Genomic DNA, 72,089 nt, shown 5'->3' with positions numbered 1-72,089 from the left:
ATTCATTTTATTTTAAACGATGCATTTCACTGTGGACATTTTTGAAGATATACGTTCTGAAGAGCTATTAGTAAAAGTACAGGATTATAGCATTATGCTCCTTCCTTACTAGCCTCTTGAACTTCTCACTTTGAGGACAGAGGTACGTACCCTGAGAATAGCGATTTCTAAATAGCACTTTTTTCTGAATCGCTATTCAGTAAATGCTATTCTAAATGTATGAACGTTTTCTTTTAACATTAGCGATTCTAGTGGATCGCAAATTGATCTAACTCATGAATATCAATATGGAAGGTCGCAATTTACGGCACAATATGAATCGCAGCTACCAAAGGGATGATGGCCTGTTGGGGTCAACAGAACACCATGTCTGTAATTGCTTTTAAATAAAGCCTTTTTTGGGGGAGAATGCAGCCCATTTTCCTAAGAGGAAAAAAGGATTTGTTTAGCAACAGCAGACAGTGGTCCTTGGGATCACTGCTTATTTTTCTTCAACATTCTTAAAGAGGAAGGGGTCCCATTTTGAATTGGTGGTAAAATATTCATGTTTTGCGACATGAATACAGTCGCAAAACAATAATATATACCACTGCAATTCGGTATTTGGAAGGGAAACCCTAAACATATCCCTTCCAAATACCGAATCACAAACCCAAATTGCGATTCTGTAGATGGATTCTGCAGGAGGTCTACCTGTTTCTACATGTGCGATTCTCCGGGCATGCGTGGGCTCATCAACGACTTGGACAGCTCCCTGTAAGTTGTGTTGGAGAGGAGCATTTAGCAGATTCCAGCAGTGAGTAGGAGTGTCAGTGGGACTATCTTCGCGATTTCCTAAACTGCCAGGAAATTCACTGACCCGCATCTTAGGTACTGTACTACACGAGCAAGTCCAGAGACATCTTTGGGCACGTGAACTTCCAAGCACAAATATATTCTCAGGCATTCGTGGGCGAGCGTTCTTCCTGGTGTACTGCACATTCCAGGAAAAACTGCACATCACTAATGTGCCGCGCAGCACATACAGCACCGCCATTTCTCTTTGGGAACAAAGCGATGCGCTTCAGTCGGTGATGCACACTCCTTCTTCCAGCAACGACTACAGGAAAACTACTGTGTGTAGTGTAGAACAAACAGTCAGAGCAGCAATAAATGCACATCAGTCAGAGATACACACAACAGTCACACCAATATTTATTGGAATTATTGCACATCTTCGGTAATGCGAACACCTTGTTAAGTAATATTGAGGCTCTAAACAAACCATGTGGATGTCATATTATTAATGGCACTGTGAGGATGTTATGGATGAATAGTTTGACCATCAATTAATGTGCATCTATCTGTGATGCGCTCACCATTCTATTAATGATACTCTACATTATGTATATTTTCCACACCAAGGAGCATATTTATAAGAGGCTTGCAGCACCTTGCATCATGTATGCACCACACAAAGTGGTACATGCGTGACGCAAGCCTCTAAGTAAGATTGATGAAACAATACAAAGCCACATTGCGTTGCTTTGAATGGCTGATTAACCTGGAGTAAGGCAACGTGATGCAAATCGCTGAGTCGCTTAACTTTGCACATGAGAGGTGTTCCATGGCCGTTGCAGTGGGTGTTCCCAGGGAACTCTCATGGTTTTTGACACATTCCCAGATTAACAAGGAATGCGTCAAGATCTTACTCCTCCCCAGGTGAGGTATAACGCAGAGAAATATCTTTATTTCTCCTCGTTATTTCCTCTTTCCATGTGTGCTGCATTCTGCAGCACATGTAGAAAGAGGAAAACGCCTCTATGGATTGTTTTTTGTGCAAGAAGCTGCCCAAAAACAATCCTTCCTACAAAGCTAGCTCCCTTTTACCATGGTGCAAGGGTGCCTGCGATGGTATGCATGCGCACTTTGTTCTAGGCCTCCTGCTTCTTGTTGTGACCATATGGCTGGCAGCCATTTTGTGCAGGCAGGCAGGGTGCTTTTGCCATAGGCCTGCATGCGCTCTTTGTCCTAGGCTTCCTGCTTCTTCTTGGCAGCCAATGTGTTTTTGCCATAGTTCAAGTTCAAGTTCAAGTTCAGAAATTTGTATAGCGCACTACTCACCCAGAGGGTCTCAAGGCGCTTCAGGGAGGGAGGTGAATTTACTTATCGAATATCCAGGTTTTTAGTTGCTTTCTGAAAGAGAGGTGGTTCTGAGTGAGGCAGAGGTGGGTGGGGAGAGAATTCCAGGTTTTAGCCGCTAAGTAGGAGAAGGATCTTCCCCTATGGTGGATCTGTGGATGTGCGGGATTGCGGCGAGGGCTTGATTGGACGATCGTAGTTGGCGGGAGGGGGTGTAGAAGGAGAGACGCGTGTTGAGGCATTCGGGTCCTAGGTCGTAGAGGGCTTTGTGTGCGTGGGTGAGGAGACGGAACGTTATTCTCTTGTTGACAGGGAGCCAATGGAGGTCTTTCAGGTGGTCGGAAATGTGATCTTGCAGAGGGATGTCCAAAATGAGCCTGGCTGAGGCGTTTTGGATGCGTTGGAGTTTTTTCTGTAGTTTGGCTGTGGTTCCGGCGTAAAGGGTGTTGCCGTAATCCAATCGGCTTGTGACCAGTGCGTGGGTGACTGTCTTTCTTGTTTCGGTGGGGATCCAACGGAAGATTTTTTTGAGCATTCGTAGGATGTTGAAGCAAGATGATGAGACGGCGTTGACTTGTCTGGTCATCGAGAGGGAGGAGTCTAGGATGAAGCCCAGGTTACGTGCGTGGTCCGTAGGTATGGGTGCGGTTCCGAGGGCCGGTGGCCACCATGAGTTGTCCCAGGCAGAGGGGGATGGTCCTAAGATGAGGACTTCTGTTTTGTCCGAGTTTAGTTTTAAACGGCTGTTCTTCATCCATTCGGCTACTTCTTTCATTCCTTCATGTAGGTTGGTTTTGGCGGTGTTTGGGTCTTTTGTGAGGGAGAGGATTAGCTGGGTGTCGTCTGCGTAGGAGATGATGTTGAGGTTGTGTTGGCGCGCGATGGATGCGAGGGGACTCATGTATACGTTGAAGAGGGTGGGGCTGAGTGACGATCCTTGTGGTACGCCGCAGATGACTTTGGTGGCCTCTGATTTGAAAGGGGGAGGCGGACTCTCTGGGTTCTTCCGGTGAGGAACGATATTATCCAGTCCAATGCCTTTCCTTGTACTCCGATGTTGCTGAGGCGTTGTATGAGGGTGCTATGACAGACTGTGTCGAAGGCTGCGGAGAGGTCAAGTAAGATGAGAGCAACTGTTTCTCCGTTGTCCAGTAGTGTTCGGATGTCATCTGTTGCTGCGATGAGGGCGGTTTCGGTGCTGTGTTTGGCTCGGAAGCCTGATTGGGAGGAGTCGAGGGATTTGTTGGATTCTAGGAAGGCGGCGACCTGACTGTTGACGGCTTTGTCGATGACTTTGGCGGGGAATGGGAGGAGCGAGATGGGGCGGTAGTTCTTAAGTTCGGTTGGGTCAGCCGTGGGTTTCTTCCGAAGGGCGCTGAGTTCGGCATGTTTCCAGTGTTCTGGGAAGGTGGCGGAGTTGAGGGAGCAGTTGATTACGTCTCGGAGATAGGGTGCGATGATGGAGTCTGCTTTGTTGAAGATGTGGTGGGGACAAGGGTCGGTTGGCGATCCTGAGTGGATGGAATTCATCAGGCGGATGGTGTCTTCAGTGGTGATTGGGTTCCAGGCGCAAAGGTTGTTAGAGGGGGGTTTTGGTTCGGAGGTGGGTGGAGTGGGCCGGTCTTCGGACTGGTTTTGAAAGCTGTTGTGTATTTCGGCGATTTTGTTGTGGAAGAATGATGATAGAGAGTCGCTTAGGTCTTGGGAGGGGGTGATGTCATTAGTGCCTGCGGAGGGGTTAGTGAATTCTTTGACGATGTTGAATAGTTCCTTGCTGTTTTGGGCATTGTTGTCAAGTCGATCCTTAAATGCTGATTTCTTGGTGGATCGGATGAGTTGGTGGTGTTTGCGGGTGGCGTTTTTGAAGGAGGCCAGGTTGTCAGTGGTAGGGTTTTTTCTCCAGGTTTTCTCGAGAGTCCGACAGAGCTTCTTGGATTTCTTAAGGTCATCGTTGAACCAGGGGGCTTTTATGTTCCCTTGCTTGATTAGATGGTTTTTCAAGGGTGCTAGTTCGTCTGCGCTGTGGGTGATCCATTGTGTGAGGTTGGTGGCTGCTTGGTTTGGGTCCGATGAATTGGCAGGAGTGTTTTGTTGAAGCGACGAGAAGAGCTGGTCGGTGGTGATTTTGTTCCAGTTTCTTCGGGGAATAGGTTGTGGGGGGTTATGGGACGTGGATTTTTTGTAGTGGAAGTGAACGCAGCTGTGGTCCGTCCAGTGGAGAGCTGTGGTGTGATCGAAGGAGATGTGCTTGCTGGAGGTGAAGATAGGGTCGAGCGTGTGTCCGGCGGAGTGGGTGGGGGTGTCAACGAGTTGTTTGAGTCCGAGATTGGCCATGTTGTCCAGAAGGGTGGTGGTGTTGTTGTCGTTTTTCTTGTCCAGGTGGAAGTAGAGGTCTCCCAGTAGAATGTAGTTCTCGGATGGGATGGCATGTGGGCTGATGAAGTCAGCGATGTGTTCACTGAATTGTGAGCGGGGTCCTGGTGGTCTGTAGATGAGGGTGCATCTGAGTGTGGTTTTGGGGTCGGTGTGGATCTGGAAGTGAAGGTGTTTGACGGTAGCGAGGTTATCGTCGGAACTGGTCGTGATGCGGATGGTGTTCTTATGGACGATGGCGATGCCTCCTCCTGTTTGGTTGATGCGGTCCTTTCGGATGATCTTTTAGGTGTCCGGGATGGCTATGGCGATGTCGGGGGCTGATGAGGTGTTCATCCAGGTTTCTGTGAGGAAGGCGACGTCCGGCGATGTAGTGTCGAGTAGGTTCCAGAGTTTGATGGAGTGTCTGTGGACTGAGCGGGTGTTGAGCAGTAAGCACTTTAGGTGGTTAGTGTCGGAGCTCTGTTTGGAGTTTGTGGATTTGGTGTGGGTCCTGATGCAGTCAAACTTGCAGGAGTGGCAGGTGAAGGGTCCATGGGTGTGTCCTGGAGCGGCTTGGTAGCAGTTAGGGAGTGAGCCGGGGTTAAGTGCTGAGAGGGTTGCGGCGTCGTATGTTATGCGGGTGGAATGGGATTTGCCTGGACCAGGGGGGCTGCGCTGGGCGCGGTCCGGGCGTAGACGGGCTTACCTTTGGCGCACCTTCGGCACGCATGGGGCGCGTCCGCTGCGCGGGAACGCTGCGCGCAAAAGCATCTGTCATAAGTGGATAGTGGAGGGGTAGGGGCGAGGGAGGATCAGCTGGGAGGCGGGAGCGGGGTGGAGATCAGGGCAGGGAGGCACAACACAACAACAAAAAACAAAATGGCAGCAAGCCAATATCGCAACAGGATTGGGGCACAACTGTAAATAGCGCGATGCAAATGGCAGTGGCGCCGGCACAATCAGGCACAAATAAGTCTGCAGGCAGCCCAGCACAAGTTCAAATATCGTACAAGCGCACCTTGGCAATCAAGCGCTACGATCTAATTTACATCAGCAATTTAATAAATAATAATAAACAGGCGGGGCAATCTAGCGCTACGAACTCTAATAAATAATTATGCAGGCTAAAGCAGTTGTGGGTGCAAGGCGAGATAGGCACTCAGCAGTCTGGCGGTAAGCGCTACGATACCAGGCGAGGCAGGGAGCAGCGTGTGGAGCGACCTCTTCTGCTGGGAGCAGGACGGTCACAGAGCTATCACGGCAGAGCGGGGGTAAACAGTATCAGTGGGAGGGAGGATCAGCTGGGAGGCGGAGCGGGGTGGAGATCAGGGCAGGGAGGCACAACACAACAACAAAAAACAAAATGGCAGCAAGCCAATATCGCAACAGGATTGGGGCACAATTGTAAATAGCGCGATGCAAATGGCAGTGGCGCCGGCACAATCAGGCACAAATAAGTCTGCAGGCAGCCCAGCACAAGTTCAAATATCGTACAAGCGCACCTTGGCAATCAAGCGCTACGATCTAATTTACATCAGCAATTTAATAAATAATAATAAACAGGCGGGGCAATCTAGCGCTACGAACTCTAATAAATAATTATGCAGGCTAAAGCAGTTGTGGGTGCAAGGCAAGATAGGCACTCAGCAGTCTGGCGGTAAGCGCTACGATACCAGGCGAGGCAGGGAGCAGCGTGTGGAGCGACCTCTTCTGCTGGGAGCAGGACGGTCACCATAGGCCTACACATGTTCTTTGTTCTAGGCCTCCTGCTTCTTGCTGTGACCATGTGGCTGGTGGCATTTTGTGTAGGCTGCCAGTGTGCGTTCGCCATAGGCCTGCATGCGTTCTTTGTTCTAGGCCTCCAGCTTCTTGTTGTAACCATGTGGCTGGTGCCCATTTTGTGTAGGCAACCAGTGTGCTTTTCCCATAGGCTTGCATGAATTCTTTGTTCCAGGTCTCCTGCTTCTTGTTGTGACCATGTGGCTGGTGGCAATTTTGTGTAGGCAGCGAGTGTGCTTTTGCCATAGGCCTGCATAAGTTCTTTGTTCTAGGCCTCCCGTTTCTTGTTATATTTGGTATTGTCTAAAGGGTACGAACAAGTCTTTTCTATCCCTGAGACTTCCAACAGGAGGCAAGCAGAAGCAACCACTGTAGGCCCACCCCAAAAGTCCACAGCACAGGGGCAGTACTCATCCTCCAGCTTTTCTGGTACTTCTTCCTGGCAGGTTCCTTAGTTCAGCAGTAATCTAAAGTTCAGGGGTCTGGTCCCCACTTTTTATAGCACAACTTCCTTTGGTCTCTGGTGGCAGAACCAAAACGAGTTCTTTCCTCTCTGTCTGGTGCAGTTGCCTGGCAGGAGGTGGAGACAGCAATGTCCATGGCAGACCAGGCCCATTCAGGTAAGAAACAAAATCTCTTTCCCCTACTCTAAATGCAGCCTAGGTCTATTCAGCCCAGCCCTGACTCATCCAGGAAAGGCAGGGGACACATAAACCCACCCCACAGTGGCCATCTGAGAGAATGCATATCCAAAGCCCCTGTCATTCAAAAGCCAGTCAATCCACAAACCAGCAGAGGCACACAAAGGCTAAGCAAGAACATACCCACTTTCTAAAAGTGGTATTTTCAAACACACAATATAAAAATCATCTTTACCAAAAGATGCATTTTTATATTCTGAGCTCAGGCATACTAAACTCCATCTTTCTATCTATATAAGATGTTATAAATAAACTCCCAATCTATCCTATGGGACAGGTAGTCTTTCAATAGTGAAAAACAAAATTGTCAGTATTTTACCATCAGGACATGCTACACACATCATGGCATGTCCTACTTTTCACATACAGTGCCCACAGGGGTACCTTGGACCTAGCTGATGGGTGACTCACACGTAAGAACAGGGAAGGTTAGGGTCTGGCAAATGAGTGCACTTGCCAGGTCGACATTGCAGTACCAAACTGCACACAGACACTACAGTGGCAGGTCTGAGTTACATTTACAGGCAGCTCATGTGGGTGGCACAATCAGTGCTGCACGCCCACTAGCAGCATTTGATTTACAGGCCGTGGGCACACACAGTACATTGTACTAGGGACTTACCAGTAAATCTAATATGTCAATCATGGAATCACCAGTCCATCATAACAATTTACAGGGAGAGCATATGCATGTTAGCACTGATCAGCAGTGGTAAAGTGCCCAGAGTCATAAAACCAACAAAAACAGTGTCCAAAACAGGAAGCCAAAAAGTAAAAAGTCTGATGATAAACCCGCTGAAAAAGCCAGGTAAAACAGTGCCTTTTTACATCACAATCTGTTCGGGGGGGGTCTGCTATTTATTACGGAATTTTACAATTTTGCAGGGTGTAATGTGATTGTTTATGTTGGCACTGCATTGAATTTGAATTTTATGTGTCAAACATAAAACGCTTGTATTAAACTGATATTAGGTAACTTGCAACAGGAGATTACTCCCTGAGGCTAAGCTGTTGGGGGCTCTCTAGGGGGCAATTTTAAAAAGTATTTTTAAAGAGTTTAATTGAATAAAAGGACTCTTACCTTGTTGGCAGTCCGGGTGCAGTACTGCCAGCTGGGAAGAAGGCTGGGAAGGAGTCTGTGTGGAACACCAAGTGATGCCATATTGGGGCTGTCGCGGTCTAGTGTTGCACAGTGCGAGGAGGAGAAGCTTTCCTATAAAATCATGGCTGCAGCGCGGACGTGCCTATAGTAGGGATCGGCTAAAGGGTACGACCGGGAGTCAGTACCTTTTTACATCACAATCTGTTTGGGGGTCTGCCCTTAATTAAAGAATTTTAAGATTTTGTGGGTTGTAATATGATTGTTTATGTTGGAAATGCATTGTATTTAAATTTGATGTTTCAAATGGAAAAAGCTTGTATTAAACTTATGTTAGACAACTTGCAATAGGAGATTATTCCCAGAGGCTAACAGTTGTAGGCTCTCTTGGAGGCGATTTTAAAGAGTTTTTGAGAGAGTTTAATTGAATAAAAGGACTCTTACCTTGTTGGGGTCCAAATGCAGTACTGCATTACTGCTGGCCAGAAAGAAGGCTGGGAAGGAGGCTGTGTGGAACATGAAGCGACGCCATTTTGGGGTGGGCACACTTCAGTGTTGCTCGGTTCGGGGAGGAGCAAGTTTCCTCTAAACTCATGGCAGCAGTGTGGACGGGCAACAGACATGCGCAGTGGGCAAGTCACTGGCTTGAGAAAGGCCCTCCTAAGGCAAGCTCATCTGCGTCCATCCGCGTCCCGAATGCAGCCGGTGCCAGCCACCATGCTGGCTGTATGGCAGAGGACCGACGGACTTAATACACACGGCAAGGGAGCTCAGCTGGGTTTCAAGCGAGTGTTGGTGGACGTGAGGGGGTGGTCTCATGTGGGAACTGTGGGTTCGTCCTCTCCCTCCTTGAACCAGCCGGTTTCTAATAGCGGACCCCCCAGTAAGCAGCAAAGAGAGGTTAAGGCAATATTAATAAATGTCTGCTCCCTGCATAAACATGCCTTAGATGTGTATGATTTGCTAAGGGAGACAACTTTGAACATACTTTTTATGACTGAAACCTGTATGAAGGAGGATGCGTTTCCTGATCTGCACTTAGCTTTAACTAAGGTTTATGTCTGTGTGCATTCAGACATCGTAGAAGGTAGAGGAGGGTGGTGGCAATAGTTTTTAAAAGAATATATGAATGTAAGATTTTTAAGCCTGATGGAATTACAGGAGCAGAATTCATGGGCTTTAGTATCTCCATTGACAGACAGCACTGTCTGTCTGGGATTTTAGTCTACTGCCCCCCAGTATATGCAGGAAACGTTATCGCTTCCCTGGATCAAGTACTAGTCCCTGCAAGTGTTTCATACGCCAATGTCACTTTGCTTGGGGATTTTAACATCCACTTAGAGTTGGAAAAGAAGCAGTTAGCTAAGCATTTAGTGGAATCTCTAGCCTATTTTAATTTAGCGAAAACTACTACTGGGCCTACCCATAGTGCTGGTCACACGATTGACGGTATATACTCAAACATGACTCTAAAAGGGGGATCTCCCTTGCCAGTGCCTTAGTCAGACCACTTCCTTTTGCCTTTCACTTGGAAACTGAAAGGGGTGAAAGAGCCCCGCCCTACACTGCTGCATTATGAAAATAGATGCTGGAGCAGGGTTGCCCTGGTTGAGTTAAGGAGTCCTCTTGTGGACTTTAAACCTGAGATCCCACATCCCGTCAGAGTGGGAGACAGGGTGATCAGCTCCTGGCTCGGGGTGGGTGGCAGATCTTGTAGCCACCATCTCGTCTTCTAGAAAGAAGGCAAAGATGCTTTCAGCTCGCTGGTTCACAAAGGAACTAGCTCTGGAAAGGGCAGATTGTAAGAAAGAATGTGTGGCATGCATATTTAGATTTTGATAAGGTCACTTATAAGCTGTTCCTGAAATCCTATCATACAAATATCAAGAGGACTCATAGCATTTTCTGCTCCCAGTGCATTTAAAATGCCAATAACGATGGGAGGGAGATCTTTAAAATGTTATCTATTTTTACTGATTCCAAAGTTACGCCCCCCGTTGGAATCCAGTCAGTACCTTCACTCCAGTTTGAGCGATTTTTTTTAGGAGAAGATCATATGAATCCAGGCAAATTTGGCAGGGGATAATAACATTCTGTCAGGTCCTGGATTAGAAGAACAAGTGGAGCAACTACAACATCCCCAACTGATTACTTTTTTGGGGCCATCAGTAGAGGATGTAATCGTTGCTTTCTTGAACTGCAGGTCAGGTTCCCCGATGGATCCAATACCCCCCATATTTTAAAGTTAATCTCAGACATTATTGCTCTGGTGTACCAGAAGCTATTTACTAGTTCCCGCGACTCGGGTTTAATGCCCGATGACTGGAAAAAGAACTAGGTGATTCTGTTATTAAGAAAGGCTAACGCTTACCCTGATAGCTTAGAAAATTTCAGACCAGTCTCACTGCTGCCAGCAGCTTCTAAGGTGTGGGAGAGGGTGGTAAACTGGCAATTTACCACCTTCTTAGCGGAAAATAACTGGCTCCACCCCTCGCAATCAGGGTTCGGAGCCGGCCACAGCACTGAGACCACACTGTTGGAGGTCACCATTGTGGTTCATTTTGTCGACATGTTTCTGCCTTCCTGGCCGCAGCATTTATCAGGAGAAAGATATAAGTTGGGCTCCGTTCTTACCAAAATTTCAGTGTGAAGTTACCACTGCGGTGAGGGGGTAATACGCCCCTTTATCACCATTCTTGTATTTTTAATACCATATAGTTGCCTTTCTAAATAAATATAATTGAGCAATTATACTGTTTTTTAAAACTCACTTTCACGGGCCCCTACTTAGTCTTATCAAACCAAGTTTTTAGAGAGCGAGGACTGCTGATGATGAAGCATGACACCGGCTGGTGTGTGAGGACAGGCCTTCACTTATTGTGAGATGCCAGCATCTTCATTTAGGATTTAGTTAAGTTTCTGTCAAAAATCTTGGGAGCAGCTTCTTTTGAGAACAAACTAGCCAAGCTCAACTGGTCGGAGCACTCATAGGATCGTTTCTCTCTATGGGAAAGCATGACAAGCTGAAACTGTACAATTTCTTGGTAACACTCTTTTCTGCAGAAATCTCCTCTCCCATCTCTTTCATCTCGTTCTTCTCTGATTTTGTTATATATATGAAGTGGCTTAGTGAGAAACCGTGATGGAGTTGTCTGCAACAAATTGTAGATCCATATTTACATTCCATATCTTCGGAATCACAGGTCTGTAGTCATTATTATTCTTGGAAGCCTCTGTTCTTCTGAGGTTGTATGTGTTTTTCGGTGATTTCTGTGCAGTGTATGTCCGGTTGCAGACAAAAAGCTATTCACTCTTCCTTCAGAAATGACAGATCCTGGGAATTCAAAACAACATCTTGTGTAAAGTTCTCCTTTGCAGCCGTATTTTTGACGACAGTACTTCCCACATCTATGTGTTTGAAACCATAGAACGAAGAGAACTGGAAACAGTCTTTATTTGCACAAGTTACACATCACGACCTCAGCCACAGCTGACTCGGCACAACACAGGCAACTGCCGGTCTCGAGGCTCCACTGGCGCTCGCCTTGGAACGCTCGCAGTGGTGACATTCTAAATGATGTCACCACAGAGTGTTCCAAGGCGTGCAGTGGGACAGGAGGGTGGTGGGTGAAGTGTTTCAACTGTAGGTGAACGATACCACATCAGGTTACACGGGATAGAGGCAATGATTCTAAGCAGAAAATAAAACAATGCTTTGCTGTGGCATTCATTTTATTTTAAACGATGCATTTCACTGTGGACATTTTTGAAGATATACGTTCTGAAGAGCTATTAGTAAAAGTACAGGATTATAGCATTATGCTCCTTCCTTACTAGCCTCTTGAACTTCTCACTTTGAGGACAGAGGTACGTACCCTGAGAATAGCGATTTCTAAATAGCACTTTTTTCTGATTCGCTATTCAGTAAATGCTAATCTAAATGTATGAACGTTTTCTTTTAACATTAGCGATTCTAGTGGATCGCAAATTGATCTAACTCATGAATATCAATATGGAAGGTCGCAATTTACGGCACAATATGAATCGCAGCTACCAAAGGGATGATGGCCTGTTGGGGTCAACAGAACACCATGTCTGTAATTGCTTTTAAATAAAGCCTTTTTTGTGGGAGAATGCAGCCCATTTTCCTAAGAGGAAAAAAGGATTTGTTTAGCAACAGCAGACAGTGGTCCTTGGGATCACTGCTTATTTTTCTTCAACATTCTTAAAGAGGAAGGGGTCCCATTTTGAATTGGTGGTAAAATATTCATGTTTTGCGACATGAATACAGTCGCAAAACAATAATACATACCACTGCAATTCGGTATTTGGAAGGGAAACCCTAAACATATCCCTTCCAAATACCGAATCACAAACCCAAATTGCGATTCTGTAGATGGATTCTGCAGGAGGTCTACCTGTTTCTACATGTGCGATTCTCCGGGCATGCGTGGGCTCATCAACGACTTGGACAGCTCCCTGTAAGTTGTGTTGGAGAGTAGCATTTAGCAGATTCCAGCAGTGAGTAGGAGTGTCAGTGGGACTATCTTCACGATTTCCTAAACTGCCAGGAAATTAACTGACCCGCATCTTAGGTACTGTACTACACGAGCAAGTCCAGAGACATCTTTGGGCACGTGAACTTCCAAGCACAAATATATTCTCAGGCATTCATGGGCGAGCGTTCTTCCTGGTGTACTGCACATTCCAGGAAAAACTGCACATCACTAATGTGCCGCGCAGCACATACAGCACCGCCATTTCTCTTTGGGAACAAAGCGATGCGCTTCAGTCGGTGATGCACACTCCTTCTTCCAGCAACGACTACAGGGAAAATACTGTGTGTAGTGTAGAACAAACAGTCAGAGCAGCACTTAATGCACATCAGTCAGTGATACACACAACAGTCACACCAATATTTATTGGAATTATTGCACATCTTCGGTGATGTGCACACCTTGTTAAGTAATATTGAGGCCCTAAACAAACCATGTGGATGTCATATTATTAATGGCACTGTGAGGATGTTATGGATGAATAGTTCGACCATCAATTAATGTGCATCTATCGGTGATGCGCTCACCATTCTATTAATGATGCTCTACATTATGTATATTTTCCACACCAAGGAGCCTAGTTATAAGAGGCGTGCAGCACCTTGCATCATGTACGCATCACACAAAGTCGTACATGCGTGACGCAAGCCTCTAAGTAAGATTGATGAAACAATACAAAGCCACATTGCGTTGCTTTGAATGGCTGATAAACCTGGAGTAAGGCAACGTGATGCAAAACGCTGAGCCGCTTAACTTTGCACAGGGGGGGGAGTTCCATGGCCATTGCAGTGGGTGTTCCCAGGGACTCTCATGGTTTTTGACACATTCCCAGATAAGCAAGGACTTGTAAACCTGGGAATGCGTCAAGATCTTACTCCTCCCCAGGTGAGGCATAACGCAGAGAAATATCTTTATTTCTCCTCGTTATTTCCTCTTTCCATGTGTGCTGCATTCTGCAGCACATGTAGAAAGAGGAAAACGCCTCTATGGATTGTTTTTGTGCAGGAAACTGCGCAAAAACAATCCTTCCAACAAAGCTGGCTCCCTTTTACCATGGTGCAAGGGTGCCTGCGATTGTGCTAGGCTTCTGAAACAACACTAGCACAGGGGAAAGGACAGAAATGCACTGTATTGGATAAATATTGTGCAGTCCTGCCCTTTTCTTGTGGCGCAGGGCAGCAAGGTAACTTGCTGCACCTCCCTGCTCCAGCGTTCCCATAAATATTCCCCCAAGTATATATTGGAACTGTTGCACATTCTCGGTGATGTGCACACCTTGTTTTCAGTGTAACTGTTGCGCATTCTAGGTGATGAGCACACCTTTGTTTTACGTGTAAATTATTGTATTCTAATACACACAGGCTCTCTACTGTCATGAGCTCAGAACAATCAATAGCAACTTCTCCTGTATTTTTCACCTAACCCATTATCACCTGAAACTGACTGGGAACAGTGGAAAGAAGGATTTGAAGCATATCTTAATGCTTTTCATGGAGAATCATTTACACACAAGAAGAAATTTGCCACTTTAAAACATTGTCTGGGCACGAAAGGTCACAACATTTTAAATCATATTCCCAGAGAAGTAGTACTCTGTGGGGATGGTGAAGGAGATATAGTTTCGGACGTATATGCTTCATCCATCAAGTCTCTGGATATCAGGTTTAAAGCACGCATGAACGTTATTATTGCAAGATATAAGTTATACAAAAGGATGCAAGTTTCAGGAGAATCTGCATCAAGTTTTGTAGGAACCCTAAGCATTCTAGCAGTAACTTGGGAGTATAATGCCTTTGAAGAAGAAATTATTTGAGACCAGTTGGAGGAAAAACCTAATAACAAATTGGTACAAATGGCCTTGTTGTCCACTCCTAATCTACCTCTACAGAAGGCAATAGAAGTTGCAGTTAGGATTGAAAGCACAACATATATAGAACAAATGTATGTGTCAAATGTTAAATGACAGTCTCACTCACAGGCTGGCCCATGCATCAAGCAAAATTGTCCTCGCTAAATTAGCAAATCGGTAAGATAGGACCTTAGCGACCACCGAACAACAGATTCCAATGCATCAACCCAAATAGTGAAAAAAATAAAGAATCGCTAAAAAAAAACAGTAAATTACTGAATCGCAAATTAAATAATTGGAAATAGCGAAAACAACAATTGCCCTTGCCAATAGCGATTAGCAAACAAAGAATCGCAAATGAATGCATCAAAATTTGCTAATAGCGAAAATCGTCAAAATCGCTATTTAGCATGAGCAGAATATGGGGAATCTCAACCAGGAGGTAAAGATGCTGAGACCCAAAAAAGAGAAAAAAAAAGTAATCAATGTCTTACACAGGTGTAATGAATCAGAAACCGTTAAAAAATGGCACTGGAGACCCCAAATGCTTTTCCAAAATGGCAGCCCTCTACTTGCTTGCAAGGAGGATGGGAATAAATGCAGCAGCACAGCGCAGGAGGAGGATCCAAGAAAGGGTATTCAGAGTGCGCATTACATTGCTGGACTAAAATGAAGATGAAGTATATGACATGCCATGATAATGCGCCTAATTGCTGACCTGGAACCACTACTGCAGCACCAGACCCGTAGGACCAATGCCATTTCTGCACACATCCAGGTGCTATGCAGCCTTCACCTACTGGCATCTAGAAGTTTCCAGGGGGTCGTAGCAGTAGCGGGAGGCATCTCACAAAGTGCACTTTCACGCTTCTTCCGTAAATTCATTGACGCCATGCTGACAATGATACAAAGCCACATCACCTTCCCCACAAACCCACAGCAGTTGAACCAGACCAAACAGGACTTCTACCAGGTGGCCCAAATCCCCAATGTCATAGGATGCATTGGCTGCACGCATCTCCCGATCTGTCGCGCTCTGCCAACGAGTACATCTTCCGTAACAGGAAGTCCTATCACTCGATCAACGTGAAGGTCGTGTGCAATGCCAAGCACATAATTATGGACATAGTGGCACAATTACCAGGGAGCACACATGACTCATATATATTCAGACACAGTGGCATCCACAGGCGTCTGCTCAATGGTGAATTCGGAGAGGGACACCTACTTGGTACATACTCATACCTATTCATTATATCAGTATCACATATGTATTTGCATTACTGCCGTTAATTCTTTGATTGCCCCCCTATTACAGCGCATACGCCTTGCGGGAATATATCCTCACCCACTACCTCAACCCAGCAACGCCACAGGAGCAATGCTACAACACCGCACATATAAGTACCAGAAATGTGGTTGAGAGAACATTTGGGATCCAGAAAAGTCACTTCTGATCTTACATAAGACTGGTGGTGCTTTGCAATATAACCCAGAGACCTGCTGCAGGATTGTAGCAGTATGTGCCATGCTGCACAACATTGCAACTAGAAGGGGATACCCATTGAGATGGACGGAAAGGACAACGATCGGGATGACCAACCACCCACACAACACCGACAGTCACACGTGCCAAAGACAGCTGAAGGTCAAAGTAGGCAGACATACATCACACAACATCACTTCAGAGCCAGGTAAGAATGAGCCACCACAATATATTCTGGAGTGCAATTGTTTAATTCACATGAGCACTTGTCAATGTAAATATTCATATTGAGTAAACAAGACGGTAAATCAACACATTGTGAAAAGAAACGTATCCGTTGACAGCACGGGAGTGCAATCACAATATGGAAGTGGCCCATGGTTACACCACCATGGACAAATAAGCTGAACTGCATGTCTAGCGCCACTTACCACGCACCCCCAGCCTCCTGTCGCATGGCTCCTCTACATCACCACGATGTGTATCTGTGGCTGTAGAGCTGCGCAAACTGCGGCTTCTGCCACTAGTCTCCGGCACGGACACGCTACTCACGCTCGATGCCGCCTCACTGTCCTCCTCCCCTCCAAAGTTGCTAGCACTTAATGTGCCAGACTGTAGATGTTCCACTGCAGTGGTCACAAGGCCTAAGTCCTTCGCAACATCACTGCAGTAATGTCCTAGGTCTATCTGCAGTGACACGGAGCGACGTGACAATACAGCAGTGCTGTTGCAGAGCTAGGTGATGGCCCTAGAAGATGCAGTAGAACAAAGCAAGCTCTGCCGATGCCTCCTGCGCTCGCTGTGTTGTCCTGCTAGGATGGCACGGGTGAGCTCCTATAGGGTCTTCTTGATTTCACAATTCCCCTCTGCTACAACTGTGGTCAGGTGATGCACAGCGTCTGTCATCGTGCACATGTGTTTTGGCAGTTTTGAGATGTTGAGGTTCATTGTGCCCATATGTCTCCCCTGCAGGCGCTGAACACGCAGCATCTGGAACTCTACCCCTCCATAAACATTTGGAGCCTGTTCATGGATCTGCGCCGCTGTCTGACTCGGCCACATGCTGGTGTTGGAGCTGGCGGAATGACACATGTTTGGCTGGGAACCCTTGTTGGTGCTGGGCTCGGCTCTGCTTCCATTACCTGCAGGGCGGGGACATGTGCCCTGCGTCTTGGTGGTGTTGTCGGTGGTGGTGGTGTTGGTGGTGGTGGTGTGGTTTGACGGTCCTGCGGAGTCTCTACATCTGTCTCTGCCGGTGTCTCTGAAATGATGAGGCGTTCGCTGTCATCTGAGTCCACCGGAGATGCATCTGTGTGTGAAACAGTGCATTGTTATTTTATTTTGTTACTTTATCTGTTTATCATTTCGCCTACTTTTAACATAATAAATGACATATTTAGACACACTGTTGGACCTGTACTGCTGGTCTCATTTCTTGCGCTTTGGTGATCATACTTGCACACTTGGCTGACATGACTACAACTCCCATGATGCAATTCGTATGTGAGGGTATATGTTTAATGCACTTATTCCTGCACACTGTGATTAGCCTGGGGGTCGTGCATGGATATAGTATACACAGCGTATCAGCGCAGGCATGCATCTTACCTTGTTCTGTGGTTGCTGCACCAGAAGTGTCCATTTGGGTGACTCCTATGACTGCCTCTGGCTCAATAGTCCCCTCATCAAGGTCCTCCAGGGCTGTGTTGGCAGGTACTCTGGATGGCCCCCCTCCTGTGCCAGCTGCTTCCTTCACCCTTTCTGCAATGCGCTCTTTCACCCTTTTCCTGAGGTCATACCGCCTCTTCTTCAGGTCGTCACTGCTGTGGTGCGTGACTCCCACAGCATTTACCCTCTCCTTAATGCGCAGCTATATCTTGCGCTTCTCAGCTTCTGGCACCTTGAGGGACAACTTTCCAAAAAGTTTGTCATGCTTGCTGCTCACCCCCTCTATCAAGTGTTCCAGTTCCCTATCAGAGAAATTTCTCTTTCTCTTCCTGGGCGTGGCAGGTGAATTTGACGCATTGTTGTCCATCCTGGATAGCTGTAGTGTAGCTGGGTTGTGAGGGTGAAGTCTCTCAACTCAGCTTCTGTGCTCTGCCTCCTCCTCTGAACTCCTCAGGGCACTGTATGAAGCATGGGCTGGATGACTTCCTGGTTGTGATTTCATCAGCCTGCTTCCAAAGCGACCTGTTTTTTGTGAAATCACTATTACCGATTTCGCTATTACCGAAATCGCTAATACCGATTTCGGTAATAGCTCATTTTTATTTTAAGGAATCGCTATTGTGTATTCAGTTTGTTTTGGCGATTTTTACCGAATCGCTAATATTTACCAAATCTGTACATGCATCCCAAAAAACAAATCCTTATTTGCGATTCCTTATTTATCGTTAATAAGGACTCGCTTTTCCGAATTTTGATGCATGTGCACCAAGGTATTTTGTCTGCTAAGAGTAATTATATAAAAAGGGAAAAAGAAATATGAAACACAAAAGACAAACAAAAGTGAAATAATTGAACAAAAAAACAACCTTTAAGCCGTGGGAATGTTATTGTTGTGGAAGTACATCATCCCAGCCATAGTCCGATTATGTACTAAATTTATGAAAAGGGTTTGCAAGTCAGCTGGCAAGGCATCCACATGCAAAATACCTAGAATAGAATCAAACAAACTAACTAAAAATGATGCTTCTTCTAAGGAAGAAAGTGAAGTGGTAACTGTTAGTGAAATATCTTTGGACCAGCATAATGGAGATGTGTGTGGTGTGTCATTAAGTGAAACAAAAAGACCTTACTTTGTTTTAACTATAAAGTGAACGTAAGAGTTATGGCAGATTCTGGATCTCCTTTCACAGTGTTGAGTGACAAAAAATGGAAGGAAGCTTTTAGTTGATGTGGAATCCAACTCAGAATTTCAGTTATCCGCCCAGTTGTTTCTGGAGGCAATCCCATTGAGGTGTTGGGTGAACTTGAAGCAGAACTACATTTTAAAAACAACATTACATAAGGAATAGTGTAAGTAGCCAAGGATGAAGTTTGTCTATTGGGATGGTGTGACCAAGGGAATTTAGGCATTCTGCTAAATCCCAATAATCTTGACCAAGTGATACGTAAGAATGAGTATGTGCAGATTTTATCATTGAAGGAAAATCCATGGGAGGAGATTTACCCAGAAGCATTCCAAGATAACGTAGGATTACTCAAGTAATTTATGCATAAAATAAGAGTCAAGGATGAAGTCCAGCCTGTTATACAAAGTGTCTATGGAATTAAGGAAGGAGCTAGATAAATTATGCAGACATGGACTAATAGAACCTTTTGAGTCCTCTGAGTTGGTAGTTCCAATTGCTTTAGTGCATAAGGCTTCAGGTGTGTGTGAATCTCCGGAATCTAAACAATCAAATATGGGTTGATTGTTACCCATTGCCTAATATCACAGAGATGCTTTCTACACTTGAGGAAGCCAAAAACTTCAGTTTGCTTGATATGATGTCCATGTATCACCAGGCTAATCTACACCCCGAGACCAGCCATTAAACATTGTTCATAAGGCCAGAGGGTTTATATCAGCTCAAACTCATATCCTTTGGACTAGAGTCAGCATCAGCTGGTTTTTAAAGTTCTGTGGCAAAGTTAATTCAAGGGTATGGAGGGTGCTATTCCATTTCTGGATGATGATCTAGTTTTTGGGGAGAATCAAATACAACATGATTGAAGGTTACATCAGGTGCTGCCTATTTTAAAAAGCAGAGGAGTAACGTTCAGTGCTGAGAAATATCAATTAAACACTCCTATTATTGAGTATTTAGGCTACAACCTGAAGGAAAGCCTAGTTAAGGTAATTGAAGATTTCAATCCTCCAGAGAATAAGGAACTGTTGTAATCTTCCATGGGTTTGATTGAATATTACACCAGGTTCATTCCCAAGTGTGCAGAAAAAAACATAAAATTCCAGCCAGTAGGCCCAGTGCTAGTCATGGGTGTATGAAACAACTGTTTCTGTGGTGTCTGTTGATTTTGAAACAGCATTTAGGCCATATATGGATTTGGATTGAGTATAAAACGTGTTTTTTGTCATATTTCACACATTTCTTTATTACAAAGAGTGTATAGAGTGGGGTAAGGCCTTTGGAGGATGTGTGTTGTAAACATTTTTAGCCTTGTTAATTTTTGTTTTTGTTTTTGCCGAATTAATAATGTGTTCTCTATTTTACCATCCCTCCTTTCCTTTGTCTGGTCTGTGTATGTGTGTTTGCCATAGTTGGCCACCTATTACCTTTATTCCAGATGCCATGTGTCCACTGACTAGGGGCCATTTTGTATAGACAGTGTTCTTTGTTCTAGGTCTCCTGCATTTTGTTGTGAGCAAGTGGCTAGCAGCCATTTTGTGTAGGCAGCCAGTGTGCTTTTGTCAAAGGCCTGCATGTGTTCTTTGTTCTAGGCCTCCTGCTTCTTGTTGTGAACATGTGTCTGGTGGCCATTTTGTGTAGGCAGCCAGTGTGCTTTTGTCATAGGCCTGCATGTGTTCTTTGTTTTAAGCCTATTGCTCCTTGTTGTGACCATGTGGCTGGTGGCCATTTTGTATAGGCAGCCAGTGTGCTTTTGCTATAGGCCTGCACACGTTCTTTGTTCTAGGCTTCCTGCTTCTTGTTGTGACCATGTGGCAGGCTGCCACTTTGTGTAGGCAGGTAGGGTGCTTTTGCCTTAGGCCTGCATGCGTTCTTTGTCCTAGGCTTCCTGCTTCTTCTTGGCAGCCAATGTGCTTTTGCCATAGGCCTGCACATGTTCTCTGTTCTAGGCCTCCTGCTTCTTGCTGTGACCATGTGGCTGGTGGCATTTTCTGTAGGCTGCCAGTGGGCTTTTGCCATAGGCCTGCGTGCGTTCTTTGTTCTAGGCCTCCAGCTTCTTGTTGTAACCATGTGGCTGGTGCCCATTTTGTGTAGGCAACCAGTGTGCTTTTCCCATAGGCTTGCATGAATTCTTTGTTCCAGGCCTCCTGCTTCTTGTTGTGACCATGTGGCTGGTGGCCATTTTGTGTAGGCAGCGAGTGTGCTTCTGCCATAGGCCTGCATGTGTTCTTTGTTCTAGGCCTCCTGTTTCTTGTTATAGTAGGTATTGTCTTAAGGCTACGAACTGGAGGTTCCTTACTTCAGGGGAGGTGAGATGTCGTGCCTTCCTGCCACGCAGGGCAGGGATGCATCGTTCCTTAAAGAAGGGGAGGTGAGGCGTTGGTTTCTTACTGTGCAGCGAGGTGATGCATCGGTTTCTTACTGCGGGCCGGCGTTCTTGCAGGCGTGGTGCCCAGATGCTATGCGCGAGGATCAGGGATGTGTCGGTTTCTCGAGCCGCGGTCCCACCATACTTTGCTTCTTGCAGCCACACAGCCGGGCCTGCATCGGAATCAGTGCGGTCTTCGAAGATCATGCACCCGATGCAGCAATTTCTCGAGCCGTGGGCAGGCGCTGCATCGGTATCTTCAGTGATGCGTCGGAAACAGGTGCGGTTGCGTCGCGCTTCTCTTAGTTGCGTTGCTTTTCCAGCTCTTAACAGCAGTAACAACCTCCAGAAGCCCAGAACAGCAGCAGGCACCTCTTGACAGGTGAGGACTCCCAGCAAGGAAGTTCAGGGAAGCTGGGGGAGAAGTCTTTGTATCCCTGAGACTTCAAAAACAAGAGGCATGCTCTGCGTCAAGCCCTTGGAGATCTTCCTCAAGCAGGGGACATAGCACGTTATGTTATGTTATGTTATGTTAATAACTTTTATTTGGCGCACAGCTGCCCCAGCTAAGGGGCGTCCTGGCGCCTGATCAAATACCACAACACAACAGATCAGAGCTGAGAGGAAAAAGATCAGTTAACAGAAGCGAACAGGTAAGTTTTAATGGCGCGTCTAAAAAGAATAAGGCTATCCAGGGCACGAATGTGTACAGGGAGGGAGTTCCATAGATCAGCCGCCAGAACACGAAAAGAGCGCCCTCCCATCCTACTCAGTCTGAACCTAGGCTTAATCGCCAGATGATGAGATTCCGACCTGAGCGACCGTGTGGGGAGATACGAAGCGATGAGGCCCGCAAGAGCAGGAGGAGAGGAAAGCTTCAGAATCTTAAATGTCAGACAGAGAGCTTTAAATTTGAGTCTCTGTCTAACCGGAAGCCAATGAAGGGAGGTCAGGACCGAGGAGACAGAACAACGTCTCGGGAGACCCACAATGGCGCGTGCAGCAGCATTCTGCACAATCTGAAGCCTAGAAGCCTCAGCCTGGTTCACTCCAAGTAACAAAGCACTCCCGTAGTCCAAACGCGACAAGATGGAGGTCTGGACCACCAGTTGCCGCGTGGGCACACAGCAACGTCCTTGTCTTTTCCTTGACAGAAATAGCCAATGCAGGCCAACCCCAGACAGCACAGAGCAAAGGGGCAGTACTTCTCCTCAGTTTCTCCAGCTATTGTTCTTGCCAAAGGTTTCTCTTGAATCCAAGAAGTAGTCTTTGAAGTATTTTCTATCCCTGAGACTTCCAACAGGAGGCAAGCAGAAGCAACCACTGTAGGCCCACCCCAAAAGTCCACAGCACAGGGGCAGTACTCCTTCTCCAGATTTCCCGGTACTTCTTCCTGGCAGGTCCCTTAGTTCAGCAGTAATCTAAAGTTCAGGGATCTGGGCCCCACTTATTGTAGCACAACTTCCTTTGGTCTCTGGTTGCAGAACCAAAACGAGTTCTTTCATCTCTGTCTGGTGCAGTTGCCTGGCAGGAGGTGGAGACAGCAATGTCGATGGCAGACCAGGCCCATTCAGGTGTGAAAATCTCTTTCCCCTACTCTAAATGCAGCCCAGGTCTATTCAGCCCAGCCCTGACTCATCCAGGAAAGGCAGGGCACACATAAACCCACCCCCACAGTGGCCATCTGAGAGAATGCATATACCAAGCCCCAGTCATTGAAAAGCCAGTCAATCCACAAACCAGCAGATGCACACAAAGGCTAAGCAAGAAAATACCCGCTTTCTAAAAGTGGTATTTTAAAACACACAATATAAAAATCATCTTTACTAAAAGATGCATTTTTATATTCTGAGCTCAGGCATACTAAACTCCATCTTTCTATCTTATCCCACTGGGAAGTTATATTTATAAGATGTTATAAATAAACTCCCAGTCTATCCTATGGGACAGGTAGCCTTTCAGCAGTGAAAAACAAAATTGCCAGTATTTCACCATCAGGACATGCTACACACATCAGGGCATGTCCTACCTTTCACATACAGTGAACCCTGCCCACAGGGGTATCTTGGACCTAGCTGAGGGGTGACTCACATGTAAGAACAGGGAAGGTTAGGGTCTGGCAAGTGGGTGCACTTGCCAGGTCGACATTGCAGTACCAACCTGCACACAGACACTGCAGTGGCAGGTCTGAGTTACATTTACAGGCAGCTCATGTGGGTGGCACAATCAGTGCTGCACGCCCACTAGTAGCATTTGATTTACAGGCCGTGGGCACACACAGTACATTGTACTAGGGATTTATCAGTAAATCTAATATGTCAATCATGGAATCACCAGTCCATCATAACAATTTACAGAGAGAGCATATGCACGTTAGCACTGATCAGCAGTGGTAAAGTGCCCAGAGTCATAAAACCTACAAAAACAGGGTCCAAAACAGGAGGCCAAAAAGTAAAAAGTCTGATGATAAACCCGCTGAAAAAGCCAGGTCAAACAGTGCCTTTTTACATCACAATCTGTTCGGAGGGTCTGCTATTTATTACGGAATTTTACAATTTTGCAGGGTGTAATGTGATTGTTCATGTTGGAACTGCATTGAATTAGAATTTTATGTGTCAAACGTAAAATGCTTGTATTAAACTGATATTAGGTAACTTGCAATAGGAGATTACTCCCTGAGGCTAAGCTGTTGGGGGCTCTCTAGGGGGCAATTTTAAAAAGTCTTTTTAAAGAGTTTAATTGAATAAAAGGACTCTTACCTTGTTGGCAGTCTGGGTGCAGTACTGCCAGCTGGGAAGGAGGCTGTGTGGAACACCAAGCGATGCCATATTGGGGCAGTCGCGGTCTAGTGTTGCACAGTGCGAGGAGGAGAAGCTTTCCTATAAAATAATGGCTGCAGCGCAGACGTGCCTATAGTAGGGATTGGCTAAAGGGTACGACCGGAGTCAGTGCCTTTTTACATCCCAACCTGTTTGGGGGGTCTGCCATTAATTAAAGAATTTTAAGATTTTGCGGGTTGTAATGTGATTGTTTATGTTGGAAATGCATTGAATTTAAATTTGATGTTTCAAATGGAAAAAGCTCATATTAAACTTATGACGACTTGCAATAAAAGATTATTCCCAGAGGCTAAACAGTTGCAGGCTCTCTTGGAGGCAATTTCAAAGAGTTTTTGAAAGAGTTTAGTTGAATAAAAGGACTCTTACCTTGTTGGGAGTCTAAATGCAGTACTGCATTACTGCTAGCCGGAAAGAAGGCTGGGAGGGAGGCTGTGCGAAACATGAAGCGGCGCCATTTGGGGGCTGGCACGCTCCATTGTTGCTCAGTTCGGGGAGGAGCCCGTTTCCTATAAACTCATGGCAGCAGAGTGATCGGGCAACAGACATGCACAGTGGGCAAGCCACTGGCATGAGAAAGGCCCTCCTAAGGCAACCTCATCTGCGCCCATCCGCGTCCCGAAAGCAGCCAGTGCCAGCCACCATGTTGGCTGTATGGAGGAGGACCGGCGGATCTCGTCTTCTAGAAAGAAGGCAAAGATGCTTTCAGCTCGCTGGTTCACAAAGGAACTAGATCTGGAAAGAGCAGATTGTAAGACAGAATGTTGTGGCATGCATATTTGGATTCTGATAAGGTCACTTATAAGCTGTCCCTGAAATCCTATCCTACAAATATCAAGAGGACTCATAGGATTTTCTGCTCCCAGTGCATTTAAAAGTCTGATAACGATGGGAGGGAGATCTTAAAAATGTTATCTGTTTTTACTGATTCCAAAGTTATGCCCCCCATTGGAATCCAGTCAGTACCTTCACTCCTGTGTGAGTGATTTTTTTAGGAGAAAATCATATGAATCCAGGCAAATTTGGCAGAGGATAATAACATTCTGTCAGGTCCAGAATTTGAAGAACAAGTGGAGCAACTACAACATCCCCAACTGGTTACTTTTTTGGGGCCATCAGTAGAGGATGTAATCGTTGCTTTCTTGAACTGCAGGTCAGGTTCCCCGATGGATCCAATACCCCCCATATTTTAAAGTCAATCTCAGACATTATTGCTCTGGTGTACCAGAAGCTATTTGCTAGTTCCCGCGACTCGGGTTTAATGCCCAATGACTGGAAAAAAGGCCTGGGTGATTCCGTTATTAAGAAAGGCTAACACTTACCCTGATTGCTTAGAAAATTTCCGACCAGTCTCACTGCTGCCAGCAGCTTCTAAGGTGTGGGAGAGGTAAATAACTGGCTCCACCCCTCGCAATCAGGGTTCAGAGCCAGCCACAGCACCGAGACCAAACTGTTGGAGGTCACCATTGTGGTTAATTTTGTCGACATGTTTCTGCCTTCTTGGCCCAAAGGGTCCGCCGCATTTATCAGGACAAAGATATAAGTTGGGCTCCGTTCTTACCAAAATCTCATTGGGAAGTTACCACTGCGGTGAGGGGGTAATACGCCCCTTTTCTCACCGTTCTCGTATTTTTAATACCATATAGTTGCCTTTCTAAATAAATGTAATTAAGCAATTATACTGGTTTTTAAAACTCACTTTCACGGGCCCCCACTTAGTCTTATCAAACCAAGTTTTTAGAGAGCGAGGACTGCTGATGATGAAGCATGACACCGGCTGGTGTGTGAGGACAGTCCTTCACTTATTTTGAGATGCCAGCATCTTCACTTAGAATTTAGTTACGTTTCTGTCAAAAATCTTGGGAGCAGCTTCTTTTGTGTATTCATTTTAGCTTTTTCTGAGTGCCCCACACCTTTAGTTCCCTCCCCTAGGAATCCCTTGGGTTAGTGTGTTACATGCTTTCCCTATAGGCCTGCATATCTTCTCTTTGTTCCCAATGCCTTCCAGCTCAGGGTTGTTGTTGATGACAATGTGGCACTAGCTGGCAGCCATTTTGTGAGTCTAACCATATTTGGCCCTTTGCCATAGGGTGCATGGATGGTTGAGCAATGAGATAGCAGTTTAATAACGTATTATATTCTTGAGGATTATTAATTAGTACATTATCTATATATTTGTTTCTATTTTATTTTGTCTTTTGTATGATCTTTTAAATTTTATTTTTTTGGTTCAAAGTTAGTAACAACTTTCCCACTACATCTGGCATCAATCAAGTCAACCCCATGTCTGCTGTAGATGCACAACAGAATTCATTGTCTAGGGATTATTCCTTCCATTGCCATTTGTCAGCTGCACCTCCCTTAGTGCCACATCACATGTGAGGGACGGGCGTCACGTGACGCACACAAAGCAATCAGCTTAACCTGTATGTTGCTGTTGTTTTTGCTCTCGCTTATCCTTCCTGAGTGTACAGTCAGTTACCATGAAAGTTTACATTGGTGTGGTTTCCGTATACATACACTGTACTGTTCATTATTTTAATGGAGAGTAACCAGGGACCACACTAAAATATATTGTGTTTGTTTGTACTACTAATTGAACAGCAAAAATGCTGTGTTTCACTGATGTCCTTCTTGCTTCTTTTCTTTTAGGTGCACAAAAGACAACATGACCGACAGTACTACCAGAAAGAAGGCCTGTGCATGGAGTGACACGTTAGTGACCCACACATCGCAGATATCTCTTAAACTTGTGAAGCTAAGTGCCACTGCTAACTGCCAGCTTAAAGATGGCCCCAAAGAAAGGTGCCAAATTTGCTACCAAAAAAGTGGTTAGTGAGAAGAAAAAGGAGCTTATCACCACCACCACTAGTAGGACGCCCCAGATCTTTTTTGAAGAAGAAAAAACTGGGCCTGTTACACTGGCCTCTAGGGAGCAAGCTGAGAGCAGCACCCCCAAATCAATGGACCGCCCAATCTAGGACCAAATCCCATGTCTGTCACAGAGACAGCCAGTCTAATCATGTAAATGCAGATGAGGAATGATGTTGAAATTGACTTATCTCTATCGCAAAGCCGTACCCAATCGTTGCAGGAAATTCAGAGAAGTGGAAAACAACAACAGCCACATCCGCCAAAAGTAGTTCCTCCTGAAGTAGGAGCAGTTCAAGAGATTGAGCTTCATTCTGCAGAAGTAGAGCGATGTGCTCCAGAAGATCAATTGTCTTCCAGATCTCCAGCTAGAAAAAAGGAGAGTTAGTGGTGCATCATCTTCTTCTTCAAGCCCCCCTTTTGATGATCTAGACACCACTTGGATCCTGACTCAGTCTGGGAGTGAGACACCACAAGGCGAGTCTAGGGAAAAGGAAGGTTCCAGAAAGCCTTAGAGTTATGGAAGCAGATATAGAAGAGGAGGATGATGACAAGCCAGTCCTAATGAATGTTAGCCGAGCACCAGTGGAGGCTGACATTACCCCATCCCAACATCCCTGGGGGATGTGGCAGTCGCACCACAGATCCAATCTCTGCCAGCTGCAATATTTGCAAAGTCCTGGCAGCGGCCTATATCCACAACCACCTCAGTAGAAGAAGGTACTGCAGAGAGTCAAATGTCAAAATGCCCGCCTTCCGACAGCTCATCCGATATTGGCAGTGGCACCAGCATCAGAAAGTTGAGCTCACCAGTTTGGGGCTTCTTTTGGTTATCCAGAAGGAGGGAAACATTGCCATATGCTCCCATAGTGGAGCAAGTATTGGTCAGGGTAAGCTCGGTACAAACTATGGTACCGGCGACCAAACAACCCACTTAAGAAAGCACCATGCGATCAGTTGGGAGGCGCACATTAGCGGCTACAAAACTGTGTTGTTGGTGAAGGGGGTGAAAGACGGCTGAGCAAGGAATCCGAATCAGATCCAACCATGGTGGAAGGTGAAGAAGAGGAAGACATCTTCATTATGCAAAGCAGCCCTCTCCCCTGCAGTGCAGTAGTATCGCCACATCAGCAATATCCCAATGGCACAAGACTCTGGTCGAGACACCAAGACAACAGAGGACAGTGACTGCCCTGCTGAAAAGCACATTGAGTCTACCACCGCCTGCTCTCAAGAAGTCACCTGCATCAGTGGCATCAGGAAAGAAAAAAAGTTAGGCTATTATTTCTGCCATGTTTAGGCCGGAGAGGCAGTATGAACGCAACCACCTAACGGCACCTTTTTACGATGGAAAACTGGCTAAAATGTTAGCGCTGGACCTCTTCCTTTTTTCTTTTGTGGAAGGGGTGGGTTTTATCGAATTTGTGGCAGCCATCTGCCCCAAAATGGAAGGTTCCTAGCTGACCCTATTTTGCCAGAGTTGCTGTTCCAGCGCTACATCACGATATGCTTGAATTGCTTGGACAAGCTTTGCAACAGAGTGCTGTTCACAGTATCCACCTGAGAACATACATGTGGACCAGTTGCCAATGCGACTGATTACATGTGCATCACTGCACACTGGATTACTTTTGTGGGGGCTAGAGAAAAAATATCTTCAGGAGTTGATACTGCTGAGATTTTTAATGCTGCTTGGAAGCATGAGATAGTAGCGATGTTCGCCATGGAGAAATCCCATACAGCCGCAAGCATTATGGAAGCCTTTAAAAGCAAAGTCTTTGAATAGCTCTGACTAAAAGGGCTTGAGACTGGATTTGTTGTCAGAGACAATGGCAGTGATATAGTTAAGGCTATGGCACAGGTGGTTATTTCAGGGTCCTGTGTTTGACGTGTTATGATAGAAAGCCAGTTAGAGCACTCATACAAGAGGTGTCAACATGCTGGAACTCCACTCATTACATGCTTCAATGCTTGTTTGAGCAGTTCAGACCTATCAATGAATATGTCATGCAACAAGGGGGTGCAACTGGGAATGGCATGATCATTGAGATGTACCAATGTGGCTTAGTCAAATGCATGACAGAGATGCTGCTTCCTTTTGAGGTGTTTATACAGGAAGTCAGTAAAGAGAACAGTGCCATGGGCCAAGCTATTCCGTTGTTGCACATACTACAGGAACAACTAAAGGAGGTGTCTGCAATGTACACAGGTACACAGGTGTGGAGGAAAAAAAAGATGTGTATGACTTGGTGGAGAGCCTAATCCTTTGCTTTTCTGCTAATACATGGGTGAAAAGAGATATAGTGTCACCCAAACATTACATATGTGCCACATTTCGTAATCCACAGGACAAACTATTACTGTCCTCTTTCATTCCTTTTTCATACAGGGATGTTAGAAAAGGGCAGAAAGCCTAAAACTGGTCCTAGAATGCTTGTTTCCAGTCCAGGGAGGACCTGGCCTGGCAGTTCGGGCTGGACTGTTCCCATTGGGCGCAGGGTCAAGACTCATTTGCATATGGCTGGGTCCAAACTGGAATGGCATGGTGCGCAAAAAAACAATGGAAAAGGCCCAGATCTCTGTACTGGGGTGAATGTATGACATTGTTCTGCATTCTTTCCATCAATTGTTCTTTTTGCATTTGTCACCCCGAGTGGTACGGGTATGCCCAGATATGGGTCCCGTGCTCTCCATGCCACTGGAGTCAAGCTATCCTGTCTGAAGAGGGCTGAAAGCCCGAAACTGGTCCTAAGATACTTTTTTCCAATCCAGGGATGACCTGGACTAGCAGTTCGGGCTGGACTGTTCCCATTGGGGGCAGGGTCAAGACTGATTTGCATATGGCTGGGTCCAAACTGGAATGGCATGGTGAGTAAAAAAACGATGGATTTAGGCCCAGATCTCTTTACGAGGTGAATGTATGACATTGTTCTGCATTCTGTCCATCAATTGTTCTTTTTGCATTTGTCACCCTAAGTGGGGCGGGTATGCCCAGACATGGGTCCCATGCTCTCCATGCCACTGGAGTCAAACTTTCCTGGCTGATAAGGGCTGAAAGCCCGAAACCAGTCCTAGGATGCTTGTTTCCAGTCCAGGGAGGACCTGGCCTGGCAGTTCGGGTTGGACTGTTCCCATTGGGTGCAGGGTCAAGACTGATTTGCATATGGCTGGGTCCAAACTGGAATGGCATGGTGAGCAAAAAAACGATGGATTTAGGCCCAGATCTCTTTACTTGGGTGAGTGTATGACATTGTTCTGCATTTTGTCCATCAATTGCTCTTTTTGCATGACGCTGGGGTCGGCAGCAAATAAAATGTAGAAAGTATAAAAAAGACAAGAAGAAGAGGGAAGGAAGTAAAAAAAAATAGAAAAGAAGTAGAGAGAAAAAATAAAGTGCAAAACTCACTAAAACACACATAAAAGTAAAAAAAACACAAAATTCACACCTATGAAGACAGAGGGAAAGATAATAAATAAAAATATCAGATTATATAAGGATCAAAAAGGAGGCCCTAGCACCATAACAGAGAAAGAAACAAGCTGGGAGGGCCCATGCGCATTCGAATGGTACAGTTCGCACGATATTTCGGCCCGAACACGCAATCCACATTGTTGTAGGGAGCAAATGTCATGCAAATGGGTGGGATAAGCAACTCCACCAGCTCGAGGAACTGGGCGTACGGTGGTGGAGGTTTTTTGCCGCTCTGTGGAGTTCCACGAGGCGCTGCTATGCAAATTCACCCAGACTAAATCACAATATAGTAAACCATTTCATTTTCCCTTTTTTGTGCTCAGCTTTTATACTTGTTCACCATAAATGATGTATTGCATGAAGCTTCATCCTTGAACAGTGGGAAAAAACTATTTTAAGAATTGTGGATAAAAAACTGCACAGTATATGACTATAAATAAGTGACACTATGCATTGAACTTACTACAATTTGTTCAGTTTACCTACAGTTACTACACTAATCTAAACAACCATATCTTACAAATATGTGTTATAATATTATACCCGGTACACTACTACTAATAAAGATAAACCACACTTGAATTGTGGAGATCCTTTTGAAAACATCATCCCTGGTAGGAAAAATGATGTTTAAAACACTGATGATCCATGTAGACAAAATCCCATACATTACTTTTTTTCCACAAATAGTATATAGAGTTTTGATTGAAGAAACAAAAGGTGACAGTTTTGTACTTTGAAAGTCATTTTGGTTTGTATTTAAGGTTCCTGTGATTGAATTGTGTCCATTCAGTTTCACACTTTAATTAGAGAGTGTAGTCATTAGTTGTTATATTAACTCCTTTCTGGAAGATAAAAGGACTCTTCAATTTGGTAGGACTTTTAAAGACATCACCTCCAATAGGCTGAATGATGTCTAAAACACTGATGATCCATGAAGAAGAAACACCGTACAGCACTTTTGTTTCCCGTAATCCCCTTAGAACTTTGGTTAAGGAAACAAAAGATAAGAGTTTGGTAACTTGAAAGGAAGTTTTGGTTTGAATTTAATGTTGCTGTCATTGCTTTCTGTCCATCCAGTTTCGTTCTTTAAATAGACAGTGTCGTGTCCAGATATTATGTTGAGTCCTTCATGAAAGATACTAGCCAAAGTAGTATAAGTTCTTCCAGAAATTGATACTTGTCCAGCTTTGAAGTTTGTAATTAGAGTTTTTAATTTAGATCCATCTGCTCTGCATTGCTGTAGCAATAATATAAGGTATTTTCCAGTTGTTCCTAGAATCAACAGAGACATAACAGTTGATCTGCAATTTGGGCAGGTTATATTTTGGTTAGCCCTTTTCATCAATCCGTCTAAAGACACAGTTTTGCAATCCGGTAATGTTAAATACAGAAAACACTCCAACTGTATTTGAGTGGTAGATTAATAATAACAATCTTCACACTCATGGTTTCACCTGCAACTATGTCAAAAAAAATCATCAATATTTATTTCCTCTTGTTCTAAAACTCCAAGGATGACCTAATAAATAGTGATCCGCTACATATATCTAAAAGACCTCGAATGCCTGAAGCAGAATGCATTACAGTTCTGTCAGTGATTAAATATTGGAGCAAATGATACAGTGCAGAACTCAATCTCTCATCAGGTTGTTGTTGAATTTGATTTACAAGATGCAGTAAATGAAACAGTGCATTAAGAACAACATTTGCATAGGAGTGAACTGTTTTCCAACTGGTATCCTACTATATCTTCCTCATTGTACATTTCTTTCTTCTTAACGCTTTCTAGTTTGTCCTTGTTTCCTTTCTTTTCTTGAACATCCATCGACTCTTTCACAAGCTTCTGTTTAGGACAGATTATCAATTTCTCATGAATAGGATTCTGTTCTAAATTAGGAGTGTATGGACTTCTTAACTGATTGTACTCCCTGACACAACTTTCATCAGCACTAGCTTTCTTCTCATCAAAACCAATCAAAAACAAACCGGACATTGTTCTAACTTGCAACAATGCTACATATGACATTCATTCTTTAAACACAGTACTTCCAATATTAACTAAAGCTGCATTTACACTTAAACCTTGTGATTTATAGATAGTTATACCATATGCTAGAGAGAGTGGGAACTGCAGGAGCCACACACATAAGTCGTTCACTAGCAAAAAATGTACAACACATCAGCCAATCTGTTTATCACCATCAATCCAATCAAGTTTTATGGCCAAGTATTCAACCTCATCTATATTCACAAATTAACAAAATCAATAACTTTACCCATTGCACCATTTACTAGCCCTTCTTCAACTTTTAAATTACACCGCAAAACTTCTTTACTGTTCTTGCACGCACATAAACACTTTTCTAATCTTGCAGTCCAGAAGGCAGACTTCTCTAAAGAATCCAATTTTTCCCTGTAGTTATGATTTTCCATTTTATCCATAGCTCTCAATTCCAAAATATCTTCTTTGTCCAGGTTTAGTAATTGTTCATTGAAGTTGGAGAACTCTTGAAGTCTAGGCATTAAACAGTCCACGGATTTCTGTTCTTCAATAAAATTGTCATTAGTTTTGCTGCTGTAATGTTAGACGGAAATAGTTTCTTGATAAGTCGACTTTCTAAAGCATGTTTTTCATCATTTGTTGGAACGCCTATTCTAATGTCCTTAAGAATATTTACACATCAGATGCTTGACACATATCTTTCCCAGATCCTTGTATTCAAAGTGTAATCAAATATTTACTTTGCCAACAATTCCCAAAGAATTTCTTCTTTCATTATGGACAAATGTTTTGAAAACAGGTTGTCCTTTTACAGGGGTAAGATACTGTAGGTCACAGAATATAATAAAATGCTTTCCTCCCAAGAGTACATCGTAGTTTGTTCTTAAAATCTGCAAGCATTACGTACGATACCATGCTTATCTCATCAATGATTGAAGGCTCTAGTTTCTTCAATACTCTTGATACCTCATGACAAGTTTCACAAGCTTTTTTCTGGAATTCCATTTTTTTGTCATGGTAGCCTAAGTAGTTGATGTACAGTAATTGCTTTAATGTTATGTGTAGCTAATTCTATTGGTGCTGTTACTGCACATGACAAATTTGATTCTGTAGTCTTCTGTAGATAACTATGAGAACTTTAATTAGAAAGCTGATGTATAGTAGTATTTCTTTAATCAAAGAACATTCACATTGTTTCTTTTCATGGAGAAATCCATGCTCTATTTAATCTTTAACTGTGATGTAAATTTCTTTCTGTTCATCATTCAGTTGTTCTATTAACTATTTGAAATGAACAGTTTCCTCTCTTGCTTGCTGTATTGCACTCTCCACCTCATTCATAGGTATAACTGCTTCATTTTGAATCATTGGTTCTCCAAGAGGATCTTGTGTCAGTGGTCCAGAACTTTGGTTGCTTTGTGAACTCTCCTTGGTCATCAATGGTTTCTTCCTGTTCCATCTCATATTTTAACATTTGCAAGTAGGTTGGAAAGATTGAATACTCAATGCTGTCTTTCACAGCATTGACAGAGTCTTCATAAAAGTCATAGTGTCCAAGTAAATCTGATTCGGCATGCCATGGCTTGAACAACAACAAAAGTGCTAAGTAGAAAATCCTCTTCTCTCTGAAGTTTGTCAACTAAGCTTTCTGTGGTTAATTAGATTTATTTTGTTGTGTCTCACCAAACAGTCGTCATATCCAAGTACTGCATATCTCCCTTCTTCTATGTTTTCAGTTAGATTACTTTTATATGTATAGTATTGAAGCACTTCATAGAGGCACATGTGGACTCCTTCTTGGTATGCATCCAACATATTAGAGTTCAGAATGTCTCTACTTTCTGGATCAAATTTTGCTAGATACAGTATTTCTGGGAAATACTTTTATACTCTATTTCGACGGCTTGCAAGGCCTAGACTTACCCATACAATTCCCAGTGACTTTGAGAACAAACTAGCCAAGCTCAACTGGTCGGAGCACTCATAGGATCGTTTCCCTCTATGGGAAAGCATGACAAGCTGAAACTGTACAATTTCTTGGTAACACTCTTTTCTGCCGAAATCTCCTCTCCCATCTCTTTCATCTCGTTCTTCTCTGATTTTGATATAGATATATGAAGCGGCTTAGTGAGAAACAGTGCTGGAGTTGTCTGCAACAAATTGTAGATCCATATTTACATTCCATATCTTCTGAATCACAGGTCTGTAGTCATTAATATTCTTGGAAGCCTCTGTTCTTCTGAGGTTGTATGTATTTTTCGGTGATTTCTGTGCAGTGTATGTCCGGTTGCAGACAAAAAGCCATTCACTCTTCCTTCAGAAATGACAGATCCTGGGAATTCAAAACAACATCTTGTGTAAAGTTCTCCTTTGCAGCCGTATTTTTGATGACAGTACTTCCCACATCTATGTGTTTGAAACGATAGAACTTGTTGTCTCAAGCCCTTTTCACCAGTGTCTTTTGGGATGACACATGTCACTTACTGTTCTATGAAAGACAAGGCACGCTCATCATCACTGTCTGTTCCCAATTTTGGTGCATTTTTACGCATAAAAGCATGTGAATATGTGGAGCACACCTAGCCTGGTACTCTTTACGCCATAAGAAATAAGTTACTTCACCAAGAGGAGGATTACTTTTGGTGCAGATGAAAGACACGATGGCTTGAAATCTGTGGTTAAAATATCTGCAAACATTTGCAGGATCCAGCGAGCAAAGTTCTCCAGCTGTCTTCACCTTGATGTCTTTTATGTTTGCGTTTGTTTCTTGCAAGAATTTAAGCAGATCATCCCACACATACTTAGCACAAATGAATGTTAGAAACCAAATAGGCGCCGCTAGGTTGCTCAACATGCATTTCAGCTCACCATGGCGATGATTTCAATACTCATTAGTGCCATGTTGGCACGCCATCAAATTAATCAAGGTGTATTCCAGGTTTTCATCTTTTCCTTGAACTTTTCAACAAATTCCCTTGCTGTGACATTTTGCAGATTCACTTTTGTCTTGAGAATGTGGTTTACTGCATAAGATAGTCCTGACAAGTCCCTCTCAAATATTAGATAGAATATATAGGAAATACACTGGTGGAATCTAGGGTCCTCTGAATATAGTCTAGTTGACTTGCACTCAGATGCTGGTATATGTACAAGCCAGTCATCATATCTTCCACCTACCCCAGTGGGAAACAGATGTGGAAAACAAGCTTCTAAAGTTTTCTCCCAAACACTCAAGGGAGCTCCTTTGGCTTCTTGTATTTGAAGGAGATTAATAGCATCACCAATAATCTCTTTAGAATGCACAGTATGGATATTGTAGTGTCCCTAAATCTGTTCTGATCTGGATTCGATCCATCTTTTCAATCTGACCTCTTGATGGGAATGAATTATCCTCTATATAGGATATGTCTTGAAGAACATCTACATTTTCATAATAAATATTATTTTGTACCAGATATAATGTTTTTTGTTTAGTTTACTAAGATCCACTATTTTTTGTCATATTTCCTTGCTCTTGGTAGGGACACCATTGACTATAACAATAAGTAGTTCTAATAAGTAGTTCTTCAAAATCTCTCTGCACCCCTGTAGTTTCAATATTTTGTTTGAAATCTAATGCCAAGAATACAATTCTATCTTTAAGATATTTCTATAGCTCTGTTGGAGGTAACTTCCCTGTATTTTTCTCCAAACAAGCTATAGCTTTGAATGGATGTATACACTGTATAATAATTGATTCATAAATATTTAAATCTTAAAGTTCTTGTGAATTGAAACTAGTCCTAACTTGTTATGTGCTGCTCTAGCTGGCATTTCATTATCCTCTAACGTATCATAACATAACTTATACATAATTTGCCGTGTGGAACAATCAAAGTGTTCCTCTACAAATAAATAAGCTGCAAAATCTTGCCACATATCTCTATTCTCTTCTTCAGTTTTTGAAGACAGAACAACATAATAAGTTTAACTTTTGTATTGAGTGTGTCGACAACAAATACAAACACAATTTAGTTTCTCAGAACAAACTATGTTAAATTGTGTAATCTCATCTCAAAAGTTATCAACAGTAATACCTGAGTCCTGTTCTGCTACACCTGCAGATACCAAGTCCTCATTTTCCCTACACTCCTTTTCAGGACCAAAGAAATTAAACTGAACATCAGTACAAACTTTTACCTCTGCTACTGTACCATGCAAAACAGCTCTATTCAATTCTCCTAAACACAGGGGTTTTGACATGGTAAAGCCTTCTAACTAAAATGTGCATGTTCGAGTGGTGTGCAGCTGCATTCTGAGATGATGATAGATGCTTGGGCACACTTTCTTTGGCAAACAAATTAGTGAGTGTACCTGTACATTTATATACTTCCTTACTTTATATGGATCTAATCCTTGCAACATACATTCTGTTTCAGACTTCTGCAGGGAAACATACTTAGGAAATGTCTCAATATATCAATAGATTCCTGCTGAAAACTACAAATACTGCTAGAGCTCCATTAGTATACAGTGTACGTCTTCCCTGTACCTCTTCAACTATCACTTTTTCTGCATTTATAGGTATCACCTCTTTTGGTATAGGACTACTATAAGTCATCGCATAACATCATCCAGATTTTTCAATTGCTTGCACTAATATGTTCTCTTGGAAGTAGCATTTTTCATTAAAGAAAGGCTCAGTACTAGAAGTATGTCTCCATTCACAGCTGAAAACTTTGCAAAAGCTACTTCTATTGTCAAGTCTTTTATTTTGACTTATTTGCCTCATAGAAAACACTATTTTATCCAGTGTCCTCATTCTATTTAGAATCAAAATAAATAGCTTCCTCTTGGGAGCAAACGCCTTATTGACTACAGACTCAACACGTTCCTTTTGTCTGACTGCGTCTATTATACTTCTTCATAGCTCTTATCAGATTCTGAATTACTCTACTATGGAACATTCCAACTCTAATGTCCTTAAACTGCCTTTGTCTTCTGGTTAAACTCTCTGCTTTTTTGCATGATTTTGTAACTCTTCACTCTCTGCTTTTTTGCATGATTTTGTAACTCTTCATATTGTGTACTTTTTCTCCTTTATTGTTGATCTCAAATTTAGTTTTTTATTTACTTGGTGTGGCTGATTTCTCAGTTGAAATCAAAAAACTTTTTTGACCGCGCACACAGGTTGATTTCAATTAAATATAGTGTAGCGTGCCACGGAGGTATCACCTCGTCGTCCTTGAGGTGTTAAATATAAACAATCACCACTGCGTCCCTTAGAATTCAGGGGCGGCCCTCTGGGCGCAACTGAAGAATGAGCTCGCTGCTGCGATGCTTTAAAGAAGTTATACTTTTAAATCAAGTCTCTGTATTCCATAAAACGACACCATCCGGTATTATTTGCAAATGGTATATTTATTCCATCTTCTTAAACTTCAAATCAATATGTTTTAAGTTTAAGAAGATGGAATAAATATACCATTTGCAACTAATACTGGATGGTGTAGTTTTATGGAATACAGAGACTTGATTTAAAAGTATAACTTCTTTAAAGCATCGCAGCAGCGAGCTCATTCTTCAGTTGCGCCCAGAGGGCCGCCCCTGAATTCTAAGGGACGCAGTGGTGATTGATTTCTCAGTTGTTCATATACTATTTTAAGAAATGTCTTGGTTCTCTTGACAGCAGCTCTTTTCTCTTTCTCCACTTTATCTGCATCTTGTCCCTTGTGTTTCTCAGGTGTAATGAGATAGTATCCTTGCTTCTGTTTCATTTCTTCTCTCACAGTTTGATGGCACTGTAACTTTCTGCCCTTAACTAGAAATTTGAGCCTGAAGAGAAAAGAAAAAAATGCATTTACCTTTCCATTACTTACTATCCGATTACATACTTTCAATATTTAACTTCAAACATAAACAGTTGTCTTATTATAATATAGATAAAGTTACTCTATTAACTTTCATGTTTATATATCTGTGTCTTTGTCAGCACATACATTAGTCTCTCACTGGGTATACTCCCATATCTATAACAATGTTCCTGTGTATCTACCCATGTTTAAAGGACTACTTGTCTGGATGGGTGACTAGGGTGGATCAGTACTTCGCTATATATCAGAGTGAGTGTATGAGTCGAACTGTAGACGTGCCATCATATGTTTGAGTAAGGGTGCCGGTATATGACTGCCTGTTTTAGTAACTCTATGGCTCTCTAAATGTGTATGCAAGTGGCTGAACAAATAGCTCAGTGCCTGTGTTGGTGAATACAGGTGTTTGTAAGTGTGTCTGCAAATGCATTTGATAGTGTTGGATACATAACTAGTTTCTGAGCATGTGAGTGAATGTATAAATGCCTTTGCGCTGTCTGACTGGGTAAGAGATAGGCTCTATGCTTTTGAGAACATTTATGTCACTTGCATTATGGGTGGTATACTCTATGTAGTACTTAGGATAGGGGTTTCCTAGTGCATGAATAACTTAGTGAAAATCAAAAGGACATCTTACCTTTTAAACACAAATCACCGTTCATTGTGGCATACCTGTAGCCTATCTCAGAAGTGAGTTGTGTGTACTAAAAGGAGGACTCATGGCTTGGATAAGGTCTTTTTCATGCCAACTTCAGGTGGCACTAGAAGTGCATAGACAGGCTCTGTAGTAGTAGGCTTAACCCATATTTAAAGAACTACTTGTCTAGATGGGTGACTATGTTCTGTCAATACTTGGCTACATATCTGAATAAATGTACAAGTCCACTTGTAGAGCTGCCATCAGATTTTAAGCAAGTATGCCGGTATATGACTGTCTGTTTTAGTAAGTGTATAGCTCTATAAATGTGTATATAAATAGCTGAACAAATAGTTCAGTGACTGTGTTGGTAAATACAAGGGTATGTAAATGTGTCTGCAACTGCATTTGATACAGCTAGATACATATCAAGTTTCTCGTATGTAAATGAATGTATAACTGGCTCTGTTGCAGTGTGACTGGGTAAGAAAGAGACTATGCTTTTGAAAACATGTGTGTCACTTACATTACAGAAGGTATCGTCTATGTAGTACTTGGGATAGGGATCTGTAAGCGCACAAGTGATTTAGTGAAACTAAAAAGGACATCTCTTACCTTTTAAAAACAAATAACGTGCTTTATGGCATACCTACAGTCTGTCTCAGAGATCAGTTATGTGTACTGAAAGGTGGGTTTAAGACTTGGTGAAGGGCTTTTTTATGTCTATACATACTGTCACTAAAACTGCACAGATACCCTCTGCAGTAGTAGGCTTGAAACATGTTTAAAGGACTACTTGACTGGATGGATGACTAGGTTGTGTCAGTACAGGAGCACATCTGTAGGAGTGCCATCAGATGTTTAAGTAAGTGTGCTGGTATTTGACTGTCTCTTTTACTAACTCTATCGCTCTCTAAATGTGTATTTAAATGGCTGAAAAATAGATTAGTGCCTATGTTTGTAAATACAGGGGTATGTAAGTGTGTCTGCGACTGCCTTCAATACTGATGAATACATAACTAGTTTCTGAGCATGAGAGTGATTGTAAAAGTGCATCTGCGCTGTCTTACTTGTTCGGAGAGAGGCTCTATGCTTTTGAGAACATGTATGTCACATGCATTATGGGTGGTATACTCTATGTAGTACTAGTCATAGGGGTCTCCAAGTGCATGAATAATTTAGTGAAACTCAAAAGGAGTCAGGACATCTTACCTTTTAAACACAAAGCACCGCACATTGTGGCATACTGGTAGCCTATCTCGGAAGCGAGATATACGTACTAAAAAGGAGGAATTAAGCCTTGACAACTGGCTTTTTAATGCCAAGTACAGGTGGCGCTAAATGTGCACAGATATGTTCTGTAGTAGTACGCCTGCCCTGTATTTAAAGGAACTACTTGTCTGGATGGGTGACTAGGGTGTGTCAGTACTTGGCTACATATCTGAATGAATGTAGGAGTCCACCTGTAGAGCTGCTATCAAATTCTTAAGCAAGTATGTCAGTATATGACTGTCTGTTTTAGTAAGTCTGTGGCTCTCTAAATGTGTATATAAATAGATGGACAAATAGCTCAGTGCCTATAGTGGTGATTACCGGGGTATATACGTTTGTCTAGCAACTGCCTTTGATACTGCTGGATACATAACTAGTTTCTGAGCATGTGAGTGAATGTATAAGCGACTCTGTTAATTCCTGACTGGGTGAGATAGACACTGTGCATTTGAAAACATGTGTGTCACTTATATTACAGAAGGTATGGTCTATGTATTACTTGGCATAGGGATCTGCAAGTGCATGAGTAATTTAGTAAAATTTAAAAGGAAATCTCTTGCCTTTTAAACACAAAGCACTGTGCTTTATGGCATACCTACTGTCTATCTCAGAGATCAGTTATGTATTCTAAAAGGTGGGATAAAGACTTGGTGAAGGGCTTTTTTTTATTCCAAGTCGAGCTAGCACTAAGAGTGCACAGATACCATCTGCAGTAGTAGGCCAGAATCACGTTTAAAGGGCTACTTGGATTGATGGGTGACTAGATTGTGTCAGTAATTTGCTGCATATCTGATTGAGTGTAGGAGTCCACATATAGGAGAGCCAGGAGATGTTTAAGTTAGTTTGCCGGTATATTACTGTCTCTTTTACTAACTCTATGGCTCTCTATATGTCCTTGCAATTGCAGTCCTGACCCATGTTTAAAGGACTACTTGACTGGATGGATGACTTGGTTTAGTCAGTTGTTGGCTGCATATCTGAGTGAGTGTAGGAGTACACCTGTAGGAGATCCATCAGATTATTAATAAGTATGCCGGTATATGACTGTCTGTTTTACTAACTGTATGGCTCTCTAAATGTGCATGTAAGTGGCTGAACAGACATCTCAGTGATTGTGTTGGTGAATACAGGGGCATGTAAGTGTATCTGCAAATGCCTATGATACTGCTGGACACCCTATTAGTTTCTCAGAATGTGAGTGAATGTATAAGGTGTCTCTGTTGCTATGCGACTGGGTAAGAGAGGGATTCTATGCTTTTGAAAACATGTATGTCAGTTGCATTATGGGGGTATGCTCTATGTATTACTTGGCATAGGGATCTGCAAGTGCACAAGTAACCCAGTGAAACTGAAAAGTGCATCTCTTACCTTTTAAGTTTAAGTACAAAGCATAGCGCATTATGGCATACTTACAGCCTATCTCAGAGTTGAGTTATGTGTACTAAAAGGTGGGTTTAAGACTTGGTGAAGGGCTTTTTCTTGCCATGTCAAGCTGGCTGTAAAGTGCACAGACAGGCTCTGCAGTAGTAGGCCTGACCCATTTTTAAAGGACTACTTGTCTGGATGGGCGACTAGGTTGTGTCAGTAGTTACATATATGCCTTAGTGGTTCATACATAAGTGTTGTATGGTAATGACACTTAATTTCTACATAGCGTTGTCTGTCTCTCACAGACTAGGTGAATAAGAAAGGTTTTCTACTTCTGTATATAACTTGTTGTATCGGCGAAAGATTGCATATTTAACTATGCGTACGGGTATCTAAGCACACCTGTGACTTAGTATGACTTAAAAATGCCTTGTCTTACTATCTAAGCACACTCAAGCCTACCCTATTACAAACCCACTCCCTACGTAAAGAGTATCTTGTACACAGCTGGAAAGTTTCACATGTTAATGCATGATACACTGTTCCACTTAAGTCTTTTTACTATGAATTCCGGGTCTTGAAGTGTTAATTTATAATGTAATAAAGAAGTTTACAAGTGCCAGTATTCAAACTATGGCCTTGGTGCACCCTATCCGAGGAGTGATTCTATGTAGGAGAAAGGAAGTTTAAGTCTTGGCAAGGAGTTTTAAATACAACTCGAGCTACCAGTATATACGCACACTCAGGCTTTGCAGTAGAAGGCCCATGTTTAAAGAATTACATGTCTGCATGGGTGATTAGGAGTATCAGTACCTGAGTTCATCTGTCCCTTTCTGGGAGTGTCACTGGATATGTAAATGTAGCTATATGGCTAGTTGCCTTAGTATCTCTATGGATCTCTATATGTGTATATACCTGGCTGTATTGATTGCTTACTGTATGTATTAGTGAGAACTGAGGTATATTACAGTGTATGAAACGGGCTCTGTTACTGCTGGATACATAAGTGTTGTATGGGCATGTGACTGAATATGTTAGTGTCTCTGGCTCTCTCTGACTGGGAGTGCAAATAGCTCTATGGTTTTCTTGATGGGTAAATGAGTTGCAGTTTGGGTTAGATACTGCAATATATCTGGCCATAGGGGGCTATAAATGTGCATATTACTTAGTAAACTTAAAACTACATTTAAGTACAAAGCACTCTGTACTATAGACTACCAGAGGAATTAGTTATATGTAATTACTGCTGCATACATACGTTCTGTATAGGTATGTAACTGAATCTCTACATACCCCTGACTATCTCTCACAGACTAGATGAGTAATAATTGTTTCCTACTTATGTATAAAACGTGCACTATATGTGAAACACTGCATATTTAACTATCCCTAGTAGTCTTAAATTACAAATGTGACTCAGTATTACTTCAAAGGGCATGTGTTACCATCTAAGCATATGCAAACCTGCCCTATAACTTACCAACACCCACCCTAAAGGATATCTAACAGATAGCTGGCTGGTTTCACAGGTTCATGCGTTATGTACGGCTCCAGTGCATGTTTTTTCCTTTCAATTCTGTGACTTGTGGTCCTCGTTTAGGGTGGAATAAATACAACTACATGTCCCAGAGTTAACAAAAAATATTGAGCAGCACATCATATATGGACCTGTAAAACTTTGCAGAGTTTCTAGTACATTTTTAGGTGTAAGTTTAAAGCTTAGCAAGCAGTTTAGTTTATACCAACTAGAGCATGCAGTGTAACAACAAGTGCAAATTGCAGTTCCAGGGCAACACATTGATAAGCAACTTTTTACACAACTAATCCGAACCTCTAACAAACAGTCACATACTCACACACCCAAAAAGAGGCTTACTCACCCATTAATAAATAAATAAACACAACCACTCATAGATCATCCCATAAAGTTGCAATACTTTTCTATATATCATACTCACTTTTATCAACCTCAAATACACATATACCTTTTCAATCTAGTTATTTTTTCGAAAGTTCAATATAATTCATACACCTCTAAAATTAGTTTGTTGGTGAGATATTTATTTATTTATTTATTTTTTTTTAGAGTCTTGTAAAGCGCCAGAAACACCCCTGAAGGGTATCTCCGTGCTGCGGAAATACTATAGAAGGACAAGAGGAGGAGTTCAGAAAAGTTCAGAGTTCAGGAGCTTACGGAATCGAAGATAGTTGGTACATTTCCGGAGGTGGCTAGGAAGTAGATTCCAAAGGGAGGGGGCCAGATGCTAAAAAACGTTCCCGTCAGTACAGGATTTCTTAACACAGGGCACCAAGAGGAGTGATTTAGAATCTGATCCGAGAGTTCTGGAGGGTTGATATCAGATGAGTCTGTCTGCTAGATAACTAAGACCATTACCATGTATTGCCTTATGCACTATGCAGCAGATCTTAAATTGAATTTGCTTGCGGATAGGCAACCAATGTAGTCCATGGAGAAGCGGCAAAGAGGCAGTCCTGGCAGGAGAGTTGGATACTAAGCGGGCCGCAGTGTTTTGGACCACCTGAAGTCTGTTAAGAGAAGATTCAATGGCTGAAATCAGGAGGGCATTACAATAGTCTAAGCGACTTATTATTAATGCCTGAAAGAGTGCTTTACGGACTGTCATGGGGGGAAGAGGGAAACCCCTTCTCAGGAGGCTCAGTGCATGGAAGCATGAGCCCACATTGGTCGTAACTTGCTCCTTCATCATTAGCTTTTTTCTCTTAGTAGATAGATTCAATGCTATTAGAAAATGTGAAAACTAAGCATAAGAATGTCACAACTCAAATACAAAGCAACAGTTAATGGCAAGCTTTTCAATTTTGCATTCTCTGATACTGCGGAAAGACTGCATTTTCATAAAGAAGCCCAATAAGGAAGAATATTTGTGCATATTTGTAAATTATTCATAACCGTCGCAACAAATTCGCGAATAATTACGGAAGACAAAAAAACATATTTAGCTTGGTAGTTTTATTACTTTAAAACTATACTACACTAAACAAACCCTCATTCTTCAAAAATGAGTCTAAACACTTATTATTTTTTTTAAACGGGCAACAGAGTGTTGCCCGTTTAAAAAAAAATAACACCCTTTCCCCAACACTCTCTCAGCAGAGTCACCATAGCAACCCAGTAGGGCAAGTAGGTCAGACGTTCACAGCACATTCTAGAAGGAGCACACTAGTTACAAAATGAAATGCAACAGGTGTAGTTGAGTTTTTAAAAGCATATCCAAGTTTGAATTATACTTTTTTATTTTAACCAGAGCCAATCACAAATCTACTTACTTATCCTTTAAAGACACTGCCTAATTTTATTAACCTACAAATTTACAGCAACCAATCAAATGTCTTTCTTTCTAAAACCAGGACATGCCTTTCATTTTGAAAATTGTCTCATTCAGCTCCAGTCTTCTCCTGTTTGCTTCTGCTTCTTGACATCCAGATGGTAAAAGTGTGGATTGTGGGTCACAGCTATCTGTTTTGGGCTAGAGAGTGTGTTAGAAAGAGTGGCATTGACATGTACTTGGGTTTCCCTAATCTAGACATTACTAGGGTTGGCCAGAGAGGGCTAATGTGGCATCAATTGCTATCTTTGGTGGAAAGCATTATGGATTGCCAACTCCCTGACCTAATAAGTGTGCACTGTGGTGGGAAAGACCTAGGTAGGCACTGGGGTAGGACTGAAAATCCTAATGAAGGATACCTTTGCAGAATTAATGACACTTTCCCCTCACAATGCCTTGGTGTACTCCAACATATTGCAAAGGCATAAATGGAAGTGGCCAAATCAATTCTGTCCATGGGTTGACAAAGCCAGGAAACATGTCAATACAACTGTTGCTGTTTTCCTAAGAAACCATAACATGGGCTCTATCTATAACAACAATTTGCATTTTGATATGCATGGAATTTATAGAAGTGATGAGTTAATTTCACAGACGAAGATAACAGTGTTTCTCAGCAACTTGAAACTCTGACTCCTGTCTTATGTGTAGCTGTCATATACACCCAACAAAGGCCCTTCTCAGAGACAAACTATTTCTCAAAATGTTTTTTTCTTTCAAATATTTGTGAATTTGTTGTGAATATGCAAAATAAAAGCAGACATTCAATAGATACCAACACATTCAAAATGCATAACTATATAAATGATTCTGTGCATCACACTGGGTATCTCACTATCTAAATATGATTATAAGTGTGTGAGTGCCTGAGTGTGTCTGTCAGTGGGTGTTAGAGTGTATGAGTGGGTTTCTGAGAGGGTGCATCAGTGTCTCAGTGAGTGTATGAGTGAGTGCCTGAGTGTCTCTGCAGTTGGAGGTCTGTGAGTGATTATATGAGTATCTCTGTGGGTCTGTGAGTGGATATAAAAGTGTCTGTAGGTGTCTGAGTGGGTTTGTCAGTGGCTGCATGAGTGTCTGGGTAGGTTCATAAGTGGGTGTGTCAGTGTCTTTGTGGATCAGTGAGTGGGTGTGTGAGTGTCTGAGAGGGGCTGTGTTTGGGTGTATGAGTATCTGAGTGGGTCTGTGAGTGGCTCTAAAAGTGTCATTGTTGTTCTGTGAGCCGGTATATGAGTGCCTGCCTGGGTTTGTGAGTAGGTGTGAGAATATCTGAGTACGTGTCTGAGTGGGCCTATTAGTGCATGTGAGAGTGTCTGAGTGGGACTGTGAGTAGGTATGTGAATGCCAGAATAGGTCTGTGAGTGGGTGTGAGAATGTCTGAGTGGGTGTGTGAGTGAGTACATCTGTTCAATGAGTCTGTGAGTTGGTGTGTAAGTGAGTGGGTCTGTGAGTGAGTTTGTGAGTGTCAGGCTCAGTCTGTGAGCGGGTGCATGAGTGTCTGAGTCAGTCTGTGAGTTGGTGCATGAGTGTCTGAGTGCGTTTGTGAGTGGGTGTGTCACTGTCCTGATGAGTCTATGAGTGGGTGTGTGAGTGTCTGAGTAGGTCTCTCAGCAGGTGCCTAAGTGTCTAAGTGGGTCAGTGAGTGGGTGTGTGAGTGTCAGAGTGAGTCTGTGAGTGGGTATGTGAGTGTCTGAGTGAGACTGAGGGTGGATGTGTGACTATATACAAATTTATTTTGCTATATTCGCAAATTCGTTGCAATGATACACAGGCATTTGCGCTTAGCGTCACTGTGAATATCCAAATATCTTGTGAGGCACAAAAAAACCTTCTCTTTGAAGTTTTCTGCCCATACTGAGTCCTAGAAGCATCCTTCACTGCACATATTAGGTCAGGGTACATTCCACCTCACACCTTATTCAAGTTTCTACCATTTCACTTTAGCCCCGGGGACTGTGCGAATAAAATAAAATGACAGCTGCAACGTTCTGCTCAGGTTGTTGCCTGCCAATCACGGCATTCCAGTTGGGCCACGTATTCACAAATTGTCACAAACAAATTGAGAATTAGTTGCGATCATAGATATACAGATTTGGATTTCCTTTAATATCTCACAAACTACTGAATGGATTTACACCATATAACTGAAACAATGATCGCGAACCAAAGCCCCTTTTCTGCAAAAATTCTATGTAATTTCATACAGGCTGCAGGCGTGTCTAAAGACTCTATGGAAATTAACATGGGAAATACATTTTTATTGACCCACCCTCTTTCTTGGCCTCAGCTTGACAGATCATCCCAAAACATTCCAGGCACAACAATACCCAACTTGACACCTACTTTGGAAAAAAATTCTGAATATTCATCAAACAGCATCAAAGTTATAGGCAAGTCAAAATATGCTTTTCCTATGGAAACATGCTTTTAACTATAACTACCTACTGGCAACAGGCAATAGCTTTTTATTTAAAAAGAAAATCTATTTTTTTTTAAATTGTTTAAAAGTTGGCAGAGACCCCTTGGATCACTGTCTACTACCCAACAAACATTTTTGTTTACAATCACTTTTCAGAATGAGGTACCACTCCAACTCGGGAGGCAGCAATTTTTATATATATTGCAAAGGGATGGGGGTCCCAAAATAGTGATACATACTGTAATTATTAGGAAGGAATGCCATAAACACACCCAAATAGTGAATTGTTCTGCCTCTCTAAACCTATTTTGTGATTTGGTAACTTCTTAATAAATTGCAAAATGAGTTTAGTACATTAAATAAACCATTTTGCATTCACAAACACTGTGATTTAGTGAATCGCAAGCTTTGTGACTGCAAATAGTTATGCACATTACAACCAAAATCTCTTTGCACATTTTGTGGCAGCCTATCTTTTACTGTGTAATACAATTTTTAAAAAGTGGCTAGTATATTTCAATGCTTACATTTGCAGTCTGGGACTTCATAGTACTATAATTACACATCACTACTCCCCATTGCATCAACAATAATTCAGTTGTGCGACTGTCTGGTTATATTAGAAAACATCTGCAATGATCGCATGGACATCTGCAGTGATTGCATTACCAAACAGAGTTTTCAAAAAATAAAACATGCATTTCTTTTTCATATAAGGTGTGTGTGTTATATTTTGTATATATATGCCTGAAGGTGCAAGGGCAATAAAATTGCTGCAGAGTAGTTTTATTTTTTTCCACACCTCTTTCCCCATTCACATTGTACTCCACAGCACAGTTCCCATTTTTGTGAAACTTCAGCAATACTTTGTATGGGGCTGTGATTGAGGCCTCATCTCCAGTGCAGCCCAGCAAGACTCAGCCAAACAATTGTACATGTTCTGGAAGCTGCAAAAGCCTGAGTTGAGACACATGACCTGAAATCCTTTTAGCCCAATAGGAGTTGCATATCTAGTGGTTAATTGGTATCGGTAGGTGCCCGTGGGCCTCACAGACACATTTCTTTGGCACAGCAATCTTTCTGCACACTCCCATGGCTGGACAGGGCATAAATTGCATCAGGCCAGTATTTGTCGGATGTATGACGTTACAACGCATGCTTTTACCACGCATGCTGTTACAACGCAGTTTTTACAACGCAAACCTTTACAACGCATAGCGCTTTGGGGTGCTGGATAGTGAATAGTTTAATTTACTATTCCAACTCCAGTCCCCGTGGACATTAAGGAAGGTGTTGGATAGTAAATTAAATCTATTCCCTATCCTAGAGCGCCCCCCAGCGCAATGCATTGTAATGGTTTTCGTTGTAAAACCTGCATTGAAAAAGCACTGCGTTGTAAAAGTTTCGTTGTAAAGGATGTTTCCCGTATTGGTCTACCAGGGACAATGACAAAGCTACTGTTGACATTCCAACATTTTAGAGCAGGCAGGAGGGAGATTTAAAAAATAGTCAGGAGAATGTATTTTCTCATTAGATTTAGATTGAAACAGAAGCAATATGCCTGAATGGGTCTATAGGCATGTATAGTGACAGACAATCAGCATTTCATTACATGATTGCAGAACATAGCACAATGTAAAACTGCAAAAAAGAAAATGTTGAGGCCAGTCACATGCTCTAATCCCCCCGGGGGGGGGGATGCGAGCATGGACGAAAGGCATCAACATTTCACTTTTGTCTTGTTTCCAGTAGATCATGATTCAGCAATCTGAATCAGGTTTCTGCATGCAGGAATCGGGAGGCAGGAGACAAGCCTTAGCGGAGGAGCCGCCCCATAATTACATCCATTAATAAACAAAGGTCTGGAGACATTCCTGGTTACATTATTTCCCTGGACACGAGTGAAGTGCGGAGCTCAGCTGCAGGCAGACTTTAACACAGAGCCCACACCATCCTGGCCTTTTCTATTTTTCATTTTCCCTTGTGGGTGAGGTCAATGGGTAAGATGGGCTGACCATAAAGAACTTGTAGAGTTCTATGAAATTATGAACGTTTTTAGCAGGGACACAGTGGTTGTGCTTTTAAACTCATCAGCTCTCATGATATACCTTGCAGATGTATTAGGATAGCATTTCTCACTAGGTACTTCCACAGCATTGCTTAACGTGTGCCAACACTTGCCCTCTCACCAAGCTTAACCATGACCGTACTGGGTTACTTCATGAGTGTTCTTTCAGAGCACCCCTTCAAAGTCTATGGCTTATGTGGAGACCCCCTTAACCTACTGTAATACCTGCTGCTCAGCCAGTGTGACTGTGGTGGTGGAATGTTGGTGTGTGAGGATGCTGTGGAATGTTGGTGAGTGAGCGGTTACCCCTCCAAAAGACAGCAGCGATACCCCCAAAGTCAAGACATAGAAAGTCATGACAAAGTGATTGACGCGCACACCCTCGAAAATCTCCACGGTAACACTGTGGAGAAAGCTGACACTGATGTCTCTAGATACCATCCCTCTCTCCCAATCCAAAATGGTGGCTCAATGTGATGACGTGCCGCAAAGCAGGAATCAGTCAACGCGCCTTCCACAGCTTCCGTGACCTCAGAGGGCTGCACGTTTGTGACAGCCAGGAGCAGAAAATGAGCGCCACCCTCACAGTTAAAGACTTGCCAATTGTGCAAGTCTTGTGACGAATTAAAAATGCCACATCAAGCGCCACAACAGTCACTTTACCAGTAAGCGCACATGCACAATATTTAAGTGTGTTAAGGCTTACCAGAGTATCTTCAAAGTGAAGTAATCTACAGTGGTCCAGAAAGCATCCTTTGAAACAGGATGAATATCATACACCTGACTTTCCAGGTATAAAGTTTAAAATGATTCCTAAAATGTAAACACTGCCGTACATTGAAAAGTCAAAGGGCCATATGAATCAAGCCTTTTTCCCGTTTGCAAATGGGAAGATTCTCAGAATCAGCCCATTGGTGAATTGGAAAAAGCCTTTTGTGATGTATCATCCCAAAAGGCCATCACAAAATTGAGAATTGCGAAATTTGCGATTCTCTATTTTGCAAATGCAATTAAGGAATTGCAAATTGTGATTCCTTAACCCCTTCCACGCTCATGACGAGCTGGGCTCGTCATGAAAGCATGAAGATCCAGGAATCCCAGCACAGCAGGGGAATTCCAATAGCATTCAACGTGTTAAATGCAATTCTGGAAGTACCAGAAATTAGCGATTTGGCCTTTAGGACTTGCAAATTACCACCAACTTCAAGTTGGTTGTAATTTGCGATTTTCTTTAAAAAAGCACTTTTTTGATTTTTTTTAAAGTGCCATATGTCGCACATACATGCCCTTAGGGCATGTATGTGCGCAAAATGTGCACACAAGTTAATTTTAAGGGTGCAACAGGGTGTCCTTTTGGCACCCTTTCAACCTTGAAATTGCATTATCAATTTGCGATTCTCTAATTGGTAATCGCAAATTGAGAATGTCTACCCATTCAGGTATTCCTTAATTGGGATTATCAATTTACGATTCACAAATAAGGAATATGTAGGATTTGCAAAATGTTTAGCAAATCCTACATACTTAGCATTTTGCGATTCTCTAATTGCGATTTGCTGAAAATCACAATTAGAGAATTGTAAAACTCTTTTTTTATACATATGGCCCAAAGTCCACCCAACTAGATCCACACAGTGCTGGGGTCCTAGGGTGGAAGACGTCCACGCTCCAAGGCTCCTCACCATCAATCAGAAACCAGGAGATAGATTCACGCATACCACCAATCTAACTAGGTGCGTGAGCAGCCATCAGTGGCAACGTTTGGACACAGGCGCTGCACCTTGCGCGTGTACAAATGCCACAGGCTAGCAACAGTCATAAAAGAGTGCCAGGAAAATTAATTACGCAAACTGCTCACCATAGCTCACCAACAGTGGAGATTCTGTAGCGATGTAACAAGGCAAGGCAAAGTCCACGCATGTTCACCAATAGTGCAGATCCTCTCTGTAGCAATACAACACAGAAAAGCACAGCAATACGCAGCTCACCAGCGGTGCTGTAAAGTATGCCTGGCTGGTAGGCTGTCCAATGGAGCAGGACACTGGTGGGGCTGGAGGGTATACAGTCTCTCTCTGTAATAGGTTGCTTAAGTGTCCTTTAAAATTCTTCTTTCTGTTGTTTCATCAGGTTAGTTTCAAGTAGATTACGTTTCCTTAGTTTCTTCTTGAAATCCATTTGCACACATAGATTCTTCTTTTAAATCGTCACCGAAATGTTCTGAATACATGACGCCTGATCCACATAGGCTATAGGTTGGTTTATTAAGATGGATGTTATAATCAAGAGACCCACCAGGAGCAGCCTTCCTGCTACTCTGCCCGTCCACCAACTGACTCTCTCACTCACCAACATTCCACAGCATCCTCACACACCAACATTCCACCACCACAGTCACACTGGCTGAGCGGCAGGTATAACACCTACCTTTAACAAAGACAAGCTCTCTAGCTGCACTTTGACGTGGGGCAATGTATATGCATGAAGAAGGGGCAGCCAATGGAAGAAGTGGACGAAGCCAGTGGGGGTTGAAGGGAGATGCCAGTGGACTATGTAGGTGGTGCCAGTGTATAAGTGGGCAGCAACCTCTTGAGACAACGTTTGGACTCTTGCACTTGTATTTTCACTAAATGAGCAGTGCCTATCATTTAGTGAAAAATAGGACCAGGTCTTTGCTTTATGCTAACTAGTTTAAATATTGAAAATGTATCCAGACATTATAAAGTTAGTGATGTAAATTCGCAGCTATCTTTGTAAATGGCATAATTAGACATCACATGACTTAAAATCAATTATTATGTGCATTTTCGCTTATATACGTTGAGAAAGAATTGAAATTATGAACTTCCTTTAAGCTTCGATCCTTCTATTAGTAACGCATGCAGGGTGAATAAAAACAACTTTAGCCACATAAATCACACAACAACCATCAAGAAACCATATAGAAAGCTCAGCATGAGTTCGACTGCCCCATGTGTATCTTTATGATAACTAGTTCAAACTAATTTAACTGCATTTTTCTATTCAAAGCCTTGCAGTTTCCTGCCTTACTTTGAAAAACAATCCCCAAAAGACCTGTTCACATTTGTCTTACTTTAAACTAAAATCACTCAGCCTAGTGAATCATTCCCAAAACGGTTTGTTATATTTCCAATCTCACCATCATGTCCAAAGTCTCATTAAAGGAGTTATCAATGAAGCTAAAGAAACCACTACACCATATTTACTGTTTTGAAATATTAAAGATTTCTTAATTGTACCCTGTAGAGAAAGCCGCCAGAAGGGAATGTTTATTAATAAAAATAATGCTGTGTCCACTTTTATTAAAACAGCAAATCATAACAGCAAGAGAGCTGATTAAAGATGGTAATTAGAATGACGTTTGCATTATAAAGTAATTAAGGACTGCATCATAATGGATAACCATCACCAATGTCAATCAGGAACAAACGTAGGGCCTAATTCATATATAGCATTCTTTCAATCAGGTAGATGGAGTAAATTCTCATCATCAATCTCCATCACCCTGATGGAGGTACCACCCAAATAATTTAGAAATGACTGTCAAGCTAGTGGTAATTTCTAAAGTATGTGCAAAGTGGTGCAAAGTGATGTAGCACAAAATTCATGTTTCATTTGTAGGGGTGCGTCATAATCACGAGTAGTCCACATCCAAACATACCCTTTCATTGTGTTAACATGAAACATTAGAATGTGAATTGTAATAATGTGAATAATGTGTAATTAGGAACATTTCAAAGTAAACATGAAGAAATCAATGTAGAAACTAGATGTAACTAGCTGAAATCATTAACGTAGAATTCATGTATACAGCTGACAACTATTCATGTATTCGATGTGCTTATGTAACATGTTGACATAGATGTAAGCACTGAAGCATGTTTATTTTACATGTAATTTCGGAACACCTATGTTCCATCTTTTTTATGTTAGCCGAATCCTGTAGGCATGAAATCGATTTTTCCTGGAAGCTCTAGCATTAGATTTAAAAGTTGAAGTTCATTTGCATGCAGGATTTTGTTATTTCTCATGTTTCTGTTGCAGGTGGAAGAATCATCTTTGTTAGCTTGAATAAGGTCTTTGTATTAGGAGTTAGGCAAGGAGAGACGTGGAAACATTGAGCGTTGATACTGATAGTGGAGAACTGTTGTACTTTCTCATCGACGAGAGCCTGGGAATCAAGGTCATCTCACCAAGCTCAGGAGCAGCACTGCCCAATGGGAAAGTATTTATGAGGAGGTAGCGTGACTGGATGGCGTGACTCGTGAAGGATCTTGGAACACCACCTGTGCTGTTGATGTATCATAACTAGCGAAATAGCCCTGGGACTTTTGCCTTACAGAGAGCGAGAGAGAGAGAGCATCTTAGAACTAGCTCTGTTTTAGGGGCTTCATGCTGCTTAAACCAACTAATGTGTGGGACTTCTAAAGAAGACTTCACATGCTGACACCTTAACTGATCTTGGCCTGCAAAATGTTATCTAGGTATGTCACGTTAGTGATTAAAGCTTTATTCCCATGAATTCTCGATGCAAGGGAACTTGGTCATTTGTTCCCTATTCTTTTGTATCCTGAATCTCAAACAAATTATTCTGTGCATCTTGCACTGCCTTAATTTCATCCGTAGATTTGGCTTTGTATTAGTTCCAATATATTTCTACACCCTCATCTTGAGGTGCCTGTATGTCCAGTTATTTTTGGCTTTGTAATAAATCAACTAACTTCATTCAGTAGTCTGTGATTCTTAAGAGTCAAGCTGAATTGAAATTGAAATGATTGACCCACTAATGATTTCTCGCCCCCATGCTTTCATGCTGAGAAAAAGTACCATCAACTCGAGGATCTAGAGTGGATCTAGAACACAGAAAGTCAACTCTTTCAGTTGGTAGCAGAGTACGATGGTTCTCACATGAATATGGGGGAGAATCCAGAAAATCTAGAAAAGAGACCTACCATCCTAGAGACCCAAAATAGAGCCCAATGATCAAGAGTGGAGAGCGATGGACTTTGGCGGAGATTAAAGGAGTTTGACGGTGCAGCGAGAACAGCAGCGAGGGAGTTAGTATCAATAGAGATGATTCTTGTGGTACATTGGGAGAGTGATGTGATTGTGTGATCTCTGGCGGAGTTTGTGTGAGAGTCAAGTGAATGTGGTTTTGGGCCGGATGTGGTCCAAGGATTGAGATTTGAGTTTCAGGTCCAAAGGCGCCTAAGGTCCCGGGATATATTAAATGGTGTTGAAGACACTGAGTTATTGAGATTGTCTGACCACAGATTTGAGGAGTTGACGTGAGACGTCATCGGCAGTTCCACCTAAGACAGGGAACTTTATGTGAATGGGACATGTGAGAAGTGTGTGGTAAACCTTGTGTAAAGGGGTGGCCTAAACTGACTCACCAGAGCAGGTAGAGGGTGACCGTGTGTGAATGTTCTTGGATGATTGAATTCCATTGATCTTGTAGAAGGCAGACAATTACAGAGTTGTGATTGTGGGAGTGAATGTGGATGAAAAAATTTGAAGTAGGGTGAACTGCTGCGAGGAGTGACGTCAAAGCGAGCCACGTTGCGATAGGTTGGTTGGTGTAACGATGCAATGGGATTGGTTGTAAATCAGCCTAGGGTAAGCATAGGTCATCTCGACTCTATTAACAGCCCACATTAATCAAATGCAGTGACACTAACCCCTTATCACATTTACAGTCCCCAGAATCTCCGTCGTCATCGAAAATTGATAAAGGATAGTCCAAGAAACACTAGAACATACTCTAGTACCTATGATTTACTCTGAAACCTTTATGGACATCCTTTCTACTCCTATAACCAACTCCCCTTTTTAAATTGTCATGGTAGATATATTCACTGTTTTAGTTTTGGTCCCTCTACTGGGGTTACATAAGTCACGAATTTTCATAGATGTATACGTTTATGATATTTTTCTAATTTCCTAAACTGTAATTGAAAATAAAAATCACTTACTTTGGATGAAGTGAGTGTTGCATAAGAACTACTTTTGTGGAGCTGTTTTCTCTCTAGTCACATCTATTGTTTGAAGACAATTACTTCAAGAAAATAATAAATGCAATACAGATTGACTACATCATATGTTAATTTCGCTTAAATCGCTGCAAGAAAGTAATACCTTGTTAAAAATATAAAAGTTTGATCTAAATGAGTTCCTTGTGAACAACTGTAATTTGGCTGATTAGCTATACCCAGTTCACAAGGACACATGGGTTGCTCTTGTTTTTATTGAAGGGATAGGTTGGTAGTCATCAGGAAGTTGTAATTGAGAAAATGTTGTCTGTTGAGGGGAAATTTGATCTAATCATGCAATGTTTTGAGGTGTTGTGGGATTTGTTCATGGGAGAACAGGGAGTTGTTACTCGAGTGGATGAAGAAGCACCGCCTGAGGATACTCCAGCATATTATATGGCGACAAACATAGGGCTTCATACTATAATTTGGCTTCAAATTTGGCATTAGATCACTGAAAATGAAGGGTATTTGGCATTTCCACATCATGGCTCATTTTGATTGGAGGTGTTGCATCAGTTGAGAGGAGTTTTATCTGCACTGCAGACTTTGCCTAGACCTGCACAGTTTGAGGCTTTAGATGAATGGATGCAAGCAGCACATGCAAAGAAGAGGGACAGATTGCATGAGAAGATGAAGAAGGCAATGAAGACATATCAGAATGCACAATGGGACACACAACGTAAAAGATGGAGGGTAGAACGCCATTGAGGGAGAGAGGTTGTACCCAATGCTGGTAAGAGAGGGAAATTCTCAAGATAAGACTGGGGGAGAAAATGCAAATGATGGGTGTGATACGGACAACGGTTTGTTGGTGTCCTGCATCAGGTGTATTCTCAGGGTCGTACCGATGCTCAGATGGGTCTACCTCTCGACAGCCCCAAGTCTGGTGAAGATATATATAAACGCAGACTTTTGGATGGTCAAGCTGGGGAAGCAAAGGATGGGGTCTGCAGGGAGGTAGACCTGTGAATGTAGAGCTTGTAATACCTATTGAATAAGTAAATAGCTATTATGGTCAATAATAAAGGTGATAACCACCTAAATAACTACCTGTAAAAGAAAAAAGAAGTAACCCCATAACAGGGGAGGTGATTGGGTGGACATGACTTCTCAGCATCGATACTGTTAAGGAGAAAACAAGTAAGAATGTAAACACAACTCCTATTGTTAGGGAAGCTCATATACCCCAGAGATAATAGTAACCAGCATACCTACCCTCTGTATCAGATTGAGATGAACCAATAAGAGCAGGAGACTCTGTTATCCAACCCACCCACTACTGACCACCCTCTGTCAAATGAACAAAAGAATTGCCATTGCTGATTAAATCCTTCTTGAGTTATTCCATGTGAATTAAGATAATATCAAATTACCAGCAAAGTAATAAGAGGGTTGAGCTCTGTGATGATTGCTTTCACCACCTCAATCAATACGAGCCAATGAGCACACTCTTTTGCAAACAGCACTTCAATAATGTTATGTTTGTAACTCAAGCAGATATGTGATGCAGCAGCACTTTGAGAGTTCCATCACTCTCTATATAACTCCTTGAATGTCAGATAAAAAATTCCACAATATACCATCTTCCCCGCATGAGTCATAGAAACAGACTCACCAACGGGGAAGACCAAGATCGTTGCTCTTGGCAAAAGAAATACGAGAGAGAATGTTGATCAATGAAGCACTCGCTGCAGAAAGACTTGCGCAAATCACATACTTCCCCACATGATTTCTCCAAGAAACTGGACTCACCAACGAGGGGAGTTAAGCATTGTTCAGATCTAACATGCCAATGTTCAGATAAATTCAAATAATGAACAAACCTTATGGCAAGAGAAATCAAGAAAAGATACAGTGCTTCCAGCACACTTACTAGACCAGGAAATATGCCACCAAAGTCGGAGAAAGGAATAAATGGCAGCTCCCGGCTAAATCTGGGTTTCCAGATGTCACGCCCTACTTTGCGTGTGATGTCTTCAACATGAGTTCTGCTGGGAATTGGATTTCCCATATTGTCCAAGCAGCTATACTCGCACTGCTTCAGCCTGACAGTGTAAGCACCCGATGCATTCTGAACATTGGATATGTTATTATCGGAGCGTCCTACAACTTACAACCCACATTCAGAGGAGGGAAGGCAAAAACTGGCAAATGCAAGGAATATGGAAAGAATGGCAACATCCTAGAAAGGCTATATTGCAGGGATAGTTGGAAGGATCTCAACAGGAGTAGGAAGAAGAGGCATTTCTGTTTTAGAAGGTGCAGAGTCAAGCAGAGTCAACGTCGCTTGACAGTTACTGGAAGCCCTTACAGTACTGGTCACCATTGGACCTGCAGTCTCTGTGTATGAGCGAAACTCAGTGGGAAGCCCTAATCAGCAACAGTCAGGGTTGGAGAATAGAAACAGTTTAGGAGGGAATGAGACCATAAATGGAAACAGTCTGCCTTGGTTCCTGTGGAATCTAGTACCTCCTTGCCAGAGACAGCCGATCCTTTGAGAACACGTGTTGGTTCTAGTACTCTATGATCTGTATCCTTAGCGCACTCAAATTCCGATTTGAGGATGTGGGAAGCTCCAGTGAGGTGACCAATGGAGAAAACACCAGAAAAAAGTACTGGTCAGGGAACCTCTGGAATCCAGCATGTCCTAGAAACCACAAATTTAGAGAATTGTCTTAAAAATAGAAATAGCGATAGGGACGGACAGAATAGAATGTCTAGTCAGGGCACGATCAAGGCTGCGGTAAAGGCAAAATTGTTGGATGTGATGAGATGGAAGGCTGAGGTGGACGTAATAATCAGTGGAAACTTGCATTTGGAGAGGATAGAGACTTATGAGCCAGACGAGTTATTGTTTGTAGCAAAGGATGTCACCCGCAAGGTGAGACGAGCGCATGATTAATTGTCAGAATTGTCTCCGAAATATGATGTAGATCTGTGTAAAGCAAAGATGCTACAGGGAAATCATAGGTTGAACTACAGTGACCAGGAACTGGAAGAGTAACCGGCCTGAAAACACACATTCGAGAACTAACTATAGGATAAGCGCTTGGAGTATGCTTGACAAATAAGAGGAAAGATTGTCGGAGAAGAAAAGCATAAGGAAGGTGACAGGAGAAACCCCACCTACAGGAGGGTGAACATCAGGAGTTGAGGCTTATCCACTGTGAGAGGTGCCTAGTGGAGGGTAAGTACATGTTCCTTGGAGTAGGGGTGATCTAGCTGCACTCACACATGATTTTCCTAGATTGAGGGAGAAGCCTGCTGAATGGTACAAGCAAGTCAATCTCTTTGTCAAGATCTTGAAGGTGTAGTGGATACATCTGAACATATTATTTGACAGTGTGGTTCAAAGTGACTTATGGTCCGCTTGTAAAATTGCTATGAACTGGCCTGCTGAGCCAGAGAGGGATCCTATAACCAACGGTCCTTCAACTTTGGTTATGAAAAAGTTCAAACAAGTGATTACATGGTTGCAGTCAATAATAGCCCCACAAGATATCGATTGGGTTCAAATAGATTGCACAACCCAAGAACCTAAAGGATCAGTACATGCTTACCACGAACAGCTTTTGGAAGCCTTCACTCTATACAGTGGGTTAGTTACACTTGACCCTAAAGACATGGTACAGTTTGTTTCCAAATTTGTAATGGGATTAGGATCAGAGAGTAGCCTCATGATCCAGCAACATTTGATCTGCTGACAGAATAAGTCAGTTAATTAAATTTTATGGTATGCAAGGTATTGCAGTAATGAGGTGGATTCCAAGCATAGAAGGATAGGAGGATAAAGGACAAATTGATGCTGTTTCAAATGCAGAATGCACAACGAGTAGATCAATTACAGACAAATTGGAGCATAATAGGTCAAATTCAGGGGAATGCTGAAGGAGGGGTTCAGAACGTCCCGAATAAGTTGGGATGGGAAGATGGAAAGGTATCCCTATAGACCCCAAAACAGTAATATATATTGCCACGCTAAAGAAAACAACCACTTACCATTTTTGCCACAAAATTGGGCATTGGAAGCGCGAGTGCTGATCAAATCCAGCAATTCAGATGCAAGAGGGAGAGTTAGTACAAGTGCCAGATGTGGAAAACACAATGGCCAAGATCCTACAATGATGGGAGTGAAAACCAATGAGTGCAAGAGCCACAACCTCCAAGAATTCCGCAGAGTAATCAAGCGTACCACCAAATGCCCTTTATGGAAGTGTTAGATGGACTTGATCAGGACCTGTCACAATTATGTTGCCTGAGGGGGAGGGAGACTGTACCCTTGGAGCAGTCTTAGAGGTACACCAGAGTGGAGCATATGTGAAGGCAGACATAGGCAGTCATCCTATTATATTCTTGATTGATACTGGTACTACCCAATCTGCTGTAAGATCTGCAGTAGTCCCAAATCTACCCCTCTCGGGAAAATCGATCCAAGTTGTAAGAGTGACAAACCCTTTGACAGAAGAGGCAGCTGTGAAAATAGGAACCTTTTAGGATTGGCACCAATTTCTGGTGTGAGATTCAAGTCCAGTCTGTTTGTCAGGGCGTGATCTCTTATGTAAACTGAACTGCACAATTTATTGCACGCCAAAGGGAATTGAACTGCAGACCAACAATGATGACATCGCTTTCAAGTTAGCAAACCAGAATCACTGCGTAGACATGTTTCCTGTACTGACAGTGGAAGACATGCTGTTGGATTTTAGAAACACCGTCTCTCCAGTGGTGTCGGACTTCACAGGAGAAGAAATAGGGCTGATTCGTGGAGTTGAGCCAGTCCGCATGCAAATCAAGCCAAATGCAGAATTTCTGAGAATGCCTCAATATAACCTGACCACAGAAATGGTGGCAGAGATTACATCTGTAATTGATTCCATGATTGCGCAGGGTATATTGAAGGAGATCATAGTAAGCCCTTGCAATTCACCGTTCATGGCATTGCAGAAGCCAAGCAGAAAACATCAAATATTTCAGGATCTTAGGTAAATAAACGCCATTGTGATTCCATGTTGTCCAATGGTACTGAATCTATCTGTGGTCCTCTGTCAGATCCCTTGTGAAGCTGTTTAGTTTACTATGATTGATTTGTGCCAAGCATTCTTCTCCATCCCATTGCATGAAGAAAGACAATTTTCATTCAATTTCAATCGGGAGAACCGTGTCTTAATGTGGTGTTATATCCCTCAAGGGCATACTAAAAGTCCATCTATCTTTAATCAAGTTTTGAAAAAAGAACATTGAGAGCTGATTTTGCCCCAGAATTCAGTGCTAGTGCAGTATTTAGGTGATCTCCTAATTGCGTCAGAGACAGAAGAGTCTTGCAGGGGCGACACCATTGCCTTACTGAATCACTTAGCTGAAAATGGACATAAGGTGTCCCCAAACAAGCTTCAGTACTGCCTAACTGGAGTATAGTACTTGGATCATCGCAATGAGAAAGGCAAGAGGAAGGTGTCACTGTACCAGATAGAGGGGATCATGAAAATGAACACGCCTACCACCCAAAAGCAAGTCAGGATATTTTTAGGACTAGTTGGCTACTGCCAGCAATGGATCCCAAATTTCTCTTTGAAGATGAAGCCCTTACAGAAGCTGACTCACAAGGATGTGAGCGATCGGGTACCCTGGGATAACGATTGATTGGTTGCCTTCTTCGAGCTGAGAGAGTGACTTTGTCGTGCTCCAGCTTTAGGAATGCCTGATTACAACAAAGAGTTTTTGCTATTCTGTTGAGAGTGTGAGGGCTGTGCTCTTTCTGTACTCACCCAGACACATGGGGGCCTCCCTAAATAAGTGGCCTATTTCTCAGCTACAGTAGATCCTGTAGCTTCAGCATTGCCCAGATGTTTCAATTCTGTTGCTGCAACAGGTGTCAGCATTGAAAGGTGTGAAAGCCTCATGATGGGTCATCCACTTACTGTATATGTTCCAAACTCAGTTGTGTTTCTGATGATGAGAACCAAAGCACAGCGTTTGACAAATAATAGGTTAACAAGGTATGAACAAATGTTGGCAGCAGAAAATGTGGCATTGAAGCGATGTTCTGTGTTAAAACCTGCTACCTTGTTATCTATTGCAAATGCCGATGGGGAAGATTGTGGGGACCATTACTGTCTTGATGTTACTGAACTCTACACCAAACCGAGACCAGACATTCTCGATGAACCATTGTCCGATTCTAACCAAGTCCTTTTTGTTGATGGTTCATTCTTAAGGGACAATGAAGGTTATCTGAGAGCAGCATTTGCTGTCTGCACCATTTCTGAAGTTGTGGAAGATGCTTGTGTACAGGGAGCATACTCTACACATATAGCCGAAATCATTGCTTTGACCCCATACATGCCTTGTCTCTGAGCAGATCTGAATCATCATTTATACCGATAGCCAGTACTGTTTCGGTGTAGTTCACAACTTTGGACAGCTATGGTCACAGAGATGTTTCCTAACGTCATCAGGAACTCCCATAAGAAATGGGGAATATGTGAGACAACAGTTGGAATCATGGCAACAACCAAAAGAAGTGGCTGTTGTGAAATGTGCTACACACAGGAAGGGGGAGGATGTTGTTACAGTGGGTAACAGATACACGGACAAAGTTTCCCTCTTTTGTGCCACCCATGTATGTATCATTAATGTTGAATATTCTGGCGAGAGCACAGAGAGGACCAAACTCAGCATGATGCTGGCTATTGCAGATAAGTGGAATTAGGTCAGGTATTTGTAAGTGGAAGCATCAGATCAGGAACAAACTGGTTGGATCAGAGCAGGATGTTACCGGAGGGAAGAAGACATTTGGGTTTAAACTGATGGTAGAACAGTGTTGCTGGATTGTTTCTTAAGTACTATGGTGAGACAGATTCATGGAGCAGCTCACATAGGGAGAGATGCAATGGTGAGGTTATTCAGTCAAACTTGGTTCAACCAGGGATTCCTGTTTGATTGCTGATGCAGTGTGTCATTGATGTGTCACATGCAAACAAATTAATGCTGGAAAAAACTGTGGTTGCTTTGAGTCACATCAGGCGGTCGGGAGGACCTGTCATCCGAATACGGTTAGACTTTTACCGTTTACGGTTACAAAATGCCTGTGCGTAATGGATTAGGATACATTCTGGTTGTTGTGTGCATCTTTTCACAGTGAGTGGAAGCTTATCTGAATAGAAGGTGTGATAGCCTCACACAGTAGCAAAGTTATTGTTGAGAGAGCTTATCCCACGCTTCGGGTTTCCAACTACATTGGAGTCAGATAGAGGGATGCATTTTCATAACAAGATCATGAATCTGTTGTGTACTGCCTTAAATGTTGATCAGAAACTGCTCTGTAGCTACAGGCCAGAAGCATCAGGAATGGTGGAGCAGATTAATGGGACTTCAAAGATGAGAATAGCAAAGGTGTGTGCCTCAACATCTTTGAAATGGCCTGATGCTTTGCCTTTGGTCTTGATGAGTTTGTGCAGCATTCCAGACAGAAGAACTGGGCTAGCCCCACACAAGATCATCATGGGGAGAGCAATGCGCTTACCTGCAGTGCCATATACAGCTTAATTAACATCACCAATGATTTGGTCCTTGATTACTGCAAATGATTAGCTTAAGTGGTTTGTTCTGTGACTCATAAGGTTGAAGCTGTGACTCCACTGACCTCGAAAGACCTCTGCCATGACTTGGGCCCGGGAGATTGGGTCCTGGTCCAAAAGCATGTAAGGAAGAACTGTCTTCATTTACAGTGGCGTGGTCTGTACCAGGTGATCTTAGTGACGAACACTGTTGCGAAATGTGGTGGTCGACCGAACTGGATTCATTCCTCACACACCTGTGGAGTCTCAGGACCCTCAGAAGAAACAGCTTCTCTACCAGAAGTGACTCCAGCCGAGGTCGCAAGATCACCAGAGAGGACAAGTTAAGTTGTGGGGGTTCCTGAAGGGCTGAATACCCACCAAGTCGAGCTGAGGGGGATCAAGTTACACAAGGCCCAGGTATGGAATCTGATGGGGACGGTAACATTGTGAGTGGTGCAGAGTCTGACTCAGCTGAAGAGACTGGTGTGAAAAGTGGATGTGTGCTGCCAGGTAGGACAGATGTCATAAATGAATCATGGCAGGTGAGACAGAGAAGAGGGGGGTCAGACAGGGGTGCTTACTGGCCCCCTTCCTTTTTAATCTTTACATAAACGACCTAGAAGGATCGCTGTTAGAAACAGGGGCAGATTATCCATATGTGGGACGGCGGGGACTGCCCGTCTTGCTTTATGCAGACAACGCAGTCCTCCTGGCTCACACCCCGAAAGGGTTACAAACCCTACTTGATACTTTTCACGGGTTTATGGCCAAGCGTGACTTGTCCATAAACAATTCCAAGTCTTATGTGATGCAGGTAGGGCAGCGTACAAAAAGACAGTATCCTTTCTGGGTTAACGGAGTCAGAGTGCCCACATGTACTAAATTCTCATATTTAGGAGTCCTATTTGATCACTGTCTTAACTGGGCTGATCTTTTAAATAAAAAAAGGGGAGAGGTCACCAGGGCCAATGCCGCGGTATTCGGCTTTGCTGCGAGAATGGACAAATGACTTGTGGCAGCTATGCTACAGATCTACCGTGCAAAGAGTATGTCCATAGCCAGCTATGGGAGTGACCTATGGGGATACTCTGATTTAGAGGGCCTACAGGTGACAGAAAATAACTTTTTAAAACAGCTGTTGAAGGTACCCAAGGGGACTGCAAACCTGTCTGTCCACGAAGAAACTGGCATGCCTTTCATTTGTCACATCTCGGCCCTCCGCCCCCTCACTTTTTGGGTACAATGCTGGCTCAATAAACATCTTGGCCTTACACACAACCTGGTAAAAGAAATCTTGAGTAAGATCATATGATCAATATCCCATGGATAAAATATCTAAAGAATTGTTATAGCAACTTGGGATGCCTGGACCTGTTTTTAAAACCGGAAGCTATCACCAGACAAGATGTGGTGCTCATAAAACACCTCTTTACCTTGCGTAAAACAATGGAAAGGGAGGAAAAAGATATGCTGAAGCCCAGTGTTCGAATACATGTGATGCTTAAAACTTCCTTAGTCATTGAATCAAACCTACTGGGGCCGATACATGCATATGAGCAATTTTTACTAACCAGGTTCAGACTAAACATATTTCATCTTTTACTAGCAGTCCCAAGGGGATGTCACAAAGGAAGCGTGTTAGCACCCTGTGGATGAGACGATTTGTCTCCACAGGATCTGCTACACTTTCAGTTTTTCTGTAAATTTTAAGAATTCCCAAGGACTTTCTATTTAAAACCTATTTTTACAAAGTTACATTTCGTGCAAGTGTGCCCCGCACTTTATTATTTGCAATTGCTAAAAACCAGACTGCATTCCTTTTGTGGCCGGCTTCCTGAAATGTGCAATGAAGTATCGGAAAAGTTTAGACCCTTAACTGACTAGCGCACTGTCCCTCTTCTCTTTTTAGGTCTCCTTGTGTTAAAATCTTTTTATAGGTTACCCTCCTCAATGTGTAAACGCTGAAGTAAATTTATTTTTGCTATGTCTAACTCGAGTGATATGTAAACTGTGCATTTTAACCTATGAATGAAATGTTTTGTAAAATTTTATAACTTTTGTGGTTTCTTATCAAGAAATCCGAATAAAGTATTTTTGAATTTGAGACAGAGAAGGCAAAACTTGAGACTTGCATCTGAAAAGAATCTTGCTCCCATAACTAAATCATCTGAATCAACCAGAGTGAGTCAGAACAAGCTCAGGGGTGCGTGAGGAGATTGAGGAAGACAAGAGTGCCGTGTCAGAGATACACCTCTCTGGCGTGGACATACTGTGCTACAAATGCCGGGGAGAGTGAGGTGAGGAACGTCAATACTAATAATTGAGATTGAGTTGAGAGTTCCCAGAGTAGAGTCAAATGGTGTTTTGACAGTGACTGTACCATATCCACCAAGACTGTGTGGCTTACAGAGTTTGATCTTGGAAGATCTCACATTTTCAACCTTTGGAAAGCAGCCATCACCTCAGGAGATTGCAGCTTTCCAAATTGAACTCTTACAGTGAGTCATCGATTAAGTTGGTTCTGATCTAACAAGAGATGTAAATTAAACTTTGAACTGTAAATAAAAATCATTTTGCTTAAGAAGATAACCTAGGCCAGAGTGGAAGAAGAATACAAAAATACTGACTTTTCCATAGAACAAGAAAGAGGGCTAAGGAAGTCTTTCAAGCTGTGTAAAAAGCGTGCCAGAGACTGATAACTGTTTTCCAAGATTTAAAAAAACTATTCAAAAACTTTGTTGCACAACAATAAGAGTCGAGAGAAAGAGACATTGTGTTGATCCTCTTACAGATACAATCTGAGCCAATTCGACAATTGAGCCAGGAAATCTGAACCATAGACACAAATGCATGATTGGTACACTTACTGTAGGAGTAAATATAGTGATAGCTGTAGTCATCATTATGTCCACTATAAGTTCACATGAAGCAGAGGTTATGGGAGTGGGGGTACATGGGACATCCATGCCTACCTCCTCTAGCACAAAAGAGGATACAATAGGATCTGATAGTGGCTTAATAGAGCACACTAGTCACTTGTTACATGTAGATTTGTCTAAAGGTGAATATACGCTGAATGCTTATGCGAAGTTGCTGTATGAGTATTTGGATACCATGGACGTGAGAGACTGCTTTGTGTATATGCAATTGCATGCCTCAGTTGAAGAGGGTATCATGTACCATCACCTTCCCTTGACTTATGGTATTAGTTGCAGTCTGCTTCTTAGTATGTTTTATGTAAAGGGGCATTACAAGTACTATTTCTCAAATTATGATTTGGTACTTTCAGAAGTTTCAGTTTACAAACATTTAAACAAATATGTTTACTATAAGCAGGAAGAGGGAATGGGAAATATGTTGTACCTACAATTACATTAGACACAACTTATGCACATAGACACAACTTAACCTGTACATTAACAGATATAGAGAAAAAGTTTGTAGATCAAGTAGAAGATAGGCATCGTGGACTAACAGTTAAACTTGATCGTAGGGACGAAGTTTTCCAATGGACCAAAGAAGAATTAGCTCACAAGGCTAAGGGAAGTTATGATCTAATAGCTCTAGATTGGGAACAACAAGGCAATATTTGCATTTGACATGTTATGACACCATTTCTGTGGGACCGAGTTTGTGTAAACACACATTTCTGATTGATGCTTCTTTGAAGAAATACTTGCAAGAGGCAGTTCAAGTAGTGCCAAGTGTATACTTTGTATGTGGGAGAAATGCATATGTTTGACTGCCTAACAAATGGTATGGTACCTGTAATGTGGCTGTTGTATATCCAAAGAAAAACCACGAGGAAGATTTGAGAATTTGGAAGGAAAATCATTACATAGAGAGAAACGTGGAACAAGTGCAGGGGAAATTGTGGGAGATAATACCCAGTTTGGGAGTGGTCTTGAATAATGTCAAGATTGGAAGGTTGTCAACTATAGTGGATACGTTGTCAGTCAATACAGCTCAGTTGTTGTTGCTCGTAGAGGGAGAGATGGTTTGGATAAGAAATATGGTGAGGCAAAACCGTCTTTCTTCAGATGTGCTTCTAACAAATGAGGGCAGAGTCTGTAAAATGTTGACGGTCCAACAGTGTTGCACCTACAGACCACAGTGAGAATCTGAGGAAGTACATAAGCAACATCACTGAGATACATCATGAGATACTTTATTTGGCAACTGAGGGAATTTGGGATAAGGTTGGGAAAGGTTTAGGAAAGGTTGGAAGTTGGTTAGCGAATCTTGGAAGAGGGATTCTTGGTTATATCTTGAAACCAATAGTGATAGCTGTGGTTTGTGTCATTGTTCTGTTGGGCATAGTGAGGGCCTACAAGTGGTACCAGTCTAGGCAAGTAAGAATTCCATTAGAGAGAGAAAGGAGAGAGACTGTAGGACAGTCACAATGAGAATCTTAAGTGCTTGGAGGAGTTTAAACAGGGGAGACTAGCTACAAACTCTGTTTAGATCGGTCCTCTCTACAGGGAGTTGGAATGGCACGGGTCATCAGATGGGGGACTGACGCAGCACAAAAATAATGTTTCATTTGCAGGGGTGCATCATAATCACGACATACACACATATTTGTGTATACCGCTGACAGTTATTCATGTATTCAATGTGCTTATGTAGCGTGTTAACTTAGATGTATGCAGTAAAGAGTGTTTATTTTACAGGCAATTTTGTAACGCCTATGGCTCATCTTTCTTATGTTAGCCAAATTCTGTAGGCCTGAAATGCATTTTCCCTGGCAGATCACGCATTAGATTTAATAGTTGAATTTCATGTGCACGTTGGATTTTGTTCTTTCTCACATTTCTTTTGCAGGTGGAAGAATCATCCTTGTTAGCTAGAATAAAGTCTTTGTTTTAGGAGTTAGGCAAGGAGAGAAGGGGATACATTGACTGTTGATACTGATAGTGGAGAACTGTTGTACTTTCTCACCGGAGAGAGCCTGGGAAATTAAGGTAATCTCACCAATCTCTGGAGCACCGCTGCCCAAATTAAAAGTATCTATGAGGAGGTGGCTTGACTGGATTGCGTGACTCGCAAAGGATCTTGGGACACCACCTATACTATTGATGTATCGTAACTAGGGAAAGAGCTCTGGGACTTCTGCATTGCTGAGAGAGAGAGAGAGAGGGAGCATCTTAGAATGAGCTCTGCCTTAGGAGCATCATGCTGCTTGACCCAACTAATGGGAGGAGACTTCTAAGGAAAACTTCACATTCTGACACCTTAATTGATCCTGCCCCGCAAAATGCTTATTTAGGGATGTCACGTTAGTACTAGTGTAGGGACAAATTAATTCTTTATTCCCACAAAGTTTGATGCAGGGGAATTTGGACATGTGTTCCCTAATCTTTTGTATCCTGATTCTCGAACTAATTAATCTGTGCATGTTGCACTGCTCTAATTTCATCCGCAGATTTGACTTTGTATTAGTTCCAATGTATTTCTACGCCCTCATCTTGAGGTGCCTGTATGTCCATTCATTTTTGGCTTTGTAATAAATCAACAAACCTGATTCGGTAGTCTGTGATTCTTAAGAGTCATGGGGAATTGAAATTGAAATGATTGACCCGCTAATGATTTCTCTCTCCCCCACGCTTTCATGCTAAGAAAAAGTACTATTGACTTGAGGTTCTAGAGTGGATGTAGAATGCGGAAATCAGCTCCTTCAGCAGAAACTGATGTAACAGTGGTTCTTTTCAATGCTGTTTATAGTTTGGTGCAGGGCTCCGTCGACATGATGGAGCCCTGTACCTAACGTTTTTCATTTTTATCATCAAAAAGAAAATGCTCCCCTTGCCATGGGAGTCCCAGAGTGAGGGGCTCATTCAGCAATTTACAATGCGGCATACCTCCAGGGTTTTCCTGTTGGAGACGGGCAGTGAAAACTGACCTCTAACCCAGCCCCTCCAAATTAGACGGGCAACATTAGAGGTACGACCCTTATTCACAGGCCTGTTGTAGGGTTTTATCATTGCAGAGACAGAGTAGTCTCCGCCATGATCAAGCCTAAGTCGGCCCACTTTTACATTTGGTGGGGAGACCTTATCTTGACGGTATGTATAATCCTTAACCTTTGCCAAGCAGTATACAAACCAGGATATAAATCAGGCCCTTAGTCTGATGTATCCTCTTGAAAACATTATAAATGTGCTAATTTCTTACATTATGTGCATCTAAACATGGCACTTTTCTTAAAGTGAAAGGATGGCTAATGCGGTCTACTCCATGAGGACAGCAAATCAAACTAGTCCAGCCTCAAGAGCTCTAGGACCATGTACCAGGGCTGGATTTGAAACCTAAATAGCCCAGGAAAAAATGTTCACACCAGCCCCACGTTGAAGGAGGCTGCAACTAGAACAGGCTTTGGGGGCATGGTTGGGTTAATGGCAGCCCATCCAGCTGTGAAAAGAGCCTCCTAAATTCCAGCCAAGTCACAAAATGCCTGAAAATTACAATGGCCAGTCGAGCCCTGCTCACGACAAGTCCTATGGTAATCCTTATTCAGGCACAAATGAACACGGCTATCCAAGTAACATTCAAATACTGCAGTGACCCAAGATTTATTTTCATCAGCACAAATGTCACTTGGTAAAATCTGTAAAAATGTGTGTGAGGGAAATAAACTACAGGATTCCACATTATACAGCCCAGAACAGGGGAAAAGTTACATTATTACCATGTTATCACCTCCTTTAAAACCTGAGGTTCTTGAAATTGGGAAGCCAAACCCAGCAGAATTGGTATTTTCACCAGTAGTAGTACCTCTTTGGATTACCACAGATCCTGTAATAAGGCCCTAAAGTTGTAGGAAGATGCATATATAAATGCAACAATGCAGAGCTTTTTTAAAAGTATATATGTTCTGCAAATTGAAGTTCACTTTAACGGAGCAACATACAGCACAATTTCTTACACCTGTCTTTGTGGGATTATGATACTTCATAAAGATTTCAGAGAGACAATAGGAACCTTCTAATTGGGGAACAGTTAATAATAATGAATTCCTAGAACATCGACCATTTCTTTGCAGCTACTTTTATAGAGCAAACCTGGACCAAAAGGATCAGAGCACTTTAGAACAGGGCCCAATATCATTGTACATTGTTTGTCCTATATAGAAATCTAGTGTGCACTCAGTAATGCGATACACTATATATATTCATGTTGGCGTACTCCATGGGTCATAATTGGGTTGTATTTGAATTTTCTAATATTCATTTTTGCCAAAACACCCATCTGTCATTTCAATGAATTCTTTGACAGCCTGGCAAAGAGTGATGACCTTCTAGAGTGCTCATGGACTGATGCCAATTTAAAGATTATATATAGCATATTGAATTTCTGAGTGTACACTAGATTTCTGGTTTTGTATTTTTCCTGTCACAAGTTGACAGGATGGAGATCTACACTAACATAAGGAAAATGGAGCTCCCCCCCCGGCAAACTACATGGAGGGGCCCCCCTCTGGACTCAGTCATGAGCTGTCTGGCCAGGGTACTGTGCTGAGGGGGCCCTCAGGAGCTTGCCCCCCTGCACCATGGGGGCTAAGGGGCCCTTGGTTACACCACTGGAGATCTACAGTAGTTGTTGCCATAGCAATTACACCAGCACATTGCACTATTGAGTGTGGGACTGCATAGGTGTGCTAACTACTACTATAAATTATATGATGTCACATTTATGTCCTTTTTTTAGGCACATGGAGATTACGGACCTTATTTAGAGTCTGGTGGCTGGGATACTCTTTCGAAATGTGGCTGATATCCTGTTTGCCGTATTAAAATTGCCATAGTCTATAATGCATAGGTAATATGGCAGATGGATCATCCATCATGTTTGTGATTGAGAAGTCCATCCACGAATTCTAAATGAGGGCCTCTGTGATCTCCACAGAATCCCAGGATTATTGAGCAAAGATCAGAATTTAACATGGTTCTCCAGGTTCCAATATCGGGGATGTCTGCCCTGATGAAAAGTAAGTTAAAAAACATTAATATTGAATGTAAACACTTTTATTATAAAAGTATTTTTACTAATGTTTTTCAAGATCAATAAACTGTTTTACGGTTCCCTACACTTTACCACAGGCAGAGGTCAACCATCAGGTTTGAGATCTCCCTTTGTTAAATATAGGAGAAAATTAATAAACGTTATTATACTTGAAAAACTAGTAAATATATTTGTATGTTAAATTGTAATGTAAATTAAGGTTTTCTATGTATTTTAAAACAGGGAAACTATCTTTATTTGGAGAGGTGTAACTATTTTGTAGATCCCTGCAATTTCCATAACTTTTCCTAGATAAATGTGTTGAAATTACTTGATGTTAGCAAATTGTGAGGATTTTAGGCCATTCTGAGCAACAAAATGTAGTAGAAGCCACGACGGTCACACCACCCTGCCCTCTCCTGGATGTTCAGTGTTTAGAATGTCAAGGATTGTTATTGTTCCCATGAAACTAGCTAAGACAGAGCCAAAATATTGTAGCCAATTTTCAGGATGGCCCATAAAATGCCTTTCTCACCTTTGATTTTTTCTGTCCTAGAAGGCAACATGCACAGTGCTCATGAAGGTTGGAAAACAAAACTATCATCAGGGAAATGTCCTGTCCTGTTTTCCATAATAGGAATAACTGCCAGAGAATCTGCTTCTTACACACACCAATCTGTGAGACAGCTAAACAAGATGTTAAGCAGTTTTAAAATCTCATGTGTATGACATTTGGAACTTACAAGTAAAGGAGAAATCATGCATCAGACTTATTAGAAATACATTTGAATTTCTATGAAGCAATTCTAAATAATTCACTACTAAATACAGACTCATATTGGTTGATTTACAACAACCAAAGCTAAAGGGTTCTAAGAGCAAAGGTTTTTAACAAATGATAGCATGAAAATCAAAACTAAGATATCACTTTTAATAAGATCACTTCAGTATTGTAATGGTAAACCCATGACATACTGTTTGTGAGCAGTAAAATCTTGTCACGGTGCTAATCAATTTACTGTCCATTCACATGCCTTTCATATGCCACACACAAAGCCATTGACACTAGAAGTGTCCTGGTCCCCATACCAATATAATACACAGAACCACAAACTGCAGAAATTCGATGGCCTTGCATATTCATATC

This window comes from Lissotriton helveticus, chromosome 10 (genome assembly GCF_964261635.1).
Source record: "Lissotriton helveticus chromosome 10, aLisHel1.1, whole genome shotgun sequence".
Classification (NCBI taxonomy): domain Eukaryota; kingdom Metazoa; phylum Chordata; class Amphibia; order Caudata; family Salamandridae; genus Lissotriton; species Lissotriton helveticus.
Note: the sequence above shows the minus strand (reverse complement) of the source record.